This window comes from Phalangium opilio, unplaced genomic scaffold (genome assembly GCF_054372755.1).
Source record: "Phalangium opilio isolate 3A_F unplaced genomic scaffold, DU_Popi_V2 ptg001170l_1, whole genome shotgun sequence".
Classification (NCBI taxonomy): domain Eukaryota; kingdom Metazoa; phylum Arthropoda; class Arachnida; order Opiliones; family Phalangiidae; genus Phalangium; species Phalangium opilio.
The window spans coordinates 7,098,887-7,159,834 of NW_028324255.1; the positions used below are offsets into that span (position 1 = coordinate 7,098,887).

General features: G+C 43.7%; 1 long non-coding RNA gene and 10 other non-coding genes across 11 annotated transcripts; 10 read left to right on the forward strand and 1 right to left on the reverse strand.

Moving 5' to 3' along the window:
- Positions 1–28,482: 28,482 nt before the first annotated feature.
- LOC149584604 (uncharacterized) lies at positions 28,483–29,651 on the reverse strand. Its single transcript, XR_016380312.1, has 2 exons — positions 28,981–29,651; positions 28,483–28,918 (listed from the first exon to the last, which is right to left on the reverse strand). It is a non-coding gene; the product is annotated as an uncharacterized LOC149584604 (long non-coding RNA).
- Positions 29,652–35,258: 5,607 nt separating this feature from the next.
- TRNAK-CUU (transfer RNA lysine (anticodon CUU)) lies at positions 35,259–35,331 on the forward strand. Its single transcript has one exon. It is a non-coding gene; the product is annotated as a tRNA-Lys (tRNA).
- Positions 35,332–35,699: 368 nt separating this feature from the next.
- Positions 35,700–35,772, forward strand: TRNAS-GCU (transfer RNA serine (anticodon GCU)). The gene has a single exon. It is a non-coding gene; the product is annotated as a tRNA-Ser (tRNA).
- Positions 35,773–36,139: 367 nt separating this feature from the next.
- Positions 36,140–36,212, forward strand: TRNAK-CUU (transfer RNA lysine (anticodon CUU)). Its single transcript has one exon. It is a non-coding gene; the product is annotated as a tRNA-Lys (tRNA).
- Positions 36,213–37,756: 1,544 nt separating this feature from the next.
- TRNAK-CUU (transfer RNA lysine (anticodon CUU)) lies at positions 37,757–37,829 on the forward strand. Its single transcript has one exon. It is a non-coding gene; the product is annotated as a tRNA-Lys (tRNA).
- A 368-nt stretch (positions 37,830–38,197) lies between these two features.
- TRNAS-GCU (transfer RNA serine (anticodon GCU)) lies at positions 38,198–38,270 on the forward strand. Its single transcript has one exon. It is a non-coding gene; the product is annotated as a tRNA-Ser (tRNA).
- A 367-nt stretch (positions 38,271–38,637) lies between these two features.
- On the forward strand, positions 38,638–38,710 carry TRNAK-CUU (transfer RNA lysine (anticodon CUU)). The gene has a single exon. It is a non-coding gene; the product is annotated as a tRNA-Lys (tRNA).
- Positions 38,711–40,253: 1,543 nt separating this feature from the next.
- TRNAK-CUU (transfer RNA lysine (anticodon CUU)) lies at positions 40,254–40,326 on the forward strand. Its single transcript has one exon. It is a non-coding gene; the product is annotated as a tRNA-Lys (tRNA).
- Positions 40,327–40,694: 368 nt separating this feature from the next.
- TRNAS-GCU (transfer RNA serine (anticodon GCU)) lies at positions 40,695–40,767 on the forward strand. The gene has a single exon. It is a non-coding gene; the product is annotated as a tRNA-Ser (tRNA).
- A 367-nt stretch (positions 40,768–41,134) lies between these two features.
- On the forward strand, positions 41,135–41,207 carry TRNAK-CUU (transfer RNA lysine (anticodon CUU)). Its single transcript has one exon. It is a non-coding gene; the product is annotated as a tRNA-Lys (tRNA).
- A 14,178-nt stretch (positions 41,208–55,385) lies between these two features.
- Positions 55,386–55,458, forward strand: TRNAK-CUU (transfer RNA lysine (anticodon CUU)). Its single transcript has one exon. It is a non-coding gene; the product is annotated as a tRNA-Lys (tRNA).
- Positions 55,459–60,948: the final 5,490 nt, after the last annotated feature.

Here is a 60,948-nt window from a genome sequence, read left to right on the forward strand (position 1 = left end):
GGTATAGTAGAAAACTTATGACATTTACGCTACATCTGAGACCCCACAACACCTCTCCCGGGTGGGCTCAAACCACCAACCTTTCGAATAACAGCCCAACGCGCTAAAAATGCGCCACAGAAGCCCGAAAATTTAATGGTCGTCAGGTACTGTGTAAAAACTTTGGCGTTTTACGTTACATCTGAGACCTCACAACACCGCTCCCGGGTGGGTAAAAAGCCAAAGTTTTTCAACAATACATGACGACCATTTAATTTTTTGGCTTCCGTGGCACAATGGCTAGCGCGTTCGGCTGTTAACCGAAAGGTTGGTGGTTCGAGCCCATCCGGGAGCGGTGTTGTGAGGTCTCAGATGTAACGTAAAAAGTCGGTGTTTTTCCACAATGCCTGACGATCACCTAATTTTCGGGCTTCCGTGGCGCAATGGTTAGCTCGTTCAGCTGTTAACCGAAAGGTTGGTGGTTCTAGCCCACCCAGGAGCGGTGCTGTGAGGTTTCAGATGTTTTCCTCAATAATAAATCGTTTTTATTATGTTATTAAACGTTTAAAAGCTATATTTAAACATGTAGTGTATTAAACTAAAAGCACTTTGAAAATGTTTCATTTTCGCGCAAAAAATCAAATATAGAAAATTCTAGTTATGCGCCACACACATAGATGGCGCTACCGACGAATGATAAAGTATACTTGTTGAAAAAACCGGGCGCGCGAAGCGTAGATTTGATGTGTAATTCTAGGGGCTTATATGTTCCAAGCTCTTTGTTACTTATAACACTTCACACTAACGCTCCAGCGTGGGCTCTAACCACCAACCTTTCAGTTAACAGCCGAACGCGCTAACCATCGCGCCAGGAAGCCTAAAAATTAAATGGTCGTCAGGTATTTTGGAAAAACTTTTACATTTTGGGTTACATCCGACACCTCACAACACTGCTCCCGGGTGGCCTCGAACCACCAACCTTTCGGATAACAGCCGAACTTGCTAAAAATGCGCCACAGAAGCCCGAAAATTTAATGGTCGTCTGGTATTGTGTAAAAACTTTGGCTTTTTACCTTACATCTGAAACCTCACAACACCGCTCCCGGGTGGGCTCGAACCACCAACCTTTTAAATAACAGCTGAGCGCGCTAACCATTGCACCACGGAAGCCCAAAAATTAAACGGTCGTCAGGTATTGTGGAAAAACTTTGACTTTTTACGTCACATCTGGGACCTTACATCACCGCTCCCGGATGGGCTCGAACCACCAATATTTCGGTTAACAGCCGAACGCGCTAGCCATTGCGCCACGGAAGCCTAAAAATTAAATGGTCGTCAGGTACTGTGGAAAAACTTTGGCTTTTTACGTCACATCTGAGATCTCACAATACCGCACCCGGGTGGTCTCGAACCACCAACCTTTCGGTTAACAGCCCAACGCGCTAGCCATCGAGCCACGGAAGCTCAGAAATTAAATGGTTGTCAGGTATAGTAGAAAACTTATGACTTTTTACGTTACATCTGAGACCCCCACACCTCTCCAAGTTGGGCTCGAACCACCAACCTTTCGAATAACAGCTGAACGCGCTAACCATTGCACCACAGAAGCCCAAAAATTAAATGGTCGTCAAGTAATGTATAAAAACTTTGGCTTTTTACGTCACATCTGAGGACTCACAACACCGCTCCCGGGTGGGCTCTTACCCAGGTCTCAGATGTTACGTAAAAAGTCAGTGTTTTTCAACAATACCTGACGACCATTAAATTTTTGGCCTTCCGTGGCGCAATGGTTAGCGCGTTCATCTGTTATCCGAAAGGTTGGTGGTTCCAGCCCACCCGGGAGAGGTGTTGTGGGGTGGGGTCTCAGATGTAGCGTAAAAAGTCATAAGTTTTCCACAATACCTGACGACCATTTAATTTTTGGGCTTCCGTGGCGCAATGGTTAGCGCGTTCAGCTGTTAACCGAAAGGGTGGTGGTTCGAGCCCATCCGGGAGCGGTCTTGTAAGGTCTCATTTTTGACGGATAAAGTCAAAGTTTTTCCACAATACCTGACGACCATTTAATTTCAGAGCTTCCGTGGCTCAATCAATAGCGCGTTCGGCTTTTAACCGATAGTTTGGTTTTTTCGAGCCCACCCGGGAGCGGTGTTGTGAGATCTCAGATGTAACGTAAAAAACCAAAGTTTTTCAACAATACATGACGACCATTTAATTTTTGGGCTTCCGTGGCGCAATGGTTAGCGCGTTCGGCTGTTAACCGAAAGGTTAGTGGTTCGAGCCCATCCGGGAGCGGTGTTGTGAGGTCTCAGATGTAACGTAAAAAGTCGGTGTTTTTCCACAATGCCTGACGATCACCTAATTTTCGGGCTTCCGTGGCGCAATGGTTAGCTCGTTCAGCTGTTAACCGAAAGATTAGTGGTTCTAGCCCACCCAGGAGCGGTGCTGTGAGGTTTCAGATGTTTTCCTCAATAATAAATCGTTTTTATTATGTTATTAAACGTTTAAAAACTATATTTAAACATGTAGTGTATTAAACTAAAAGCACATGTTTCATTTTCGCGCAAAAAATCAAATATAGAAAATTCTAGTTATGCGCCACACAAATAGATGGCGCTACCGACGAATGATAAAGTATACTTGTTGAAAAAACCGGGCGCGCGAAGCGTAGATTTGATGTGTAATTCTAGGGGCTTATATGTTCCAAGCTCTTTGTTACTTATAACACTTCACACTAACGCTCCAGCGTGGGCTCTAACCACCAACCTTTCAGTTAACAGCCGAACGCGCTAACCATCGTGCCAGGAACCCTAAAAATTAAATGGTCGTCAGGTATTGTGGATAAACTTTTACATTTTGGGTTACATCCAACACCTCACAACACTGCTCCCGGGTGGGCTCGAACCACCAAACTTTCGGATAACAGCCGAACTTGCTAAAAATGCGCCACAGAAGCCCGAAAATTTAATGGTCGTCTGGTATTGTGTAAAAACTTTGGCTTTTTACCTTATATCTGAGACCTCACAACACCGCTTCAGCTGTTAACCGAAAGGTTGGTGGTTCAAGCCCACCCGGGAGCGGTGTGGTGAGGTCTAAGATGTGACGTAAAAAGTCAAAGTTTTTCCACAATACCTGACGACCATTTAATTTTTGGGCTTCCGTGGCGCAAAGGTTAGCTTTTTCGGCTGTTATCCGATAGGTTGGCGGCTCAAGCCCAACCGGGAACGTTGGTGTTAAGTTTTATAAGAAACGTAAAAAGTCGTAAGTTTTTCCACAATACCTAACAACCATTTAATTTTTGGGCTTCCGTGGCGCAATGGTTAGCCCGTTCATCTGTTAACCGAACGGTTGGTGGTTCAAGCACACCCGGGAGCGGTGTTCTGAGGTCTCAGATGTAACGTAAAAAGTCAGAGTTTTTCCACAATACCTGACGACCATTAAATTTTTGGGCTTCCGTGGCGCAATGGTTAGCTTGTTCGGCTGTTAATCGAAAGGTTGGTGGTTCGAGCCCATCCGGGAGCGGTGTTGTGAGGTCTAATATGTGACGTAAAAAGTCAAAGTTTTTCCACAATACCTGACGACCATTTAATTTTTGGGCTTGCGTGGCGCAATGGTTAGCGCGTTCATCTGTTAACCGAAAGGTTGGTGGTTCAAGCCCACCCGGGAGCGGTGTTGTGAGGTCTCAGATGTAACGTAAAAAGTCAGAGTTTTTCCACAATACCTGACGAACATTTAATTTTTGGGCTTCCGTGGCGCAATGGTTAGCGCGTTCAGCTGTTAACCGAAAGGTTGGTGGTTCGAGCCCATCCGGGAGCGGTGTTGTGAGGTCTAAGACGTGACGTAAAAAGTCAAAGTTTTTCCACAATACCTGACGACCATTAAATTTTTGGGCTTCCATGGCGCAATGGTTAGTTTGTTCGGCTGTTAATCGAAAGGTTGGTGGTTCGAGCCCATCCGGGAGCGGTGTTGTGAGGTCCCAGATGTGACGTAAAAATTCAAAGTTTTCCCACAATACCTGACGAACATTTATTTTTTGGGCTTCCGTGGCGCAATGGTTAGCAAATTCGGCTGTTAACCGAAAGGGTGGTGGTTCGAGCCCATCCGGGAGCGGTGTTGTAAGGTCTCATTTTTGACGGATAAAGTCAAAGTTTTTCCACAATACCTGACGACCATTTAATTTCAGAGCTTCCGTGGCTCAATCAATAGCGCGTTCGGCTTTTAACCGATAGTTTGGTTTTTTCGAGCCCACCCGGGAGCGGTGTTGTGAGATCTCAGATGTAACGTAAAAAACCAAAGTTTTTACACATTACCTGACGATCATTGAATTTTTTGGCTTCTGTGGTGCAATGGTTAGTTTGTTCGGCTGTTAATCGAAAGGTTGGTGGTTCGAGCCCATCCGGGAGCGATGTTGTGAGGTCCCAGATGTGACGTAAAAATTCAAAGTTTTCCCACAATACCTGACGACCATTTAATTTTTGGCCTTCCGTGGCGCAATGGTTACCGCGTTCATCTGTTAACCGAAAGGTTGGTGGTTCCAGCCCACCCGGGAGAGGTGTTGTGGGGTGGGGTCTCAGATGTAGCGTAAAAAGTCATAAGTTTTCCACAATACCTGACGGCCATTTAATTTTTGGGCTTCTGTGGTTCAATGGTTAGCGCGTTCGGCTGTTAATCGAAAGGTTGGTGGTTCGAGCCCACCTGGGAGCGGTGTTGTGAGGTCTCAAATGTAACGTCAAAAGACAAAGTTTTTCAACAATACCTGACGACATTTAATTTTTAGGCTTTAGTGGCGCAATGGTTAGCGCGTTCATCAGTTATCCGAAAGGTTGGTGGTTCAAGCTTACCCGTGAGCGGTGTTGTTAGGTCTCAGATGTAACGTAGAAAGTCAGTGTTTTTCCACAATTCCTGACGAACATTTAATTTTTGGGCTTCCGTGGCGCAATGGTTAGCGCGTTCAGCTGTTAACCGAAAGGTTGGTGGTTCAAGCCCACCCGGGAGCGGTGTTGTGAAGTCTCAGATGTAACGTAAAAAGTCAAATAGAGGACTGCAAAGGCTTTGGGAAAACTCCAACTCCATAGAAAGCCACGGGACTCCCTCATTTTTGGTCGGAGTTGGAATTGGGTAAAATAAATAATTTGGCTTTGGGTGGCTTTGGGAATATTATCCCTGAAATAGAACGGAGTCGGAAGGGAGTGGAAATATTTCGAAAACTTATACGGGAGTCGGTCGGGACTGGATTATTGTTGGATTTAGGTGGCTTTGGCTGGCGTTGGCATTTATAGTATCCAAATGGAGTTGGTGGCATTGAGAGCCAGCCTTATTTTATTCAACCGGAGTTGGGTGGCATTAGTGATATTAGTCAATTTTTCCTCTTTGAATTTCCCACGCGATTGTTTTGTCGCAAGCGAGATGCATGAAGTTCAACCCCACACAGACGGCACATGACGGTCGGGGCTGGTACAGCCGTCCCTCCGCAATAAAAATCAAATTCATTGCTGTGCGAGAGAAAACGAAACTGATACTATTTGTTCTTTTTAAGTTAGAGAGTCATAAATTTTTCGGTCGACTTAGATTAAACGTAAAAAGGAAAACTACAATTCTAAACAATGTTCGAGTTTATAGAAAAATAATTTAAAAAATGCAGTGGGATAACGTTGGAAAACCTTCATAAAATATAAGTTCATAATATACCACACGGCCGGCTGGGAAACGTTGGGGTAAATATAAATGAAAATTGGTTAGGTTAAATGCTTTTGTGTTTGGAGTAAGAAAGTTTGTTGAAGCTCTCACTGGCTTTGGCAGAGATGGGAAAACTTGTCGGATATCTCATTAGTTTTGTCAAGGATTAGAAAACTTGTCGCATATCTCATTGGCTTTGGCAGGGATTATTAGAAAACTTGTCGGATTTCTCATTGGCTTGGCAGGGATTGGAAAAATTGTCAAATTTCACTTTGGCTTCGGCAGGGATTGGAAATATTATTGCATTTATCAATTGGCTTTGGTAGGGATTGGAAAGATGTTTAAATCTGTCAATCGGCTTTGGCAGGGATTGGAATTCGTGTGAAACTTCAAAATTGGCTTTGGCAGGGATTCAATAATGAAATGAATTTTAGTGTGGCGTTTGGGAGGAGTTGAAAATATAACAATGGCGTTAGGATGGCAGTGGCGTTTGTGAAAATTTTACCATTGGAGTTGGCAGGCTTTGCGAATGACTTTTTTCAGTTTGCAGCCCTCTAGGCCAAACCAAGACGCTCAAGGGTTATATTCTTTCGAACACTACTCCTCGACTTTATTGCCCTCCAGTTTCCAGAAACTGACAGATTCCCGACCCCTTTCTAGATTTTTCTTTATTTTACGGTCTCGAGTCCGGCTACCGGCGTTTAAGGCGTGTGCGCTTAGTGCGGTGCTTTGGAATTTGGATACCAAAATTACAATGAGCTCAAACGAAGAAAGTTCTCCAATTATTACAAAAGAAAAATTGAAACATTTACTTCAAAACAGGGATGAAACGGTTAGTTTTTTATGTCCGCCAAATGCGCCTTCAGATGTTTGGAAGCTGTTTAATCAAATTAAGGTTAATAATGTGCTGACCCAGTATGTTGTGCGTTTGGACACAAAATACAACGCGATTGTCAATTTCAAATCCAAAGATGGGACGAGTGGCCTGAAAAACCATAAGTGCAACTCGCAAAATATAGAAGCACAATCTAAGGTAAGAAAGAAATTCTTTCTAATTATGTTTAAGTGATAAAATAATGACTACTTCATAATAATAACCATGTGAAATGCTTTAAGATTACAAATTTTCTGAGTCATGGACAATCGTCAATAAGCTCAAGAACCAAAAAACGAGTACTATCAGATTGCTCCAAAATGGTTACAATGGACATTCGACCCTTCAGATCAATCCAAGGTGAAGGTTTTCGCATATTAGCAAATTCACTTATATCTGTTGGTGCTCAGCATAGAAATATCGACGCGTCGTTAGTACTTCCAAAGCCAACTACAGTTAGCAGAAACTGCGAGGATCTCTACCGTGAAGTGAAGAAGAAACTAATTATGGATTTGGATTCAGATAAATCTATAGCAGTCCCAACAGACGGCTGGACAGACAGCTTCAGAATAGTGTAGTACAATTCTGTAACGGTTCATTTTTACCAGGAAGGCTTTAGACTTCAGTGCAAAGTTTTAGGTACAAGAGAAATTGATAAAAAAAATCAGGCGATAATATCCGTGAGCTTGTTTTAGAGGTATTTAAAGAATTTGAATTAGAGAACAAGGATATTTATTTTGTTACCGACAGTGCTGCCAATATGGTGTCAGATTTGAGAAAGTATCCATGGTTTAGGTGCGCCGCACACCAATTAAACCTGATTTTGGACCACGTAACCTACTTCAAAAAGTCTGCATTGCAAAGAAAGTTGGTGAAAACTCTGAAACAAGAATTGTGTACTCGATGGAATTCGCGGTTGGAAATGATTGAGTCCGTGTACGAGGCGAAAGACCAAATTAGAAAACTATTGCCAGAACGAGGAGAGGAGAGACTTTTTTTCCAAATAGACATGGAACTGTTAAAATCCACCATCAAGATACTGGAATGTTACAGATCTTGCAGTAATGATCTTTGTCAGGAAAAAAACCTACTTTGCACCTTGTTATTCCATGGCTGGACAGACTCAAAAAACAATGTTATTTCTGTGAAGATGATCATCCAGAAATTAAAAATGTATAGTTCTTTTCCAAAAATTGGTGTTTTAAGAACTTCACGTACAGTAAAACGAAACACTTGTTATTATTGTATTTCGTAGTGCAAAGAGCTACTCCTTGCAGAGCTTCAAAAGTTCACGATAAACAAGTACCATAAAATGGCAGTTTTCTTAAACCCTAAAATGAAACTAATGAAATCAATTCCTGAAGAGCAGCGACCTAGTGTGATCAGTTATATTCGTGGTGAACTGGAGCAGGATACTGCACTCAATGAAGATGATGATGATGATTGCTCTGACTCGCAGCCACTTTCAAAAATAGCTAACGTGGTTAGTTGATTTTTTAATGTGTAAATTTATTTAAAAAATAATTTATTGCAAAAGCAACTCTAAATTCATTTAGGAAAAGGATGACATATTTTCAGACCTACTGGACGAACCTAGTTGTAACGTAAACGAGGATGAAGTGTCGACTTATCAGTCACTTGTGCCATTACCTACAACGTCAACTTCACTTGAAGATTGGTGGAAAGACCAAAATTTGCCAAATCTCAAGTCCTTGTTTAAGCGAATTATGTTAATTCCCGCTTCAAGTTGAACCAGTGAACGTTGTTTCAGCAAACAGGGTAGGATTTTAGAGCAAAAGAAGAACGCAGTTGAAGCCAAATAAAGTGGACATCATTCTTTTTTTGCACGAAAACCTTAAAGATAACCACTAGTGTTTTTGTTAAAATTAAAACATTCGACAGGGTTCATACAACTTTTGGAAAACATATTTCCCTGACATTTCCAGGTTTCTCCCCACATACTTCCCTGAATTTTCCAGAGTTACGAGCCTTTAGAGTTTAGGGTAACGCTATTCCTATGAAGGGAGTTGCTTGTTTATGTTTTGCTAAATTACTCCGCCCCTGTTTGTCGTAGCCCTAAGTTTTTAGTATGGTTGGATGGGGGACAAGTTGAACTATAACATACTCAAAGGACATCCCCGTAACTCTAATATAACTAGAGTTACGAGCCTCCAAATTTATTGTTAAAAATGAAAAGTAACCTAATAACAATAAGTGAGACACTAACATAAGTTGACGAAGACATTGACGTAGCCTCAAGTTTAAAGTACCATTGTATGGGGAGCGAAAAGGGCTATAACATATTCAAAGGAGATCCCCGTATCTCTAATAGAACAAGAGTTATGGGCCTTCAAAGGGCAGTGTTAAAAATCATAAGTAAAATAATAACAATAAGTGAGACGATACCATAAGTTGAACGTTTTCCTTGGGTCCAGTTTTTCGTCTCCCTAAGTTTTTAGAATCATTGGATGGGGAACATATTGGACTATAACATACTCAAAGGACATCCCTGTATCTCTAGAAGAACCTGAGTTATGGCATTTTTTTGAACATTTCGCTTAATTACTCGGCCCATGCTTGTCGTAGCACTAAGTTTATAGTATGGTTGGATGGGCGGACAAATTGGATTATAACACACTCAAAGGACATCCCTGTATCTCTTATAGAACCAGAGGGTAAAAGAGTGCGACAGGGTGGGTTAGCTAAACGAGTGCGACAGGGTTGGTTAGCTAAACGAGTGCCACAGGGTGGGTTAGCTAAACGAGTGCGACAGGGTGGGTTAGCTAAACGAGTGCGACAGGGTGGGTTAGCTAAACGAGTGCGACAGGGTTGGTTAGCTAAACGAGTGCCACAGGGTGGGTTAGCTAAACGAGTGCGACAGGGTGGGTTAGCTAAACGAGTGCGACAGGGTGGGTTAACTAAACGAGTGCCACAGGGTTGGTTAGCTAAACGAGTGCCACAGGGTGGGTTAGCTAAACGAGTGCGACAGGGTGGGTTAGTTAAACGAGTGCGACAGGGTGGGTTAGCTAAACGAGTGCGACAGGGTGGGTTAGCTAAACGAGTGCGACAGGGTGGGTTAGCTAAACGAGTGCGACAGGGTGGGTTAGCTAAACGAGTGCGACAGGGTGGGTTAGCTAAACGAGTGCGACAGGGTGGGTTAGCTAAACGAGTGCGACAGAGTGGGTTAGCTAAACGAGTGCGACAGGGTGGGTTAGCTAAACGAGTGCGACAGAGTGGGTTAGCTAAACGAGTGCGACAGGGTGGGTTAGCTAAACGAGTACGACAGGGTGGGTTAGCTAAACGAGTTCGACAGGGTGGGTTAACTAAACGAGTGCGACAGGGTGGGTTAGCTAAACGAGTGCGACAGGGTGGGTTAGCTAAACGAGTGCGACAGGGTGGGTTAGCTAAACGAGTGCGACAGGGTTGGTTAGCTAAACGAGTGCCACAGGGTGGGTTAGCTAAACGAGTGCGACAAAGTGGGTTAGCTAAACGAGTGCGACAGGGTGGGTTAGCTAAACGAGTGCGACAGGGTGGGTTAGCTAAACGAGTGCGACAGGGTGGGTTAGCTAAACGAGTGCGACAGAGTGGGTTAGCTAAACGAGTGCGACAGGGTGGGTTAGCTAAACGAGTGCGACAGGGTGGGTTAGCTAAACGAGTGCGACAGGGTGGGTTAGCTAAACGAGTGCGACAGGGTGGGTTAGCTAAACGAGTGCGAAAGGGTGGGTTTAACCAAACGAGAGAGCCATGTTTGTCGTAGCCGTAAGCTTTTAGTATGGGTGAATGGGGGACAAATTGGACTATAACATACTTAAATGACATCCCCGTATCTCTAGTAAAACCAGAGTTACGAGCCTCCAAAGTAAAGTGTAATGTTAATCCTATGGAGTGTATGTTCACGAACATTTTGCTTAATTACTCGGCCCTGATTTCCCTGAATTTTCCCTGAGGTTTTTGTTAACTACTTATTTCCCTGATTTTTCCAGATTTTCCCGGTTTTCCAGGTTTGTATGAGCCCTGATTCGAAATAAATTTATATTTTTGTTGTGGCTCATTTTGTGAAGGAAAAATTGGGCAGATTTCAGAAGAATGTTTCGACTAGTGTAGAAGTTGCAGGTGAGTTCTCCTTGTTTGTCATTCAATGGTACTAATTACGTTGTTCGTTTATAATATTGAATATCGGTAATGGTATGGAAATGGTTCTCTGCTATATTTGATTTCGGTAATGGTTGGAAATGAGATAACGTTTCTTAATCGGGAATGGGAATGGTTGGTATTTGGAAACCACGGATCGGTAACGTATGGGGAGGTTGATGAAATCTATGGGTGGAATTGGTAAACAAAAATTTGAACAAGAGTGGTATGTAAATAGTAACGTTTGAAACTGAAATGCAGCTCTCTAAACCTTACAGTATATCGTAGTGGTATCTATGCTCCTTGGTGTTCCGTTCCAAAACTTCCGTTGGCTGGGATCTCCGTCGAAAAGAAAAATGGCGATATGGTGGACGTAGAAACACGTTGCAATTCTTATATTAAAGATACTGGGAATAAATTTGTCCAAATCGTTTTAATTTAACCACGGAATTCTCACTCACACATATCACATAAAAACATCATTGACGATCGTTTAAATGTTTTGTAGAAAACTAGAAACCCCGACTAAAAGCCAACTTCTTAGACAAGGCTTAATTTACACCGTTCCGACAGAAGCAGACGTGAGCCTTTTTCGTTCCCAAAATCACAAGATAAAAATAGTTCTAAACCGGATGTGTGTAAGTTAATGCGCGTGGGCGCTAAAAAATGGGGTAACTATTTCTTTGGGAGTTAAGCGGTGTATGAATCCGCTGAGCTTTACGGCGAAACTTTGTTGTTACGGGCTTTTTAAGCAGTTTCGTACTTCGGGTTATTATGAACTCCTGGTGGGACTAAGTTCAACTCCGGTACTAGCAAACGCAAAAACTAAACGCTAGTTCAGCATAACCAAAAACTAAACAAAAATTCGTTTACTGATCATAAACAAAACTACCAAAACATAGCAACAGCGAAAGCGATTAAATGAAATCCAAAACTTATTTACTTGAAAAGTATTAATGATCATCAAAATAATATCAAAAATAAACATAAGCAAATTATCATCTTAAAAACAGATCAAGAGCAGCGCTATCCAGTTAACTGTAACCTAAACAAAAGTCCACACAAATAATCAATCATTATATGGACTAACAAGATTATGATACTTTACGAAATCATTTTTTAAAAAAATAGACTCTAGTCTTTAAACATATTAACCACAATACATAAAAAGAATAGAACAAAACACAAAATTTACAGAGCGCTCTAAATTAACTTCGAAGTGAATTCACATTAATCTATTTACTTTTTAATAACCCTACGCGTAACTAGATCTCTAGGTCGTAGTACTCTACGATCACTAAGATCATCACGATCATCCTGATCGTCATTATCGAATGGTTTAATTTCATTGTTTCCTATTAAACCTATACCAGAAGTAAATAGATTATAAACAAGAAGTTAATATCTCCCCGGCATGGGCGCGTTATGAAAGTTGATATTCCCGCTCCTATTCCGCGGCAGTGCACAAATGGCGTAGCACCTAGCGAACCACTTGACATGTACCTAACGTATCTAGTGTCGCGCCGCTCAGACAAAGTAGTGCGGGTTGTTGAAGGTTTAATCGACGCGCATGCGTTCTAAAGGTAATTTCTATCAGCTGTCTGCTGTGAGACTGTGACAGTATAGCCTAGGCCTAGTACAAAATCTGTGAAGACTACATGTGATTGCCTATGAATGCGATAAAATAATAATATGAAAAATGGATAAGGAATATGATTATGACGAATTCGTGAAACAAAAAGATGAACGTAAAACAATACTACAATGTTGGGAGAGCCAAGGACGTTTGAAAACTTTTGTTTGCAACATGATGGAAGAGTATGCGGTATTATTCGTAGGTTTCAGATAAAAATTGCACTGGGTCGATACCGAAGGCGAAACTAAAATCGTTTTTTACGCGGCATTATGAAACTAATTAGTTTTAGACTTCAGTATTTTAATATAATTTACCATAATTCAGCAATTACCCGCACTACTACGGCGCCATTTTCCATCACGTAAGCGCGGCTACCAATGATATTGCCCTAAATTTACTCCCATGATGCTCAGTAACTTGTACTGCTTTCCAATATCTCTTGTCGCTTCTATGACGTCATGCGAACATCCTATTGGTTACAAGCAAGCCACGTGATACTCGATACTCATTTTACATAGCATGCAGGCGGGAAGGTACGATTGACTTAAAGCTATTAACTTTTTTATTTCTATTTACTTTTGCCTATACTGGTAGGGTGACTATCATTTTTCCGTTTAGTCGGTACCGAAATTTTGTCACCATTACCCGAATTCGTACTGTCAGCCTCGTAACCCTGCGCAAGGGCTGATACTGCCAGCCTTTGTCTTTCGACGTACGGTTTTAGCTCTGAAACATGATATGTTCCAGGCAATTCTTTGCCATTTGGGTGAGCCAACCTGTACGTTAGTTTTGATAACTTTTTCGAAATTTTAAAGGGACCTTCGTACTTATCCGCTAATTTCTTACTAAAGTCATCCGCAGCGCTGGATAAAAAATGTGTTTTACGTAACACTAAATTTCCATCCTGAAACTCGAAATCACGATGACTTCGGTCATAGTACGCTTTTTGCTTTTGTTGAGCAATTTTAATGCGGTCTTTAGCCTTTTCAAGAGCTTCCTCCACTACCGAAGCTACTCTGAGACCATAAAAACTCTCAGTCTCAGGCACTAAATATTCTTCCGGATTTTTATCTTTCAGAACGCTACTGGCCGTTCTCAGTTCACGACCAAACATCAAGAACGCAGGGGTGTATCCTGTCGTCTCTTGACGAGCGGTCCTAATAGCCAAGGCGAACTGGGAAATGCCTTTGTCCTAATCTTTGTGATTATCCTCTACATAGGATACTACCATAGTTCCTATGATTCTATTAAACCTTTCTGTTAGGTTACCCTGAGATGAATATAAGGACGTATAGCGTTGTTTGACCTGCAACGTCTCGAAAACCTTTTTGAAAATACGAGAAACAAACTGTCGGCCATTGTCGCTTACTACGCAGGTGGGCAATCCAAATCGAGTAAAAATGTCACCGATAAGATGACGCACAATAGGCCCTTACAAAAATCTTCTTAAGAGTTATAAAGGAATTTCTTTGGAACCCTACGGAGCCCTTGGGATCATTTTCTAAAGAAACTTTTTCCAAAGACTTCCTTGGAATTTCCTAAAGAATTCTTGAGATAAATTTCTAAAGAAGGTCTAGGGATTATTTTCTAAAGAAATTCTTTAGGAATTCTAGAGATAAATTTCCTAAGAAGGTCTAGGGATTATTTTCTAAAGAAATTCTTTAGGAATTCTAGAGATAAATTTCCAAAGAATGTCTTGGGATTATTTTCTAAAGAAATTCTTTAGAAATTCTAGACATAAATTTCCAAAGAGTGTCTTGGGATTATTTTCTAAAGAAATTCTTTAGGAGTTCTAGAGATAAATTTCCTAAGAATGTCTTGGGATTATTTTCTAAAGAAATACTTTAGGAATTCTAGACATAAATTTCCAAAGAGTGTCTTGGGATTATTTTCTAAAGAAATTATTTAGGAGTTCTAGAGATAAATTTCCAAAGAGTGTCTTGGGATTATTTTCTAAAGAAATTCTTTAGGAGTTCTAGAGATAAATTTCCTAAGAATGTCTTGGGATTATTTTCTAAAGAAATTCTTTAGGAATTCTAGACATAAATTTCCAAAGAGTGTCTTGGGATTATTTTCTAAAGAAATTCTTTAGGAGTTCTAGAGATAAATTTCCTAAGAATGTCTTGGGATTATTTTCTAAAGAAATTCTTTAGGAATTCTAGAGATAAGTTTCCTAAGAAGGTCTAGGGAATATTTTCCAACGAAATTCTTTAGGAATTCTTGAGATCAATTTCCAAAGAAAGTCTAGGGTTTATTTCCCAAAGAAGTTCGATAGAAATTATTGAGATAAATGTCCAATGAAGCTCTAGGGTTTAATATCCAAAGAAATTCGATAAGAATTCTAGAGATGAATTTCCAAAGAAGGTTTATTTTCCAACGAAATTGGTTAAGAATTTTAGAGATGAATTTCAAAGGGCCAGATATATTGCAATTTTGCTTTTCATATAATTATCTCAAAATATTTTACCCAAATTGTTTAGCTAAAGTTTTACTAGATAGACATTAACTTGATGGTTTAAAAAAAAATAAAACGTTTCACGAAGGCTTGTCCCGTAGCTAAGGCTCAGCAAGCGCTGAAATGGAATGTTATATTTACCTACTTTTTTATTTTTTTATTTTTTTTGCCTTTAATAATCCGTGAGGTGTTGATGTAATGGATAAAATAGATTAAAAGTAAAATAAGAGTAATTAAAATCGTTATGTTTAGATTTACAGGGAGTATAAGCTGTCAGTCGGAAGTTTTGATTAATTCTCTTATGTGCAGTTTTATCTTTATTTCGAGCGTAATTACAGCCCAAAATAAATATTTTTTTAAAAACATTGTAGAGAAAATTAGCTTAAACTCGTTTCTGATACTCAAAAAACTTTCAGTGAATATACATTATTAAATTTAAAAACAACGTCTGTATCTACTGCTTGGCCGTTAAAGCCTCCAAAACACACTTAGTACCCCATACAATTGCACAAGGTTAAAACTTTCTGCCGTTTACGGATGTTTTAAGTCGATTAAATGTCCGACTTTATAAGCAATTTCACACTGCATGCGAGATCTTAACTCGCTATAAGGGGTGTTGTTCAGCATATAAGAAGTACACTTCCTGTATTGGGATATGGTTCTGCATGTAAGAACTATCCTCGTTTCAAGTGGCTAAATTAATTTACCACTTCTCTATATATTTCCCACGAAAATTCCAAAGACATTTCCCAAGTAAATTCCAAAGACATTTCCCAAGAAAATTCCAAAGACATTTCCCAAGAAAATTCCAAAGATATTTACCCAAGATATTTCCAATGACATTTCCTAAGTAAATTCCAAAGACATTTCCCAAGGAAATTCCAAAGATATTTCCCAAGGAAATTCCAAAGACATTTCCCAAGGAAATTCCAAAGATATTTCCCATGAAAATTCCAAAGACATTTCCCATGAAAATCCCAAAGATATTTCCCGAGAAATTCCCAAGGAAATTCCAAAGATATTTCCCATGAAAATTCCAAAGATATTTCCCAAGAAATTCCCAAGGAAATTCCAAAGATATTTCCCATGAAAATTCCAAAGATATTTCCCAAGAAATTTCCAAAGATATTTCGCAAGAAAATTCCAAAGATATTTCCAAAGTAATTTCCAAAGAAAAAGAGGCCAATATTCCCCAATTTCTTAAAGAACGCCTTAAGGATTTCCAAAGAAATTTCCCAAGGAATTTTCTTAAGAGTTCTTAAGAAGATTTTTGAAAGGGGGCTTAGTAGTAGCGGTCCTTAACGGGAATATTCTCACCCATTTGGTTAAGGTGTCTGACACCACTTATCATTTTCTAAATATTGAAAAATCGCGCTCATTTCTTTGTCGTTACGCTGTGCTTGTATAATGTCGTCGCGGTCAAACTTGACTAATACCGGGCTAGAATTAGGGGTGCTAGATGTTATTGCACTAAGAATACCTATATCACAGTCGGAGTTACGCGTTAATTGTTCATCCCTATTTAGGATCCTTGATTGTTCAACTACCGCTGAAGTTTCGGTATGCTCGTCTTGTTCCGGTATCCGCGAGAGGGCGTCAGCTACATCATTATCTTTGCCGGGTATATGGTTTACGGTGAAATCAAAAGCTTGTAGCCTTGCGTTCCACCTGGCAAATTAGCCGGTGGGGTCTGGCGCGCGGTAAAGCCAGCGTATTGCACTGTGATCGGTAAAAACTTCAAATTTTGACCCTTCTATGTATGGGCGGAACTTCTCTACTGCCCAGACGACAGCTAAACATTCCCGCTCAGTCGTGGAATATTTTCTTTCCGTGTCGCTAAGTCAGCGGCTAGCGAATTGGACGACGTGTCGCTTTCTCTTTATTTTCTGCGACAGCACTGCTTCCAATCCAAGGTAGGAAGCGTCCGTGTGTAGTATGAAGGGCTGTGTATAGTCCGTTGAACTTAACACTGAGGCCGACGACAATTCTTTCTTCAAGGTATAAATGTACGTCCGCACTAGGCGTAAATTTTCGCTCGCCACGCTACGTACGCTACGCTCGCCACGCACGCCAAGAAAAACCACTGTCCGCACTTGGCAAATTTTCGCGCCAACCGCGCTGGGCGAAAGAGGCGAAGAGAGAAAAAATGTTCGCCAAGCTGAACTTTTTACGTCGGTCTCGCCGGCGTTGGTGGCGTACATCCAATCGGCGAGCGTGTCTGGCTCACGTGAGAATGTTGTCTGCCTTCTATATTAAAATAGCGCCTGTTTGTAGCAAAGAATAACGATTAGCTCACGCAGTTAATTAAATAGTTCCACTGCTTTAAATTCAGAAACGTAAACAAAACGTAAATAAACGAAGAATACGGATTAGAGTAGTTTTTCAGAATAGGGAAATTGATGGCGATCTTAAAATTTTGGGATTCCGTTCCGCAATGGTTAGCGCGTTCGGCTGTTAACCGAAAGGTTGGTGGTTCGAGCCCATCCGGGAGTGGTGTTGTGAGGTCTCAGATGTGACGTAAAAAGCCAAAGTTTTTCCACAATACCTGAAAACATTTTAAATTCTAAGCTTCCGTGGCGCAATGCTTAGTGCGTTCGGCTGTTAAACGAAAGGTTGGTGGTTCGAGCCCATCCGGGAGCGGTGTTGTGAGGTCTCGGATGTGACGTAAAATGTCAAAGTTTTTCGACAAAACCTGACGACGTATAATTTTTGGGCTTCCGTTGCGCAATGGTTATCGCGTTCATCTGTTCACCGAAAGGTTGGTGGTTCGAGCCCACCCGGGAGCGGTGTTGTGAGATCTCAAAAGTAACGTAAAAAGCCAATGTTTTTCCACAATACCTGACAACATTTTAAATTCTAAGCTTCCATGGCGCAATGCTTAGTGCGTTCGGCTGTTAACCGAAAGGTCGGTGGTTCGAGCCCACCCGGGAGCGGTGTTGTGAGGCCTCAGATGTGACGTAAAAAGTCAAAGTTTTCCCACAATACCTGACGAACATTTATTTTTTGGGCTTCCGTGGCGTAATGGTTAGCGCATTCGGCTGTTAACCGAAAGGTTGGTGGTTCGAGCCCATCCCGGAGCGGTGTTGTGAAATCTCAGATGTGACGTAAAAAGTCAAAGTTTTACCACAATACCTGACGACGATATAATTTTTGGGCTTCCGTTGCGCAATGGTTATCGCGTTCATCTGTTAACCGAAAGGTTGGTGGTTCGAGCCCTCCCGGGAGCGGTGTTGTGAGATCTCAAAAGTAACGTAAAAAGCCAAAGTTTTTCCACAATACCTGACAATCATTGAATTTCTGAGCTTCCGTGCTCAATGGTTAGCGCGTTCGGCTGTTAACTGAAAGGTTGGTGGTTCGAGCCCATCCGGGAGCGGTGTTGTGAGGTCTCAGATGTTACGTAAAAAGTCAAAGTTTTTCCACAAAACCTGACGACGTATAATTTTTGGGCTTCCGTTGCGCAATGGTTATCGCCTTCATCTGTTAACCGAAAGGTTGGTGGTTCGAGCCCACCCGGGAGCGGTGTTGTGAGATCTCAAAAGTAACGTAAAAAGCCAAAGTTTTTCCACAATACCTGACAACATTTTAAATTCTAAGCTTCCGTGGCGCAATGCTTAGTGCGTTCGGCCGTTAAACGAAAGGTTGGTGGTTCGAGCCCATCCGGGAGCGGTGTTGTGAGGTCTCAGAAGGGACGTAAAAAGTCAAAGTTTTTCCACAAAACCTGACGACGTATAATTTTTGGGCTTCCGTTGCGCAATGGTTATCGCGTTCATCTGTTAACAAAAAGGTTGGTGGTTCGAGCCCACACGGGAGCGGTGTTGTGAGATCTCAAAAGTAACGTAAAAAGCCAATGTTTTTCCACAATACCTGACAACATTTTAAATTCTAAGCTCCCATGGCGCAATGCTTAGTGCGTTCGGCTGTTAACCGAAAGGTCGGTGGTTCGAACCCACCCGGGAGCGGTGTTGTGAGGCCTCAGATGTGATGTAAAAAGTCAAAGTTTTTCCACAATACCTGACGGCCATTCAATTTTTGGGCTTCCGTGGCGCAATGGTTAGCGCGTTCGGCTGTTAACCGAAAGGTTGGTGGTTCGAGCCCATCCCGGAGCGGTGTTGTGAAATCTCAGATGTGACGTAAAAAGTCAAAGTTTTTCCACAATAACTGACAACATTTTAAATTCTAAGCTTCCGTGGCGCAATGCTTAGTGCGTTCGGCTGTTAACCGAAAGGTTGGTGGTTCGAGCCCACCCGGGAGCGGTGTTGTGAGGTCTCAGATGTGACGTAAAAAGTCAAAGTTTTTCCACAATACCTGACGACGATATTATTTTTGGGATTCCGTTGCGCAATGGCTATCGCGTTCATCTGTTAACCGAAAGTTTGGTGGTTCGAGCTCACCCGGGAGCGGTTTTGTGAGATCTCAAGTGTAACGTAAAAAGCCAAAGTTTTTCCACAATACCTGACAACATTTTAAATTCTAAGCTTCCGTGGCGCAATGCTTAGTGCGTTCGGCTGTTAACCGAAAGGTTGGTGGTTCGAGCCCACCCGGGAGCGGTGTTGTGAGGTCTCAGATGTGACGTAAAAAGTCAAAGTTTTTCCACAAAACCTGACGACGTATAATTTTTGGGCTTCCGTTGCGCAATGGTTATCGCGTTCATCTGTTAACAAAAAGGTTGGTGGTTCGAGCCCACACGGGAGCGGTGTTGTGAGATCTCAAAAGTAACGTAAAAAGCCAATGTTTTTCCACAATACCTGACAACATTTTAAATTCTAAGCTTCCATGGCGCAATGCTTAGTGCGTTCGGCTGTTAACCGAAAGGTCGGTGGTTCGAACCCACCCGGGAGCGGTGTTGTGAGGCCTCAGATGTGACGTAAAAAGTCAAAGTTTTCCCACAATACCTGACGAACATTTATTTTTTGGGCTTCCGTGGCGTAATGGTTAGCGCATTCGGCTGTTAACCGAAAGGTTGGTGGTTCGAGCCCATCCCGGAGCGGTGTTGTGAAATCTCAGATGTGACGTAAAAAGTCAAAGTTTTACCACAATACCTGACGACGATATAATTTTTGGGCTTCCGTTGCGCAATGGTTATCGCGTTCATCTGTTAACCGAAAGGTTGGTGGTTCGAGCCCTCCCGGGAGCGGTGTTGTGAGATCTCAAAAGTAACGTAAAAAGCCAAAGTTTTTCCACAATACCTGACAATCATTGAATTTCTGAGCTTCCGTGCTCAATGGTTAGCGCGTTCGGCTGTTAACTGAAAGGTTGGTGGTTCGAGCCCATCCGGGAGCGGTGTTGTGAGGTCTCAGATGTTACGTAAAAAGTCAAAGTTTTTCCACAAAACCTGACGACGTATAATTTTTGGGCTTCCGTTGCGCAATGGTTATCGCCTTCATCTGTTAACCGAAAGGTTGGTGGTTCGAGCCCACCCGGGAGCGGTGTTGTGAGATCTCAAAAGTAACGTAAAAAGCCAAAGTTTTTCCACAATACCTGACAACATTTTAAATTCTAAGCTTCCGTGGCGCAATGCTTAGTGCGTTCGGCCGTTAAACGAAAGGTTGGTGGTTCGAGCCCATCCGGGAGCGGTGTTGTGAGGTCTCAGAAGGGACGTAAAAAGTCAAAGTTTTTCCACAAAACCTGACGACGTATAATTTTTGGGCTTCCGTTGCGCAATGGTTATCGCGTTCATCTGTTAACAAAAAGGTTGGTGGTTCGAGCCCACACGGGAGCGGTGTTGTGAGATCTCAAAAGTAACGTAAAAAGCCAATGTTTTTCCACAATACCTGACAACATTTTAAATTCTAAGCTCCCATGGCGCAATGCTTAGTGCGTTCGGCTGTTAACCGAAAGGTCGGTGGTTCGAACCCACCCGGGAGCGGTGTTGTGAGGCCTCAGATGTGATGTAAAAAGTCAAAGTTTTTCCACAATACCTGACGGCCATTCAATTTTTGGGCTTCCGTGGCGCAATGGTTAGCGCGTTCGGCTGTTAACCGAAAGGTTGGTGGTTCGAGCCCATCCCGGAGCGGTGTTGTGAAATCTCAGATGTGACGTAAAAAGTCAAAGTTTTTCCACAATAACTGACAACATTTTAAATTCTAAGCTTCCGTGGCGCAATGCTTAGTGCGTTCGGCTGTTAACCGAAAGGTTGGTGGTTCGAGCCCACCCGGGAGCGGTGTTGTGAGGTCTCAGATGTGACGTAAAAAGTCAAAGTTTTTCCACAATACCTGACGACGATATTATTTTTGGGATTCCGTTGCGCAATGGCTATCGCGTTCATCTGTTAACCGAAAGTTTGGTGGTTCGAGCTCACCCGGGAGCGGTTTTGTGAGATCTCAAGTGTAACGTAAAAAGCCAAAGTTTTTCCACAATACCTGACAACATTTTAAATTCTAAGCTTCCGTGGCGCAATGCTTAGTGCGTTCGGCTGTTAACCGAAAGGTTGGTGGTTCGAGCCCACCCGGGAGCGGTGTTGTGAGGTCTCAGATGTGACGTAAAAAGTCAAAGTTTTTCCACAATAACTGACGAAGATATTATTTTTGGGCTTCCGTTGCGCAATGGTTATCGCGTTCATCTGTTAACCGAAAGGTCGGTGGTTCGAGCCCTCCCGGGAGCGGTGTTGTGAGATCTCAAAAGTAACGTAAAAAGCCAAAGTTTTTCCACAATACCTGACAACCATTCAATTTTTGGGCTTCTGTGGCGCAATGGTTAGCGCGTTCGGCTGTTATCCGAAAGGTTGGTGGCTCAAGCCCAGCCGAGAACGTTGGTGTGAAGTGTTATAAGTAACGTTAAAAGTCAAAGTTTTTCCAAAATACCTGACAACATTTTAAATTCTAAGCTTCCGTGGCGCAATGTTTTGTGCTTTCCTCTGTTAACCGAAAGGGTGGTGGTTCGAGCCCATCCGGGAGCGGTGTTGTGAGGTGTCAGCTGTAACCCAGAATATAAAAGTTTTTCCACAATACCTGACGACCATATAATTTTTGGGCTTCCGTTGCGCAATGGTTATCGCGTTCATCTGTTAACCGAAAGGTTGGTGGTTCGAGCCCACCCGGGAGCGGTGTTGTGAGATTTCAAAAGTAACGTAAAAAGCCAAAGTTTTTCCACAATACCTGACAACATTTTAAATTCTAAGCTTCCATGGCGTAATGCTTAGTGCGTTCGGCTGTTAACCGAAAGGTCGGTGGTTCGAGCCCACCCGGGAGCGGTGTTGTGAGATCTCAAAAGTAACGTAAAAAGCCAAAGTTTTTCCAAAATACCTGACAACATTTTAAATTCAAAGCTTCCGTGGCGAAATGTTTTGTGCTTTCGTCTGTTAACCGAAAGGGTGGTGGTTCGAGCCAATCCGGGAGCGGTGTTGTGAGGTGTCAGCTGTAACCCAGAATATAAAAGTTTTTCCACAATACCTGAAGACCATTTAATTTTTGGGCTTCCTTTTCGCAATGGTTATCACGTTCATCTGTTAACCGAAAGGTTGGTCGTTCGAGCCCACCCGGGAGCGGTGTTGTGAGATCTCAAATGTAACGTAAAAAGCCAAAGTTTTTCCACAATAACTGACAACATTTTATATTCTAAGCTTCCGTGGCGCAATGCTTAGTGCGTTCGGCTGTTAACCGAAAGGTTGGTGGTTCGAGCCCACCCGGGAGCGGTGTTGTGAGGTCTCAGATGTGACGTAAAAAGTCAAAGTTTTTCCACAATACCTGACGAGGATATAATTTTTGGGCTTCCGTTGCGCAATGGTTATCGCGTTCATCTGTTAACCGAAAGGTTGGTGGTTCGAGCCCACCCGGGAGCGGTTTTGTGAGATCTCAAGAGTAACGTAAAAAGCCAAAGTTTTTCCACAATACCTGACAACATTTTAAATTCTAAGCTTCCATGGCGCAATGCTTAGTGCGTTCGGCTGTTAACCGAAAGGTTGGTGGTTCGAGCCCACCCGGGAGCGGTGTTGTGAGGCCTCAGATGTGACGTAAAAAGTCAAAGTTTTCCCACAATACCTGACGAACATGTATGTTTTGGGCTTCCGTGGCGCAATGGTTAGCGCATTCGGCTGTTAACCGAAAGGTTGGTGGTTCGAGCCCATCCCGGAGCGGTGTTGTGAGATCTCAGATGTGACGTAAAAAGTCAATGTTTTTCCACAATACCTGACGACGATATAATTTTTGGGCTTCCGTTGCGCAATGGTTATCGCGTTCATCTGTTAACCGAAAGGTTGGTGGTTCGACCCCACCCGGGAGCGGTGTTGTGAGATCTCAAAAGTAACGTAAAAAGCCAAAATTTTTCCACAATACCTGACAACATTTTAAATTCTAAGCTTCCATGGCGCAATGCTTAGTGGGTTCGGCTGTTAACCGAAAGGTCGGTGGTTCGAGCCCACCCGGGAGCGGTGTTGTGAGATCTCAAAAGTAACGTAAAAAAGCCAAAGTTTTTCCAAAATACCTGACAACATTTTAAATTCTAAGCTTCCGTGGCGCAATGTTTTGTGCTTTCGTCTGTTAACCGAAAGGGTGGTGGTTCGAGCCCATCCGGGAGCGGTGTTGTGAGGTGTCAGCTGTAACCCAGAATATAATAGTTTTTCCACAATACCTGAAGACCATTTAATTTTTGGGCTTCCATTTCGAAATGGTTATCACGTTCATCTGTTAACCGAAAGGTTGGTCGTTCGACCCCACCCGGGAGCGGTGTTGTGAGATCTCAAATGTAACGTAAAAAGCCAAAGTTTTTCCACAATACCTGACAACATTTTAAATTCTAAGCTTCCGTGGCGCAATGCTTAGTGCGTTCGGCTGTTAACCGAAAGGTTGGTGGTTCGAGCCCATCCGGGAGCGGTGTTGTGAGGTCTCAGATGTGACGTAAAAAGTCAAAGTTTTTCCACAATACCTGCGGCCGTATTCTGCAGAAAAGTTAAGCTCCTCCTTCTGCCCTTGGCTCTCTGATTGGACCGTCAACCATTGCCCTTGGCCTTTTAATTGGCTACGTCTACCGATGACTTACATGCCTTGGCTCAGTGATTGGAGGTTCAACCAGCAAAAATAAGTCTTTGAATTCAGTTCAGTTTGTGTTTCAAGTTGAACCAAATTTCGGTGTAAGGTCAGTGTACAGTGTAAATTTGTCGCCACAGGTCAGTGCTGCAACCTTTCACCCGAAACGTTTAAGCTATTAACGCCACCTATCATATGAACTGAATAGTAATTTCGTGCCGTCTGCTCTTTTTACCTCTCCGAGTGACGTATGTCACGGAGAGGTTCTAATTTCGACGTGTCTGTGTGTGTGTGTGTGTGTGTGTGTCTGTCTGTTGTTATTGACTTACACCCCAGGGGACCGTGTTCGCAGTTTCCGAATTGAAGCAAATGTGTTCGCTATTTCCGGACCGTATTCACAGTACCCGGAAATTTCAAAACTTGAATCTATCCACAAATCAATTGGCCACTATTACTTCATCTGACTAGTCAATTGTCTATTCTACATGAATACCAATCTGTATTTATTGGCTTCAAACACCACCATTTTGTGGTCTTTGTCCATTCCACATAGACACCAGTCTATACTTACTGGCTTCTATCACCATCATTTTCTGGTCTTCGTTTTTGTCCATCCCACATGGACACCAGTTTGTACACCTGGCTTCTAACACCACCATCTTCTGGTCTTTGTTTTTGTCCATCCCACATGGACACCAGTCTGTACACCTGGCTTCTAACACCACCATCTTCTGGTCTTTGTTTTTGTCCATCCCACATGGACACCAGTCTGTACACCTGGCTTCTAACACCACCATCTTCTGGTCTTTGTTTTTGTCCATCCCACATGGACACCAGTCTGTACACCTGGCTTCTACTCCTTAAGGTTAAGACATACGCGGCGATCGGCCAGGGTTACGAGAAACGTCCGGCCTCCCAATGGTGGGGCTTCCACCAAAGGTTCACGCAATTGCGCTGTTCTTATCCATAGCTGCGATTCGACACCCTTATATACTACCCATTTGATGAAGGCGAAGCAACCGGCGTATGCTTCATTTCAAACGCCAATATTAGTCAAGTCTCTCAAGAATGTTTAATTGTTCTTTTTCAAAACGATGTAACGCTCAATAAGGCGAACAACTATCGAAGAAAATATTTAATATTAATTATATTTATTTTAATATTTAAGATAATCATGTCTCTCAACTCAAAATTAATACGGAAAGGGTAAAACAGCAGTCTATGTGTTTGTCTATATGTGTCCGTCCGTTGTAACACTAGTGCGCTGCGTTAGAAGTTCGTTTTGTTTTGATGTGTAAAGAAATCCTTCAGAACCTTAATATTCCCGTTTTCCATAATATAAAATGAATATGTGGAAATATTTTTCGTAATTATGATGCATTTAGTACTTTTGTAGCTTTAAAGCTCTGTTTCATTTTGATATTCCAAAGATTTTGTTTAATATTATTATTTAAAATGGATGTTTATATATTACTTAAGCTATACTACATCTGTTTATAGCATAATCCTTTCTAAAGTCACAGTGAATACAAGCACAACGCTGATATGTTGGTCAAATGAGCTTTTATTTGTCAATAGGCCTAGTGAACCCAAAAGTAAACGTTTGGGTTTGGTTTTCGTTTCTGTATGCAGAGACATTAACGGTTCAGAGTGAGCCGAAAGTTAAATACACTTTTAAATAATTAGGCTTAGATTTTATAATCATGGTGGAAATCTGGGCCGCGTTCAGCAGAGCCCAGCGCTGCTAACAGTGTTATACATAACGGGATTTTGCTTTTGAATTTTGACGTTACGGTGCTTAGCGCTGAGCTAGCGCGGTCTTCAAAGAAAATAGTCGGGTTTTTGGATAACGTGACGTAAAACGCGTAGTTCTCAGCTTGGCGAAAAAACCATGGAGGAATTAATACAAATAACTTTATGGGACTATAGCTATTTAATTGGCGTGAAACCAGTTGATCACCCGAGAATTTTAAGAGATATCTTATTTTCTAATCTTAATTATAAAAGTTGTTATCTATCTCTATAAATATGTTATCCTACAATTTTTGTTAAGCCTTGGTACCTTGCACGCTTTATTGCGCTAGCGTCATTTATAAAACGCCGATGACCGGAGAAAAGCTATGATGACAGAGCTCACCGGTAAACATTTCCAAAATCCGCTGTCTTTTTGGTGAGCTCTGCTGAACGCAGCCCAGACCAGTGAAAGGTCTGATCGTAATCGGATAATAGCTTCGTGCTTTCATGCTTTTTATGGTACGCATTTACTTTCAGTGTGTGTAGCCACAAATAAGCTTTGGTGTTATGTAACGTTAACAGTCATGTTGTTAAACTAAGAAAATCGTTGAGGTGAAACGAGAGGATAGTGTTTACATGCCAACCCTGTTGTGAATATGGCTTTGAACATAGAGGGCATACAGTTGAGGAGTAGAAAATTGGGCCTTTACAAACACGTAAAGGTAATATCCCTCCAAAGTTTTATCTCTTCATTTCCCGTTTTTCCCCCATCGGATGATTTTAATGTGTACAAGTATATCATTATTGGATGTAAAATGTCGTCTGATTTACAGTAAATTTGCTATGCTTTGTATACTGCTTTAATATTTCATAAATTTTAACTTAAGAAACATTTCCATATCTGGCTAAATAAGTTTGTAAGTAGTCGTCTTGACTCGGAGAGGTAATATTTTGGTTTTCCCAACTTGTTTAATTTTAAATGTCGTCAACGTATTTGAGACAGCTGCTTGTTAAGGTAACATCGTTTAATGTTGAGTAAGTTATATATTTTCACGTAAATAATGTGCTTGACATATTTGTATAAAAAATTAAAAACCAATTCTAATTGCTGAATTAAGTATTAAACGTCAAATCTTTCCCTGTTTCCATGTTGTTACTTTGATAACATCGAACCACAACTACCTAAGCGTAATGAAAGCATAACGTGAAGGGCACACAGATTTTTGTGTCAGTAGTTATATTGGTAATGGTGAAACAGTAATTTTTTCATTAATGTGTAATTTATCTTCAACTTTTTAAGTTGTAATTACAAGTATATTTATATGTTCTAACATTGGTAAGATTTATTTGTAGTTATTGTATTGAATTATACATAGTAATGAAACAGTTTAAAAAACTGAAAAAGGCGCCACATTCCCTCTATGAGTTGAAGGTTGTACCCTTGTTGGTCATCAGTGACACGCCCAAGAGAGGACAAAGATGTGATAACATATCACAAAGCAGGTAAATGATGTCCACCGCCAACAGAGAACCCTTTCCCGAGGTGACAATGAAAGGCATTCCTCAACTATATTCCACTTGTTATAGAAGAACGTGAAGCTCTGCGTATTGCAAATTTTGTAAGTTCTCGTAATGTATTAACCTTGTTATTAACATTTTATTGTTTTTTGTTGCAGGTGGGTGCAAGCTTCTTGAATAGCCTTCCTCCAGTTTTTGCTGAAGATTCCTCAAAGAGCCTTCTGCTACCATGAACATGGTGCTCATCCACTTGCCACTGAAGAACACAGAAATGGTCATAAGAATGGTTTCTATTCGACGTAGGGTATAATAGTCCACCTTCTGAAAATTTCATTTGGACATTTTTTTTGAGATAGAGGGTTGCTGCAAAGTCAGTTAACCATTAAAAGTTACTCCGTTGTCCTTTGAATTTTATTCTTCACTTCAACATTTCATTGTTCTTTTTTCCATCATTCCTTGCTATTGTTTCTGCATGCGTGGCCTTCCTTTATTGTTTCATTTATAAATGGGCTAAACTTTCTCATAGCTTAGTCGCTGCCTAGTAAGAAAAGCAAGAAACGCTCATAGCTTCCGCTAATGCATGTTTGGATGCCCTACTCATGTTTGCGTCTGTTTGGCAAATAATGACTAAAAATGAAAGGGCTAGGAATGAATAGGAAAATCTAAGGTTTAAAAATAAAAGGTTTAGACTGGAAACTGAGAGTATTCAAGCCAACATCATGACCAATGTGAAAAATTGCAGCCTGAAACTAATGACTAGTTTTGTTTTTTGAAGACATGCTCAAGCGAAGCATGTTCTACTTTACTGTAGATAATTTTCTAAATGCCATGATAGGTTGTTTGAATAACGTCTCCCTGTATTTCGATTATTTTCAAAGCTCAATTTGGCATGCACTTTCTTCATGATGGCATGAACTCTCTCTGATTATTGTATTCTCCTTTGTGTTTTTATAGTACTCATTGTAGATATTCTATTAATTCATTTTCACCAAAGTGTCTTTAATATCCAATTTGACACGTACTTTGTTTCATTCACTCATTATAAATAGTTATTTTTTCACGTTTAATCCATTTAATTTCTTACATGCGCTATTTACGTGTATTTTATGATTTATTTCTCACATACGTGTTAGTTTACTGTCAACTTGTGTTGTAATTTAGTAGACGCTTCATTTAATAAGCCAATTAAATTTATTGCACGGGTTATATGCATGCACTGAATAATTTATTAGATAGATTTCATAACATTTTTTAAATTATTTGAATTTTTGTTATCATTGACTGTTATTAAAAGGGGTTGTGAGCCTGTGTGGATAGTGCTTGTCATCCTCAGAGCTAAGTGGAGCCGGGGAGGGGTTTAAAAAAGAAGAAAAAGTCTGTTATTGCCTTTAATGCTTTAAAACCGTTAATGGCATGTTTCTAATCTGTTCACAGTAGAATTATGTTGATGATGTCTAGCCTGTACTCAAGATGACATTATTTATATCCAGCATGCCAGCACCCAATCAGTCCCGATACGCTCTCAAACCCAAAAATTCGGCAATTTATTTTCCACGTGTATTAAATTTTACATATTTCTGACTGTCAAGAGTTCATTGCTTTTTTCTGTTGCATGATTGCAATTTACATCCTCCGAAGTCTTCATGACCGCATACCTATTTTAAATATAACTTAACTATTCTATTGTCATTCATTAGACCAATTTCAGATTTACCATATTCATATTATGAGAAACAAAGAGGTGATTATACCAATTGTTGCATACTGAAATGCTTACTTTTCAAGTAACTGTTCATTGGGAAGGTGTAAATATGGTTACTGGTTATGTTTTATAAGTTATGTCGATTTGCAGTTGTAAGGCGCTTCCGCGACTTCCAGTGTTAGTTGCGAGGCGCAAATGGCTTGACACTCAGTCTCTGGATAAGCTTTTTCGTCAGCAGTTGAAAGATATACCTCGTCTGAGAGAGGAAAGGATAAATATTGATTAAAGGGTATGGGTGTATCTCGCTCATCAACGCACCATTCCATGAGAATATAATAAGTGCGAAATTGTTAATGCCACAAGAGCATGAACGAATCATGGAGTTGCTCTTGCGATTTTGGTCATGCTAAGTGCTCAAATAAGGCTTTAACCATTCAGTTACCACGGGCGATCAGCATTCAGCCCTCTCACCTTTTTATTGCAGTGACTTCTATACTGTGATCACAGTTGCCACACAATCTGAATAAGTAATAAATAATAAAAGAAATAAATTAAATGGTGTGTTTTTATTTAAATCGGATTTTAAGGGGGAAAATTAAAGAGTTTAGTTGAATACTTCATAAATTAATTAATCCTTCATAAATTACACTCACCACTTTACTCGACACGTTGATCAACGTCGGGAGGTTGATAGAAAGTGTTGAAATGTCGTCTGCTGTAAGTGCGTTCAGCACATAGCGTTCCCCAAGCAACCAGTAAAACCGGTGTTTAACCGGTAACTCATTTGTCAGTTTATGAAAAAACATTTTGAATTTGGTGTATAAATTTGATAGTTTACATCTGAGTCTGCACGGAATTTGCACCAATCACTGAGCCAAGGCATGGAACGTCATCGGTAGACGTAGCCAATGAAAAGGCCAAGGGCAGTGGTTGACGGTCCAACCAGCGAGCCAAGGGCAGAAGGAGGAGCTTAACTTTTCTGCAGAATACGGCCGCTGACGACGATATAATATTTGGGCTTCCGTTGCGCAATGGTTATCGCGTTCATCTGTTAACCGAAAGGTTGGTGGTTCGAGCCCACCCGGGAGCGGTGTTGTGAGATCTCAAAAGTAACGTAAAAAGCCAAAGTTTTTCCACAATACCTCACAACATTTTAAATTCTAAGCTTCCATGGCGCAATGTTTAGTGCGTTCGGCTGTTAACCGAAAGGTCGGTGGTTCGAGCCCACCCGGGAGCGGTGTTGTGAGATCTCAAAAGTAACGTAAAAAAGCCAAAGTTTTTCCAAAATACCTGACAACATTTTAAATTTTAAGCTTCCGTGGCGCAATGTTTTGTGCTTTCGTCTGTTAACCGAAAGGTTGGTGGTTCGAGCCCATCCGGGAGCGGTGTTGTGAGGTGTCAGCTGTAACCCAGAATATAAAAGTTTTTCCACAATACCTGAAGACCATTTAATTTTTGGGCTTCCTTTTCGCAATGGTTATCACGTTCATCTGTTAACCGAAAGGTTGGTCGTTCGAGCCCTCCCGGGAGCGGTGTTGTGAGATCTCAAATGTAACGTAGAAAGCCAAAGTTTTTCCACAATACCTGACAACATTTTAAATTCTAAGCTTCCGTGGCGCAATGCTTAGTGCGTTCGGCTGTTAACCGCAAGGTTGGTGGTTCGAGCCCATCCGGGAGCGGTGTTGTGAGGTCTCAGATGTGACGTAAAAAGTCAAAGTTTTTCCACAATACCTGACGACGATATAATATTTGGGCTTCCGTTGCGCAATGGTTATCGCGTTCATCTGTTAACCGAAAGGTTGGTGGTTCGAGCCCACCCGGGAGCGGTGTTGTGAGATCTCAAAAGTAACGTAAAAAGCCAAAGTTTTTCCACAATACCTGACAACATTTTAAATTCTAAGCTTCCGTGGCGCAATGTTTTGTGCTTTCGTCTGTTAACCGAAAGGGTGGTGGTTCGAGCCCATCCGGGAGCGGTGTTGTGAGGTGTCAGCTGTAACCCAGAATATAATAGTTTTTCCACAATACCTGAAGACCATTTAATTTTTTGGCTTCCATTTCGCAATGGTTATCACGTTCATCTGTTAACCGAAAGGTTGGTCGTTCGAGCCCACCCGGGAGCGGTGTTGTGAGATCTCAAAAGTAACGTAAAAAAGCCAAAGTTTTTCCAAAATACCTGACAACATTTTAAATTCTAAGCTTCCGTGGCGCAATGTTTTGTGCTTTCGTCTGTTAACCGAAAGGGTGGTGGTTCGAGCCCATCCGGGAGCGGTGTTGTGAGGTGTCAGCTGTAACCCAGAATATAATAGTTTTTCCACAATACCTGAAGACCATTTAATTTTTTGGCTTCCATTTCGCAATGGTTATCACGTTCATCTGTTAACCGAAAGGTTGGTCGTTCGAGCCCACCCGGGAGCGGTGTTGTGAGATCTCAAATGTAACGTAAAAAGCCAAAGTTTTTCCACAATACCTGACAACATTTTAAATTCTAAGCTTCCGTGGCGCAATGCTTAGTGCGTTCGGCTGTTAACCGAAAGGTTGGTGGTTCGAGCCCATCCGGGAGCGGTGTTGAGAGGTCTCAGATGTGACGTAAAAAGTCAAAGTTTTTCCACAATACCTGACGACGATATAATATTTGGGCTTCCGTTGCGCAATGGTTACCGCGTTCATCTGTTAACCGAAAGGTCGGTGGTTCGAGCCCACCCGGGAGCGGTGTTGTGAGATCTCAAAAGTAACGTAAAAAAGCCAAAGTTTTTCCAAAATACCTGAAAACATTTTAAATTCTAAGCTTCCGTGGCGCAATGTTTTGTGCTTTCGTCTGTTAACCGAAAGGTTGGTGGTTCGAGCCCATCCGGGAGCGGTGTTGTGAGGTGTCAGCTGTAACCCAGAATATAAAAGTTTTTCCACAATACCTGAAGACCATTTAATTTTTGAGCTTCCTTTTCGCAATGGTTATCACGTTCATCTGTTAACCGAAAGGTTGGTCGTTCGAGCCCACCCGGGAGCGGTGTTGTGAGATCTCAAATGTAACGTAAAAAGCCAAAGTTTTTCCACAATACCTGACAACATTTTAAATTCTAAGCTTCCGTGGCGCAATGCTTAGTGCGTTCGGCTGTTAACCGAAAGGTTGTTGGTTCGAGCCCTCCGGGAGCGGTGTTGTGAGGTCTCAGATGTGACGTAAAAAGTCAAAGTTTTTCCACAATACCTGACGACGATATAATTTTGGGCTTCCGTTGCGCAATGGTTATCGCGTTCATCTGTTAACCGAAAGGTTAGTGGTTCGAGCCCACCCGGGAGCGGTTTTGTGAGAACTCAAAAGTAACGTAAAAAGCCAAAGTTTTTCCACAATACCTGACAACATTTTAAATTCTAAGCTTCCATGGCGCAATGCTTAGTGCGTTCGGCTGTTAACCGAAAGGTCGGTGGTTCGAGCCCACCCGGGAGCGGTGTTTGAGGCCTCAGATGTGACGTAAAAAGTCAAAGTTTTCCCACAATACCTGACGAACATTTACTTTTTGGGCTTCAGTGGTGCAATGGTTAGCGCATTCGGCTGTTAACCGAAAGGTTGGTGGTTCGAGCCCATCCCGGAGCGGTGTTGTGAGATCTCAGTTGTGACGTAAAAAGTCAAAGTTTTTCCACAATACCTGACGACGATATAATTTTTGGGCTTCCGTTGCGCCATGGTTATCGCGTTCATCTGTTAACCGAAAGGTTGGTGGTTCGAGCCCACCCGGGAGCGGTGTTGTGAGATCTCAAAAGTAACGTAAAAAGCCAAAGTTTTTCCACAGTACCTGACAACATTTTATATTCTAAGTTCCGTGGCGCAATGCTTAGTGCATTCGGCTGTTAACCGAAAGGTCGGTGGTTCGAAACCACCCGGGAGCGGTGTTGTGAGGTCTCAGATGTGACGTAAAAAGTAAAAGTTTTTCCACAATACCTGACAACATTTTAAATTATAAGCTTCCATGGCGCAATGCTTAGTGCCTTCGACTGTTAACCGAAAGGTTGGTGGTTCGAGCCCACCCGGGAGCGGTGTTGTGAGATCTCAAAAGTAACGTAAAAAAGCCAAAGTTTTTCCACAATACCTGACGACGATATAATATTTGGGCTTCCGTTGCGCAATGGTTATCGCGTTCATCTGTTAACCGAAAGGTTGGTGGTTCGAGCCCACCCGGGAGCGGTGTTGTGAGATCTCAAAAGGAACGTAAAATGCCAAAGTTTTTCCAAAATACCTGACAACATTTTAAATTCTAAGCTTCCGTGGCGCAATGTTTTGTGCTTTCGTCTGTTAACCGAAAGGTTGGTGGTTCGAGCCCATCCGGGAGCGGTGTTGTGAGGTGTCAGCTGTAACCCAGAATATAAAAGTTTTTCCACAATACCTGAAGACCATTTAATTTTTGGGCTTCCTTTTCGCAATGGTTATCACGTTCATCTGTTAACCGAAAGGTTGGTCGTTCGAGCCCACCCGGGAGCGGTAATGTGAGATCTCAAATGTAACGTAAAAAGCCAAAGTTTTTCCACAATACCTGACAACATTTTAAATTCTAAGCTTCCGTGGCGCAATGCTTAGTGCGTTCGGCTGTTAACCGAAAGGTTGTTGGTTCGAGCCCTCCGGGAGCGGTGTTGTGAGGTCTCAGATGTGACGTAAAAAGTCAAAGTTTTTCCACAATACCTGACGACGATATAATTTTGGGCTTCCGTTGCGCAATGGTTATCGCGTTCATCTGTTAACCGAAAGGTTAGTGGTTCGAGCCCACCCGGGAGCGGTTTTGTGAGAACTCAAAAGTAACGTAAAAAGCCAAAGTTTATCCACAATACCTGACAACATTTTAAATTCTAAGCTTCCATGGCGCAATGCTTAGTGCGTTCGGCTGTTAACCGAAAGGTCGGTGGTTCGAGCCCACCCGGGAGCGGTGTTTGAGGCCTCAGATGTGACGTAAAAAGTCAAAGTTTTCCCACAATACCTGACGAACATTTACTTTTTGGGCTTCAGTGGTGCAATGGTTAGCGCATTCGGCTGTTAACCGAAAGGTTGGTGGTTCGAGCCCATCCCGGAGCGGTGTTGTGAGATCTCAGTTGTGACGTAAAAAGTCAAAGTTTTTCCACAATACCTGACGACGATATAATTTTTGGGCTTCCGTTGCGCCATGGTTATCGCGTTCATCTGTTAACCGAAAGGTTGGTGGTTCGAGCCCACCCGGGAGCGGTGTTGTGAGATCTCAAAAGTAACGTAAAAAGCCAAAGTTTTTCCACAGTACCTGACAACATTTTATATTCTAAGTTCCGTGGCGCAATGCTTAGTGCATTCGGCTGTTAACCGAAAGGTCGGTGGTTCGAAACCACCCGGGAGCGGTGTTGTGAGGTCTCAGATGTGACGTAAAAAGTAAAAGTTTTTCCACAATACCTGACAACATTTTAAATTATAAGCTTCCATGGCGCAATGCTTAGTGCCTTCGACTGTTAACCGAAAGGTTGGTGGTTCGAGCCCACCCGGGAGCGGTGTTGTGAGATCTCAAAAGTAACGTAAAAAAGCCAAAGTTTTTCCACAATACCTGACGACGATATAATATTTGGGCTTCCGTTGCGCAATGGTTATCGCGTTCATCTGTTAACCGAAAGGTTGGTGGTTCGAGCCCACCCGGGAGCGGTGTTGTGAGATCTCAAAAGGAACGTAAAATGCCAAAGTTTTTCCAAAATACCTGACAACATTTTAAATTCTAAGCTTCCGTGGCGCAATGTTTTGTGCTTTCGTCTGTTAACCGAAAGGTTGGTGGTTCGAGCCCATCCGGGAGCGGTGTTGTGAGGTGTCAGCTGTAACCCAGAATATAAAAGTTTTTCCACAATACCTGAAGACCATTTAATTTTTGGGCTTCCTTTTCGCAATGGTTATCACGTTCATCTGTTAACCGAAAGGTTGGTCGTTCGAGCCCACCCGGGAGCGGTAATGTGAGATCTCAAATGTAACGTAAAAAGCCAAAGTTTTTCCACAATACCTGACAACATTTTAAATTCTAAGCTTCCGTGGCGCAATGCTTAGTGCGTTCGGCTGTTAACCGAAAGGTTGTTGGTTCGAGCCCTCCGGGAGCGGTGTTGTGAGGTCTCAGATGTGACGTAAAAAGTCAAAGTTTTTCCACAATACCTGACGACGATATAATTTTGGGCTTCCGTTGCGCAATGGTTATCGCGTTCATCTGTTAACCGAAAGGTTAGTGGTTCGAGCCCACCCGGGAGCGGTTTTGTGAAAACTCAAAAGTAACGTAAAAAGCCAAAGTTTTTCCACAATACCTGACAACATTTTAAATTCTAAGCTTCCATGGCGCAATGCTTAGTGCGTTCGGCTGTTAACCGAAAGGTCGGTGGTTCGAGCCCACCCGGGAGCGGTGTTTGAGGCCTCAGATGTGACGTAAAAAGTCAAAGTTTTCCCACAATACCTGACGAACATTTACTTTTTGGGCTTCAGTGGTGCAATGGTTAGCGCATTCGGCTGTTAACCGAAAGGTTGGTGGTTCGAGCCCACCCGGGGGCGGTGTTGTGAGATCTCAAAAGTAACGTAAAAAGCCAAAGTTTTTCCACAATACCTCACAACATTATAATTCTAAGCTTCCATGGCGCAATGCTTAGTGCGTTCGGCTCTTAACCGAAAGGTCGGTGGTTCGAGCCCACCCGGGAGCGGTGTTGTGAGATCTCAAAAGTAACGTAAAAAAGCCAAAGTTTTTCCAAAATACCTGACAACATTTTAAATTCTAAGCTTCCGTGGCGCAATGTTTTGTGCTTTCGTCTGTTAACCGAAAGGTTGGTGGTTCGAGCCCATCCGGGAGCGGTGTTGTGAGGTGTCAGCTGTAACCCAGAATATAAAAGTTTTTCCACAATACCTGAAGACCATTTAATTTTTGGGCTTCCTTTTCGCAATGGTTATCACGTTCATCTGTTAACCGAAAGGTCGGTGGTTCGAGCCCACCCGGGAGCGGTGTTTGAGGCCTCAGATGTGACGTAAAAATTCAAAGTTTTCCCACAATACCTGACGAACATTTATTTTTTGGGCTTCCGTGGCGCAATGGTTAGCGCATTCGGCTGCTAACCGAAAGGTTGGTGGTTCGAGCCCATCCCGGAGCGGTGTTGTGAGATCTCAGATGTGACGTAAAAAGTCAACGTTTTTCCACAATACCTGACAACCATTGAATTTCTGAGCTTCCGTGGCTCAATGGTTAGCGCGTTCGGCTGTTAACTCAAAGGTCGGTGGTTCGAGCCCACCCGGGAGCGGTGTTGTGAAATCTCAAATGTAACTAAAAAAGCCAAAGTTTTTCCACAATACCTGACAACATTTTAAATTCTAAGCTTCCGTGGCGCAATGGTTATCGCGTTCATCTGTTAACCGAAAGGTTGGTGGTTCGAGCCCACCCGGGAGCGGTGTTGTGAGATCTCAAAAGTAACGTAAAAAGCCAAAGTTTTTCCACAATACCTCACAACATTATAATTCTAAGCTTCCATGGCGCAATGCTTAGTGCGTTCGGCTCTTAACCGAAAGGTCGGTGGTTCGAGCCCACCCGGGAGCGGTGTTGTGAGATCTCAAAAGTAACGTAAAAAAGCCAAAGTTTTTCCAAAATACCTGACAACATTTTAAATTCTAAGCTTCCGTGGCGCAATGTTTTGTGCTTTCGTCTGTTAACCGAAAGGTTGGTGGTTCGAGCCCATCCGGGAGCGGTGTTGTGAGGTGTCAGCTTTAACCCAGAATATAAAAGTTTTTGCACAATACCTGAAGACCATTTAATTTTTGGGCTTCCATTTCGCAATGGTTATCACGTTCATCTGTTAACCGAAAGGTTGGTCGTTCGAGCCCAACCGGGAGCGGTGTTGTGAGATCTCGAATGTAACGTAAAAAGCCAAAGTTGTTCCACAATACTTGACAACATTTTAAATTCTAAGCTTCCGTGGCGCAATGCTTAGTGCGTTCGGCTGTTAACCGAAAGGTTGGTGGTTCGAGCCCATCCCGGAGCGGTGTTGAGAGATCTCAGATGTGACGTAAAAAGTCAAAGTTTTTCCACAATACCTGACGACGATATAATTTTTGGGCTTCCGTTGCGCAATGGTTATCGCGTTCATCTGTTAACCGAAAGGTTGGTGGTTCGAGCCCTCCCGGGAGCGGTGTTGTGAGATCTCAAAAGTAACGTAAAAAGCCAAAGTTTTTCCACAATACCTGACAACATTTTATATTCTAAGCTTCCGTGGCGCAATGCTTAGTGCATTCGGCTGTTAACCGAAAGGTCGGTGGTTCGAAACCACCCGGGAGCGGTGTTGTGAGGTCTCAGATGTGACGTAAAAAGTTAAAGCTTTTCCACAATACCTGACAACATTTTAAATTCTAAGCTTCCATGGCGCAATGCTTAGTGCGTTCGGCTGTTAACCGAAAGGTCGGTGGTTCGAGCCCACCCGGGAGCGGTGTTGTGAGATCTCAAAAGTAACGTAAAAAAGCCAAAGTTTTTCCACAATACCTGACGACGATATAATATTTGGGCTTCCGTTGCGCAATGGTTATCGCGTTCATCTGTTAACCGAAAGGTTAGTGGTTCGACCCCACCCGGGAGCGGTTTTGTGAGAACTCAAAAGTAACGTAAAAAGCCAAAGTTTTTCCACAATACCTGACAACATTTTAAATTCTAAGCTTCCATGGCGCAATGCTTAGTGCGTTCGGCTGTTAACCGAAAGGTCGGTGGTTCGAGCCCACCCGGGAGCGGTGTTTGAGGCCTCAGATGTGACGTAAAAAGTCAAAGTTTTCCCACAATACCTGACGAACATTTACTTTTTGGGCTTCAGAGGTGCAATGGTTAGAGCATTCGGCTGTTAACCGAAAGGTTGGTGGTTCGAGCCCATCCCGGAGCGGTGTTGTGAGATCTCAGTTGTGACGTAAAAAGTCAAAGTTTTTCCACAATACCTGACGACTATATAATATTTGGGCTTCCGTTGCGCAATGGTTATCGCGTTCATCTGTTAACCGAAAGGTTGGTGGTTCGAGCCCACCCGGGGGCGGTGTTGTGAGATCTCAAAAGTAACGTAAAAAGCCAAAGTTTTTCCACAATACCTCACAACATTATAATTCTAAGCTTCCATGGCGCAATGCTTAGTGCGTTCGGCTCTTAACCGAAAGGTCGGTGGTTCGAGCCCACCCGGGAGCGGTGTTGTGAGATCTCAAAAGTAACGTAAAAAAGCCAAAGTTTTTCCAAAATACCTGACAACATTTTAAATTCTAAGCTTCCGTGGCGCAATGTTTTGTGCTTTCGTCTGTTAACCGAAAGGTTGGTGGTTCGAGCCCATCCGGGAGCGGTGTTGTGAGGTGTCAGCTGTAACCCAGAATATAAAAGTTTTTCCACAATACCTGAAGACCATTTAATTTTTGGGCTTCCTTTTCGCAATGGTTATCACGTTCATCTGTTAACCGAAAGGTCGGTGGTTCGAGCCCACCCGGGAGCGGTGTTTGAGGCCTCAGATGTGACGTAAAAAGTCAAAGTTTTCCCACAATACCTGACGAACATTTATTTTTTGGGCTTCCGTGGCGCAATGGTTAGCGCATTCGGCTGCTAACCGAAAGGTTGGTGGTTCGAGCCCATCCCGGAGCGGTGTTGTGAGATCTCAGATGTGACGTAAAAAGTCAACGTTTTTCCACAATACCTGACAACCATTGAATTTCTGAGCTTCCGTGGCTCAATGGTTAGCGCGTTCGGCTGTTAACTCAAAGGTCGGTGGTTCGAGCCCACCCGGGAGCGGTGTTGTGAGATCTCAAATGTAACTAAAAAAGCCAAAGTTTTTCCACAATACCTGACAACATTTTAAATTCTAAGCTTCCGTGGCGCAATGGTTATCGCGTTCATCTGTTAACCGAAAGGTTGGTGGTTCGAGCCCACCCGGGAGCGGTGTTGTGAGATCTCAAAAGTAACGTAAAAAGCCAAAGTTTTTCCACAATACCTCACAACATTATAATTCTAAGCTTCCATGGCGCAATGCTTAGTGCGTTCGGCTCTTAACCGAAAGGTCGGTGGTTCGAGCCCACCCGGGAGCGGTGTTGTGAGATCTCAAAAGTAACGTAAAAAAGCCAAAGTTTTTCCAAAATACCTGACAACATTTTAAATTCTAAGCTTCCGTGGCGCAATGTTTTGTGCTTTCGTCTGTTAACCGAAAGGTTGGTGGTTCGAGCCCATCCGGGAGCGGTGTTGTGAGGTGTCAGCTGTAACCCAGAATATAAAAGTTTTTGCACAATACCTGAAGACCATTTAATTTTTGGGCTTCCATTTCGCAATGGTTATCACGTTCATCTGTTAACCGAAAGGTTGGTCGTTCGAGCCCAACCGGGAGCGGTGTTGTGAGATCTCGAATGTAACGTAAAAAGCCAAAGTTGTTCCACAATACTTGACAACATTTTAAATTCTAAGCTTCCGTGGCGCAATGCTTAGTGCGTTCGGCTGTTAACCGAAAGGTTGGTGGTTCGAGCCCATCCCGGAGCGGTGTTGAGAGATCTCAGATGTGACGTAAAAAGTCAAAGTTTTTCCACAATACCTGACGACGATATAATTTTTGGGCTTCCGTTGCGCAATGGTTATCGCGTTCATCTGTTAACCGAAAGGTTGGTGGTTCGAGCCCTCCCGGGAGCGGTGTTGTGAGATCTCAAAAGTAACGTAAAAAGCCAAAGTTTTTCCACAATACCTGACAACATTTTATATTCTAAGCTTCCGTGGCGCAATGCTTAGTGCATTCGGCTGTTAACCGAAAGGTCGGTGGTTCGAAACCACCCGGGAGCGGTGTTGTGAGGTCTCAGATGTGACGTAAAAAGTTAAAGCTTTTCCACAATACCTGACAACATTTTAAATTCTAAGCTTCCATGGCGCAATGCTTAGTGCGTTCGGCTGTTAACCGAAAGGTCGGTGGTTCGAGCCCACCCGGGAGCGGTGTTGTGAGATCTCAAAAGTAACGTAAAAAAGCCAAAGTTTTTCCACAATACCTGACGACGATATAATATTTGGGCTTCCGTTGCGCAATGGTTATCGCGTTCATCTGTTAACCGAAAGGTTAGTGGTTCGAGCCCACCCGGGAGCGGTTTTGTGAGAACTCAAAAGTAACGTAAAAAGCCAAAGTTTTTCCACAATACCTGACAACATTTTAAATTCTAAGCTTCCATGGCGCAATGCTTAGTGCGTTCGGCTGTTAACCGAAAGGTCGGTGGTTCGAGCAAACCGGGAGCGGTGTTTGAGGCCTCAGATGTGACGTAAAAAGTCAAAGTTTTCCCACAATACCTGACGAACATTTACTTTTCGGGCTTCAGTGGTGCAATGGTTAGAGCATTCGGCTGTTAACCGAAAGGTTGGTGGTTCGAGCCCATCCCGGAGCGGTGTTGTGAGATCTCAGTTGTGACGTAAAAAGTCAAAGTTTTTCCACAATACCTGACGACTATATAATATTTGGGCTTCCGTTGCGCAATGGTTATCGCGTTCATCTGTTAACCGAAAGGTTGGTGGTTCGAGCCCACCCGGGGGCGGTGTTGTGAGATCTCAAAAGTAACGTAAAAAGCCAAAGTTTTTCCACAATACCTCACAACATTATAATTCTAAGCTTCCATGGCGCAATGCTTAGTGCGTTCGGCTCTTAACCGAAAGGTCGGTGGTTCGAGCCCACCCGGGAGCGGTGTTGTGAGATCTCAAAAGTAACGTAAAAAAGCCAAAGTTTTTCCAAAATACCTGACAACATTTTAAATTCTAAGCTTCCGTGGCGCAATGTTTTGTGCTTTCGTCTGTTAACCGAAAGGTTGGTGGTTCGAGCCCATCCGGGAGCGGTGTTGTGAGGTGTCAGCTGTAACCCAGAATATAAAAGTTTTTCCACAATACCTGAAGACCATTTAATTTTTGGGCTTCCTTTTCGCAATGGTTATCACGTTCATCTGTTAACCGAAAGGTCGGTGGTTCGAGCCCACCCGGGAGCGGTGTTTGAGGCCTCAGATGTGACGTAAAAAGTCAAAGTTTTCCCACAATACCTGACGAACATTTATTTTTTGGGCTTCCGTGGCGCAATGGTTAGCGCATTCGGCTGCTAACCGAAAGGTTGGTGGTTCGAGCCCATCCCGGAGCGGTGTTGTGAGATCTCAGATGTGACGTAAAAAGTCAACGTTTTTCCACAATACCTGACAACCATTGAATTTCTGAGCTTCCGTGGCTCAATGGTTAGCGCGTTCGGCTGTTAACTCAAAGGTCGGTGGTTCGAGCCCACCCGGGAGCGGTGTTGTGAGATCTCAAATGTAACTAAAAAAGCCAAAGTTTTTCCACAATACCTGACAACATTTTAAATTCTAAGCTTCCGTGGCGCAATGGTTATCGCGTTCATCTGTTAACCGAAAGGTTGGTGGTTCGAGCCCACCCGGGAGCGGTGTTGTGAGATCTCAAAAGTAACGTAAAAAGCCAAAGTTTTTCCACAATACCTCACAACATTATAATTCTAAGCTTCCATGGCGCAATGCTTAGTGCGTTCGGCTCTTAACCGAAAGGTCGGTGGTTCGAGCCCACCCGGGAGCGGTGTTGTGAGATCTCAAAAGTAACGTAAAAAAGCCAAAGTTTTTCCAAAATACCTGACAACATTTTAAATTCTAAGCTTCCGTGGCGCAATGTTTTGTGCTTTCGTCTGTTAACCGAAAGGTTGGTGGTTCGAGCCCATCCGGGAGCGGTGTTGTGAGGTGTCAGCTGTAACCCAGAATATAAAAGTTTTTGCACAATACCTGAAGACCATTTAATTTTTGGGCTTCCATTTCGCAATGGTTATCACGTTCATCTGTTAACCGAAAGGTTGGTCGTTCGAGCCCAACCGGGAGCGGTGTTGTGAGATCTCGAATGTAACGTAAAAAGCCAAAGTTGTTCCACAATACTTGACAACATTTTAAATTCTAAGCTTCCGTGGCGCAATGCTTAGTGCGTTCGGCTGTTAACCGAAAGGTTGGTGGTTCGAGCCCATCCCGGAGCGGTGTTGAGAGATCTCAGATGTGACGTAAAAAGTCAAAGTTTTTCCACAATACCTGACGACGATATAATTTTTGGGCTTCCGTTGCGCAATGGTTATCGCGTTCATCTGTTAACCGAAAGGTTGGTGGTTCGAGCCCTCCCGGGAGTGGTGTTGTGAGATCTCAAAAGTAACGTAAAAAGCCAAAGTTTTTCCACAATACCTGACAACATTTTATATTCTAAGCTTCCGTGGCGCAATGCTTAGTGCATTCGGCTGTTAACCGAAAGGTCGGTGGTTCGAAACCACCCGGGAGCGGTGTTGTGAGGTCTCAGATGTGACGTAAAAAGTTAAAGCTTTTCCACAATACCTGACAACATTTTAAATTCTAAGCTTCCATGGCGCAATGCTTAGTGCGTTCGGCTGTTAACCGAAAGGTCGGTGGTTCGAGCCCACCCGGGAGCGGTGTTGTGAGATCTCAAAAGTAACGTAAAAAAGCCAAAGTTTTTCCACAATACCTGACGACGATATAATATTTGGGCTTCCGTTGCGCAATGGTTATCGCGTTCATCTGTTAACCGAAAGGTTGGTGGTTCGAGCCCACCCGGGAGCGGTGTTGTGAGATCTCAAAAGTAACGTAAAAAGCCAAAGTTTTTCCAAAATACCTGACAACATTTTAAATTCTAAGCTTCCGTGGCGCAATGTTTTGTGCTTTCGTCTGTTAACCGAAAGGTTGGTGGTTCGAGCCCTTCCGGGAGCGGTGTTGTGAGGTGTCAGCTGTAACCCAGAATATAAAAGTTTTTCCACAATACCTGAAGACCATTTAATTTTTGGGCTTCCTTTTCGCAATGGTTATCACGTTCATCTGTTAACCGAAAGGTTGGTCGTTCGAGCCCACCCGGGAGCGGTGTTGTGAGATCTCAAATGTAACGTAAAAAGCCAAAGTTTTTCCACAATACCTGACAACATTTTAAATTCTAAGCTTCCGTGGCGCCATGCTTAGTGCGTTCGGCTGTTAACCGAAAGGTTGTTGGTTCGAGCCCTCCAGGAGCGGTGTTGTGAGGTCTCAGATGTGACGTAAAACGTCAAAGTTTTTCCACAATACCTGACGACGAAATAATTTTGGGCTTCCGTTGCGCAATGGTTATCGCGTTCATCTGTTAACCGAAAGGTTGGTGGTTCGAGCCCACCCGGGAGCGGTTTTGTGAGAACTCAAAAGTAACGTAAAAAGCCAAAGTTTTTCCACAATACCTGACAACATTTTAAACTCTAAGCTTCCATGGCGCAATGCTTAGTGCGTTCGGCTGTTAACCGAAAGGTCGGTTGTTCGAGCCCACCCGGGAGCGGTGTTTGAGGCCTCAGATGTGATGTAAAAAGTCAAAGTTTTCCCACAATACCTGACGAACATTTATTTTTTGGGCTTCCGTGGTGCAATGGTTAGCGCATTCGGCTGTTAACCGAAAGGTTGGTGGTTCGAGCCCATCCCGGAGCGGTGTTGTGAGATCTCAGATGTGACGTAAAAAGTCAAAGTTTTTCCACAATACCTGACGATGATATAATTTTTGGGCTTACGTTGCGCCATGGTTATCGCGTTTATCTGTTAACCGAAAGGTTGGTGGTTCGAGCCCACCCGGGAGCGGTGTTGTGAGATCTCAAAAGTAACGTAAAAAGCCAAAGTTTTTCCACAATACCTGACAACATTTTATATTCTAAGCTTCCGTGGCGCAATGCTTAGTGCATTCGGCTGTTAACCGAAAGGTCGGTGGTTCGAAACCACCCGGGAGCGGTGTTGTGAGGTCTCAGATGTGACGTAAAAAGTTAAAGTTTTTCCACAATACCTGACAACATTTTAAATTCTTAGCTTCCATGGCGCAATGCTTAGTGCGTTCGGCTGTTAACCGAAAGGTCGGTGGTTCGAGCCCACCCGGGAGCGGTGTTGTGAGATCTCAAAAGTAACGTAAAAAAGCCAAAGTTTTTCCACAATACCTGACGACGATATAATATTTGGGCTTCCGTTGCGCAATGGTTATCGCGTTCATCTGTTAACCGAAAGGTTGGTGGTTCGAGCCCACCCGGGAGCGGTTTTGTGAGAACTCAAAAGTAACGTAAAAAGCCAAAGTTTTTCCACAATACCTGACAACATTTTAAACTCTAAGCTTCCATGGCGCAATGCTTAGTGCGTTCGGCTGTTAACCGAAAGGTCGGTTGTTCGAGCCCACCCGGGAGCGGTGTTTGAGGCCTCAGATGTGACGTAAAAAGTCAAAGTTTTCCCACAATACCTGACGAACATTTATTTTTTGGGCTTCCGTGGTGCAATGGTTAGCGCATTCGGCTGTTAACCGAAAGGTTGGTGGTTCGAGCCCATCCCGGAGCGGTGTTGTGAGATCTCAGATGTGACGTAAAAAGTCAAAGTTTTTCCACAATACCTGACGATGATATAATTTTTGGGCTTCCGTTGCGCCATGGTTATCGCGTTCATCTGTTAACCGAAAGGTTGGTGGTTCGAGCCCACCCGGGAGCGGTGTTGTGAGATCTCAAAAGTAACGTAAAAAGCCAAAGTTTTTCCACAATACCTGACAACATTTTATATTCTAAGCTTCCGTGGCGCAATGCTTAGTGCATTCGGCTGTTAACCGAATGGTCGGTGGTTCGAAACCACCCGGGAGCGGTGTTGTGAGGTCTCAGATGTGACGTAAAAAGTTAAAGTTTTTCCACAATACCTGACAACATTTTAAATTCTTAGCTTCCATGGCGCAATGCTTAGTGCGTTCGGCTGTTAACCGAAAGGTCGGTGGTTCGAGCCCACCCGGGAGCGGTGTTGTGAGATCTCAAAAGTAACGTAAAAAAGCCAAAGTTTTTCCACAATACCTGACGACGATATAATATTTGGGCTTCCGTTGCGCAATGGTTATCGCGTTCATCTGTTAACCGAAAGGTTGGTGGTTCGAGCCCACCCGGGAGCGGTGTTGTGAGATCTCAAAATTAACGTAAAAAGCCAAAGTTTTTCCAAAATACCTGACAACATTTTAAATTCTAAGCTTCCGTGGCGCAATGTTTTGTGCTTTCGTCTGTTAACCGAAAGGTTGGTGGTTCGAGCCCTTCCGGGAGCGGTGTTGTGAGGTGTCAGCTGTAACCCAGAATATAAAAGTTTTTCCACAATACCTGAAGACCATTTAATTTTTGGGCTTCCTTTTCGCAATGGTTATCACGTTCATCTGTTAACCGAAAGGTTGGTCGTTCGAGCCCACCCGGGAGCGGTGTTGTGAGATCTCAAATGTAACGTAAAAAGCCAAAGTTTTTCCACAATACCTGACAACATTTTAAATTCTAAGCTTCCGTGGCGCAATGCTTAGTGCGTTCGGCTGTTAACCGAAAGGTTGTTGGTTCGAGCCCTCCGGGAGCGGTGTTGTGAGGTCTCAGATGTGACGTAAAACGTCAAAGTTTTTCCACAATACCTGACGACGAAATAATTTTGGGCTTCCGTTGCGCAATGGTTATCGCGTTCATCTGTTAACCGAAAAGTTGGTGGTTCGAGCCCACCCGGGAGCGGTTTTGTGAGAACTCAAAAGTAACGTAAAAAGCCAAAGTTTTTCCACAATACCTGACAACATTTTAAACTCTAAGCTTCCATGGCGCAATGCTTAGTGCGTTCGGCTGTTAACCGAAAGGTCGGTGGTTCGAGCCCACCCGGGAGCGGTGTTTGAGGCCTCAGATGTGACGTAAAAAGTCAAAGTTTTCCCACAATACCTGACGAACATTTATTTTTTGGGCTTCCGTGGTGCAATGGTTAGCGCATTCGGCTGTTAACCGAAAGGTTGGTGGTTCGAGCCCTTCCGGGAGCGGTGTTGTGAGGTCTCAGATGTGACGTAAAAAGTCAAAGTTTTTCCACAATACCTGACGATGATATAATTTTTGGGCTTCCGTTGCGCCATGGTTATCGCGTTCATCTGTTAACCGAAAGGTTGGTGGTTCGAGCCCACCCGGGAGCGGTGTTGTGAGATCTCAAAAGTAACGTAAAAAGCCAAAGTTTTTCCACAATACCTGACAACATTTTATATTCTAAGCTTCCGTGGCGCAATGCTTAGTGCATTCGGCTGTTAACCGAAAGGTCGGTGGTTCGAAACCACCCGCGAGCGGTGTTGTGAGGTCTCAGATGTGACGTAAAAAGTTAAAGTTTTTCCACAATACCTGACAACATTTTAAATTCTAAGCTTCCATGGCGCAATGCTTAGTGCGTTCGGCTGTTAACCGAAAGGTTGGTGGTTCGAGCCCATCCCGGAGCGGTGTTGTGAGATCTCAGATGTGACGTAAAAAGTCAAAGTTTTTCCACAATACCTGACGATGATATAATTTTTGGGCTTCCGTTGCGCCAAGGTTATCGCGTTCATCTGTTAACCGAAAGGTTGGTGGTTCGAGCCCACCCGGGAGCGGTGTTGTGAGATCTCAAAAGTAACGTAAAAAGCCAAAGTTTTTCCACAATACCTGACAACATTTTATATTCTAAGCTTCCGTGGCGCAATGCTTAGTGCATTCGGCTGTTAACCGAAAGGTCGGTGGTTCGTAACCACCCGGGAGCGGTGTTGTGAGGTCTCAGATGTGACGTAAAAAGTTAAAGTTTTTCCACAATACCTGACAACATTTTAAATTCTTAGCTTCCATGGCGCAATGCTTAGTGCGTTCGGCTGTTAACCGAAAGGTCGGTGGTTCGAGCCCACCCGGGAGCGGTGTTGTGAGATCTCAAAAGTAACGTAAAAAAGCCAAAGTTTTTCCACAATACCTGACGACGATATAATATTTGGGCTTCCGTTGCGCAATGGTTATCGCGTTCATCTGTTAACCGAAAGGTTGGTGGTTCGAGCCCACCCGGGAGCGGTGTTGTGAGATCTCAAAAGTAACGTAAAAAGCCAAAGTTTTTCCAAAATACCTGACAACATTTTAAATTCTAAGCTTCCGTGGCGCAATGCTTTGTGCTTTCGTCTGTTAACCGAAAGGTTGGTGGTTCGAGCCCTTCCGGGAGCGGTGTTGTGAGGTGTCAGCTGTAACCCAGAATATAAAAGTTTTTCCACAATACCTGAAGACCATTTAATTTTTGGGCTTCCTTTTCGCAATGGTTATCACGTTCATCTGTTAACCGAAAGGTTGGTCGTTCGAGCCCACCCGGGAGCGGTGTTGTGAGATCTCAAATGTAACGTAAAAAGCCAAAGTTTTTCCACAATACCTGACAACATTTTAAATTCTAAGCTTCCGTGGCGCAATGCTTAGTGCGTTCGGCTGTTAACCGAAAGGTTGTTGGTTCGAGCCCTCCGGGAGCGGTGTTGTGAGGTCTCAGATGTGACGTAAAACGTCAAAGTTTTTCCACAATACCTGACGACGAAATAATTTTGGGCTTCCGTTGCGCAATGGTTATCGCGTTCATCTGTTAACCGAAAAGTTGGTGGTTCGAGCCCACCCGGGAGCGGTTTTGTGAGAACTCAAAAGTAACGTAAAAAGCCAAAGTTTTCCCACAATACCTGACGAACATTTATTTTTTGGGCTTCCGTGGTGCAATGGTTAGCGCATTCGGCTGTTAACCGAAAGGTTGGTGGTTCGAGCCCATCCCGGAGCGGTGTTGTGAGATCTCAGATGTGACGTAAAAAGTCAAAGTTTTTCCACAATACCTGACGATGATATAATTTTTGGGCTTCCGTTGCGCCATGGTTATCGCGTTCATCTGTTAACCGAAAGGTTGGTGGTTCGAGCCCACCCGGGAGCGGTGTTGTGAGATCTCAAAAGTAACGTAAAAAGCCAAAGTTTTTCCAAAATACCTGACAACATTTTAAATTCTAAGCTTCCGTGGCGCAATGTTTTGTGCTTTCGTCTGTTAACCGAAAGGTTGGTGGTTCGAGCCCTTCCGGGAGCGGTGTTGTGAGGTGTCAGCTGTAACCCAGAATATAAAAGTTTTTCCACAATACCTGAAGACCATTTAATTTTTGGGCTTCCTTTTCGCAATGGTTATCACGTTCATCTGTTAACCGAAAGGTTGGTCGTTCGAGCCCACCCGGGAGCGGTGTTGTGAGATCTCAAATGTAACGTAAAAAGCCAAAGTTTTTCCACAATACCTGACAACATTTTATATTCTAAGCTTCCGTGGCGCAATGCTTAGTGCATTCGGCTGTTAACCGAAAGGTCGGTGGTTCGAAACCACCCGGGAGCGGTGTTGTGAGGTCTCAGATGTGACGTAAAAAGTTAAAGTTTTTCCACAATACCTGACAACATTTTAAATTCTAAGCTTCCATGGCGCAATGCTTAGTGCGTTCGGCTGTTAACCGAAAGGTCGGTGGTTCGAGCCCACCCGGGAGCGGTGTTGTGAGATCTCAAAAGTAACGTGAAAAAGCCAAAGTTTTTCCACAATACCTGACGACGATATAATATTTGGGCTTCCGTTGCGCAATGGTTATCGCGTTCATCTGTTAACCGAAAGGTTGGTGGTTCGAGCCCACCCGGGAGCGCTGTTGTGAGATCTCAAAAGTAACGTAAAAAGCCAAAGTTTTTCCAAAATACCTGACAACATTTTAAATTCTAAGCTTCCGTGGCGCAATGTTTTGTGCTTTCGTCTGTTAACCGAAAGGTTGGTGGTTCGAGCCCTTCCGGGAGCGGTGTTGTGAGGTGTCAGCTGTAACCCAGAATATAAAAGTTTTTCCACAATACCTGAAGACCATTTAATTTTTGGGCTTCCTTTTCGCAATGGTTATCACGTTCATCTGTTAACCGAAAGGTTGGTCGTTCGAGCCCACCCGGGAGCGGTGTTGTGAGATCTCAAATGTAACGTAAAAAGCCAAAGTTTTTCCACAATACCTGACAACATTTTAAATTCTAAGCTTCCGTGGCGCAATGCTTAGTGCGTTCGGCTGTTAACCGAAAGGTTGTTGGTTCGAGCCCTCCGGGAGCGGTGTTGTGAGGTCTCAGATGTGACGTAAAACGTCAAAGTTTTTCCACAATACCTGACGACGAAATAATTTTGGGTTTCCGTTGCGCAATGGTTATCGCGTTCATCTGTTAACCGAAAGGTTGGTGGTTCGAGCCCACCCGGGAGCGGTTTTGTGAGAACTCAAAAGTAACGTAAAAAGCCAAAGTTTTTCCACAATACCTGACAACATTTTAAACTCTAAGCTTCCATGGCGCAATGCTTAGTGCGTTCGGCTGTTAACCGAAAGGTCGGTGGTTCGAGCCCACCCGGGAGCGGTGTTTGAGGCCTCAGATGTGACGTAAAAAGTCAAAGTTTTCCCACAATACCTGACGAACATTTATTTTTTGGGCTTCCGTGGTGCAATGGTTAGCGCATTCGGCTGTTAACCGAAAGGTTAGTGGTTCGAGCCCATCCCGGAGCGGTGTTGTGAGATCTCAGATGTGACGTAAAAAGTCAAAGTTTTTCCACAATACCTGACGACGATATAATTTTTGGGCTTCCGTTGCGCAATGGTTATCGCGTTCATCTGTTAACCGAAAGGTTGGTGGTTCGAGCCCTCCCGGGAGCGGTGTTGTGAGATGTCAAAAGTAACGTAAAATGCCAAAGTTTTTCCACAATACCTGACAACATTTTAAATTCTAAGCTTCCTTGGCGCAATGCTTAGTGCGTTCGGCTGTTAACCGAAAGGTTGGTGGTTCGAGCCCATCCGAGAGCGGTGTTGTGAGGTCTCAGATGTGACGTAAAAAGTCAAAGTTTTTCCACAATACCTGACAACCATTGAATTTCTGAGCTTCCGTGGCTCAATGGTTAGCGCGTTCGGCTGTTAACCGAAAGGTTGGTGGTTCGAGCCCATCCGGGAGCGGTGTTGTGAGGTCTCAGATGTGACGTAAAAAGTCAAAGTTTTTCCAGTATACCTGACGACGATATAATTTTTGGGCTTCCGTTGCGCAATGGTTATCGCGTTCATCTGTTAACCGAAAGGTTGGTGGTTCGAGCCCACCCGGGAGCGGTGTTGTGAGATCTCAAAAGTAACGTAAAAAGCCAAACTTTTTCCACAATACCTGACAACATTTTAAATTCTAAGCTTACATGGCGCAATGCTTAGTGCGTTCGGCTGTTAACCGAAAGGTCGGTGGTTCGAGCCCACCCGGGAGCGGTGTTGTGAGATCTCAAAAGTAACGTAAAAAGCCAAAGTTTTTCCAAAATACTTGACAACATTTTAAATTCTAAGCTTCCCTGGCGCAATGTTTTGTGCTTTCGTCTGTTAACCGAAAGGGTGGTGGTTCGAGCCCATCAGGGAGCGGTGTTGTGAGGTCTCAGATGTGACGTAAAAAGTCAAAGTTTTTCCAGTATACCTGACGACGATATAATTTTTGGGCTTCCGTTGCGCAATGGTTATCGCGTTCATCTGTTAACCGAAAGGTTGGTGGTTCGAGCCCACCCGGGAGCGGTGTTGTGAGATCTCAAAAGTAACGTAAAAAGCCAAAGTTTTTCCACAATACCTGACAACATTTTAAATTCTAAGTTTCCGTGGCGCAATGCTTAGTGCGTTCGGCTGTTAACCGAAAGGTCGGTGGTTCGAAACCACCCGGGAGCGGTGTTGTGAGGTCTCAGATGTGACGTAAAAAGTAAAAGTTTTTCCACAATACCTGACAACCATTGAATTTCTGAGCTTCCTTGGCTCAATGGTTAGCGCGTTCGGCTGTTAACCGAAAGGTTGGTGGTTCGAGCCCATCCGGGAGCGGTGTTGTGAGGTCTCAGATGTGACGTAAAAAGTCAAAGTTTTTCCAGTATACCTGACGACGATATAATTTTTGGGCTTCCGTTGCGCAATGGTTATCGCGTTCATCTGTTAACCGAAAGGTTGGTGGTTCGAGCCCACCCGGGAGCGGTTTTGTGAGAACTCAAAAGTAACGTAAAAAGCCAAAGTTTTTCCACAATACCTGACAACATTTTAAACTCTAAGCTTCCATGGCGCAATGCTTAGTGCGTTCGGCTGTTAACCGAAAGGTCGGTGGTTCGAGCCCACCCGGGAGCGGTGTTTGAGGCCTCAGATGTGACGTAAAAAGTCAAAGTTTTCCCACAATACCTGACGAACATTTATTTTTTGGGCTTCCGTGGTGCAATGGTTAGCGCATTCGGCTGTTAACCGAAAGGTTAGTGGTTCGAGCCCATCCCGGAGCGGTGTTGTGAGATCTCAGATGTGACGTAAAAAGTCAAAGTTTTTCCACAATACCTGACGACGATATAATTTTTGGGCTTCCGTTGCGCAATGGTTATCGCGTTCATCTGTTAACCGAAAGGTTGGTGGTTCGAGCCCTCCCGGGAGCGGTGTTGTGAGATGTCAAAAGTAACGTAAAATGCCAAAGTTTTTCCACAATACCTGACAACATTTTAAATTCTAAGCTTCCTTGGCGCAATGCTTAGTGCGTTCGGCTGTTAACCGAAAGGTTGGTGGTTCGAGCCCATCCGAGAGCGGTGTTGTGAGGTCTCAGATGTGACGTAAAAAGTCAAAGTTTTTCCACAATACCTGACAACCATTGAATTTCTGAGCTTCCGTGGCTCAATGGTTAGCGCGTTCGGCTGTTAACCGAAAGGTTGGTGGTTCGAGCCCATCCGGGAGCGGTGTTGTGAGGTCTCAGATGTGACGTAAAAAGTCAAAGTTTTTCCAGTATACCTGACGACGATATAATTTTTGGGCTTCCGTTGCGCAATGGTTATCGCGTTCATCTGTTAACCGAAAGGTTGGTGGTTCGAGCCCACCCGGGAGCGGTGTTGTGAGATCTCAAAAGTAACGTAAAAAGCCAAACTTTTTCCACAATACCTGACAACATTTTAAATTCTAAGCTTACATGGCGCAATGCTTAGTGCGTTCGGCTGTTAACCGAAAGGTCGGTGGTTCGAGCCCACCCGGGAGCGGTGTTGTGAGATCTCAAAAGTAACGTAAAAAGCCAAAGTTTTTCCAAAATACTTGACAACATTTTAAATTCTAAGCTTCCGTGGCGCAATGTTTTGTGCTTTCGTCTGTTAACCGAAAGGGTGGTGGTTCGAGCCCATCAGGGAGCGGTGTTGTGAGGTCTCAGATGTGACGTAAAAAGTCAAAGTTTTTCCAGTATACCTGACGACGATATAATTTTTGGGCTTCCGTTGCGCAATGGTTATCGCGTTCATCTGTTAACCGAAAGGTTGGTGGTTCGAGCCCACCCGGGAGCGGTGTTGTGAGATCTCAAAAGTAACGTAAAAAGCCAAAGTTTTTCCACAATACCTGACAACATTTTAAATTCTAAGTTTCCGTGGCGCAATGCTTAGTGCGTTCGGCTGTTAACCGAAAGGTCGGTGGTTCGAAACCACCCGGGAGCGGTGTTGTGAGGTCTCAGATGTGACGTAAAAAGTAAAAGTTTTTCCACAATACCTGACAACCATTGAATTTCTGAGCTTCCTTGGCTCAATGGTTAGCGCGTTCGGCTGTTAACCGAAAGGTTGGTGGTTCGAGCCCATCCGGGAGCGGTGTTGTGAGGTCTCAGATGTGACGTAAAAAGTCAAAGTTTTTCCAGTATACCTGACGACGATATAATTTTTGGGCTTCCGTTGCGCAATGGTTATCGCGTTCATCTGTTAACCGAAAGGTTGGTGGTTCGAGCCCACCCGGGAGCGGTGTTGTGAGATCTCAAAAAAAACGTAAAAAGCCAAAGTTTTTCCAAATTACTTGACAACATTTTAAATTCTAAGCTTCCGTGGCGCAATGTTTTGTGCTTTCGTCTGTTAACCGAAAGGGTGGTGGTTCGAGCCCATCCGGGAGCGGTGTGTTGAGGTGTCAGCTGTAACCCAGAATATAAATGTTTTTCCACAATACCTGAAGACCATTTAATTTTTGGGCTTCCTTTTCGCAATGGTTATCACGTTCATCTGTTAACCGAAAGGTTGGTCGTTCGAGCCCACCCGGGAGCGGTGTTGTGAGATCTCAAAAGTAACGTAAAAAGCCAAAGTTTTTCCACAATACCTGACAACATTTTAAATTCTAAGCTTCCATGGCGCAATGCTTAGTGCGTTCGGCTGTTAACCGAAAGGTCGGTGGTTCGAGCCCACCCGGGAGCGGTGTTGTGAGGCCTCAGATGTGACGTAAAAAGTCAAAGTTTTCCCACAATACCTGACGAACATTTAATTTTTGGGCTTCCGTGGCGCAATGGTTAGCGCGTTCGGCTGTTATCCGAAAGGTTGGTGGCTCAAGCCCAGCCGAGAACGTTGGTGTGAAGTGTTATAAGTAACGTTAAAAGTCAAAGTTTTTCCAAAATACCTGACAACATTTCAAATTCTAAGCTTCCGCGGCGCAATGTTTTGTGCTTTTGTCTGTTAACCGAAAGGGTGGTGGTTCGAGCCCATCCGGGAGCGGTGTTGTGAGGTGTCAGCTGTAACCCAGAATATAAAAGTTTTTCCACAATACCTGAAGACCATTTAATCTTTGGGCTTCCTTTTCGCAATGGTTATCACGTTCATCTGTTATCCGAAAGGTTGGTGGTTCGAGCCCACCCGGGAGCGGTGTTGTGAGATCTCAAAAGTAACGTAAAAAGCCAAAGTTTTTCCACAATACCTGACAACATTTTATATTCTAAGCTTCCGTGGCGCAATGCTTAGTGCATTCGGCTGTTAACCGAAAGGTCGGTGGTTAGAAACCACCCGGGAGCGGTGTTGTGAAGTCTCAGATGTGACGTAAAAAGTTAAAGTTTTTCCACAATACCTGACAACATTTTAAATTCTTAGCTTTCATGGCGCAATGCTTAGTGCGTTCGGCTGTTAACCGAAAGGTCGGTGGTTCGAGCCCACCCGGGAGCGGTGTTGTGAGATCTCAAAAGTAACGTAAAAAAGCCAAAGTTTTTCCACAATACCTGACGACGATATAATATTTGGGCTTCCGTTGCGCAATGGTTATCGCGTTCATCTGTTAACCGAAAGGTTGGTGGTTCGAGCCCACCCGGGAGCGGTGTTGTGAGATCTCAAAAGTAACGTAAAAAGCCAAAGTTTTTCCAAAATACCTGACAACATTTTAAATTCTAAGCTTCCGTGGCGCAATGTTTTGTGCTTTCGTCTGTTAACCGAAAGGTTGGTGGTTCGAGCCCTTCCGGGAGCGGTGTTGTGAGGTGTCAGCTGTAACCCAGAATATAAAAGTTTTTCCACAATACCTGAAGACCATTTAATTTTTGGGCTTCCTTTTCGCAATGGTTATCACGTTCATCTGTTAACCGAAAGGTTGGTCGTTCGAGCCCACCCGGGAGCGGTGTTGTGAGATCTCAAATGTAACGTAAAAAGCCAAAGTTTTTCCACAATACCTGACAACATTTTAAATTCTAAGCTTCCGTGGCGCAATGCTTAGTGCGTTCGGCTGTTAACCGAAAGGTTGTTGGTTCGAGCCTTCCGGGAGCGGTGTTGTGAGGTCTCAGATGTGACGTAAAACGTCAAAGTTTTTCCATAATACCTGACGACGAAATAATTTTGGGCTTCCGTTGCGCAATGGTTATCGCGTTCATCTGTTAACCGAAAGGTTGGTGGTTCGAGCCCACCCGGGAGCGGTTTTGTGAGAACTCAAAAGTAACGTAAAAAGCCAAAGTTTTTCCACAATACCTGACAACATTTTAAACTCTAAGCTTCCATGGCGCAATGCTTAGTGCGTTCGGCTGTTAACCGAAAGGTCGGTGGTTCGAGCCCACCCGGGAGCGGTGTTTGAGGCCTCAGATGTGACGTAAAAAGTCAAAGTTTTCCCACAATACCTGACGAACATTTATTTTTTGGGCTTCCGTGGTGCAATGGTTAGCGCATTCGGCTGTTAACCGAAAGGTTGGTGGTTCGAGCCCATCCCGGAGCGGTGTTGTGAGATCTCAGATGTGACGTAAAAAGTCAAAGTTTTTCCACAATACCTGACGATGATATAATTTTTGGGCTTCCGTTGCGCCATGGTTATCGCGTTCATCTGTTAACCGAAAGGTTGGTGGTTCGAGCCCACCCGGGAGCGGTGTTGTGAGATCTCAAAAGTAACGTAAAAAGCCAAAGTTTTTCCACAATACCTGACAACATTTTATATTCTAAGCTTCCGTGGCGCAATGCTTAGTGCATTCGGCTGTTAACCGAAAGGTCGGTGGTTCGAAACCACCCGGGAGCGGTGTTGTGAGGTCTCAGATGTGACGTAAAAAGTTAAAGTTTTTCCACAATACCTGACAACATTTTAAATTCTAAGCTTCCATGGCGCAACGCTTAGTGCGTTCGGCTGTTAACCGAAAGGTCGGTGGTTCGAGCCCACCCGGGAGCGGTGTTGTGAGATCTCAAAAGTAACGTAAAAAAGCCAAAGTTTTTCCACAATACCTGACGACGATATAATATTTGGGCTTCCGTTGCGCAATGGTTATCGCGTTCATCTGTTAACCGAAAGGTTGGTGGTTCGAGCCCACCCGGGAGCGGTGTTGTGAGATCTCAAAAGTAACGTAAAAAGCCAAAGTTTTTCCAAAATACCTGACAACATTTTAAATTCTAAGCTTCCGTGGCGCAATGTTTTGTGCTTTCGTCTGTTAACCGAAAGGTTGGTGGTTCGAGCCCTTCCGGGAGCGGTGTTGTGAGGTGTCAGCTGTAACCCAGAATATAAAAGTTTTTCCACAATACCTGAAGACCATTTAATTTTTGGGCTTCCTTTTCGCAATGGTTATCACGTTCATCTGTTAACCGAAAGGTTGGTCGTTCGAGCCCACCCGGGAGCGGTGTTGTGAGATCTCAAAAGTAACGTAAAAAGCCAAAGTTTTTCCACAATACCTCACAACATTTTAAAGTCTAAGCTTCCATGGCGCAATGCTTAGTGCGTTCGGCTCTTAACCGAAAGGTCGGTGGTTCGAGCCCACCCGGGAGCGGTGTTGTGAGATCTCAAAAGTAACGTAAAAAAGCCAAAGTTTTTCCAAAATACCTGACAAAATTTTAAATTCTAAGCTTCCGTGGCGCAATGTTTTGTGCTTTCGTCTGTTAACCGAAAGGTTGGTGGTTCGAGCCCATCCGGGAGCGGTGTTGTGAGGTGTCAGCTGTAACCCAGAATATAAAAGTTTTTCCACAATACCTGAAGACCATTTAATTTTTGGGCTTCCATTTCGCAATGGTTATCACGTTCATCTGTTAACCGAAAGGTTGGTCGTTCGAGCCCACCCGGGAGCGGTGTTGTGAGATCTCGAATGTAACGTAAAAAGCCAAAGTTTTTCCACAATACTTGACAACATTTTAAATTCTAAGCATCCGTGGCGCAATGCTTAGTGCGTTCGGCTGTTAACCGAAAGGTTGGTGGTTCGAGCCCATCCCGGAGCGGTGTTGTGAGATCTCAGATGTGACGTAAAAAGTCAAAGTTTTTCCACAATACCTGACGACGATATAATTTTTGGGCTTCCGTTGCGCAATGGTTATCGCGTTCATCTGTTAACCGAAAGGTTGGTGGTTCGAGCCCTCCCGGGAGCGGTGTTGTGAGATGTCAAAAGTAACGTAAAATGCCAAAGTTTTTCCACAATACCTGACAACATTTTAAATTCTAAGCTTCCTTGGCGCAATGCTTAGTGCGTTCGGCTGTTAACCGAAAGGTTGGTGGTTCGAGCCCATCCGAGAGCGGTGTTGTGAGGTCTCAGATGTGACGTAAAAAGTCAAAGTTTTTCCACAATACCTGACAACCATTGAATTTCTGAGCTTCCGTGGCTCAATGGTTAGCGCGTTCGGCTGTTAACCGAAAGGTTGGTGGTTCGAGCCCATCCGGGAGCGGTGTTGTGAGGTCTCAGATGTGACGTAACAAGTCAAAGTTTTTCCAGTATACCTGACGACGATATAATTTTTGGGCTTCCGTTGCGCAATGGTTATCGCGTTCATCTGTTAACCGAAAGGTTGGTGGTTCGAGCCCACCCGGGAGCGGTGTTGTGAGATCTCAAAAGTAACGTAAAAAGCCAAACTTTTTCCACAATACCTGACAACATTTTAAATTCTAAGCTTACATGGCGCAATGCTTAGTGCGTTCGGCTGTTAACCGAAAGGTCGGTGGTTCGAGCCCACCCGGGAGCGGTGTTGTGAGATCTCAAAAGTAACGTAAAAAGCCAAAGTTTTTCCAAAATACTTGACAACATTTTAAATTCTAAGCTTCCGTGGCGCAATGTTTTGTGCTTTCGTCTGTTAACCGAAAGGGTGGTGGTTCGAGCCCATCCGGGAGCGGTGTTGTGAGGTCTCAGATGTGACGTAAAAAGTCAAAGTTTTTCCAGTATACCTGACGACGATATAATTTTTGGGCTTCCGTTGCGCAATGGTTATCGCGTTCATCTGTTAACCGAAAGGTTGGTGGTTCGAGCCCACCCGGGAGCGGTGTTGTGAGATCTCAAAAGTAACGTAAAAAGCCAAAGTTTTTCCACGATACCTAACAACATTTTAAATTCTAAGTTTCCGTGGCGCAATGCTTAGTGCGTTCGGCTGTTAACCGAAAGGTCGGTGGTTCGAAACCACCCGGGAGCGGTGTTGTGAGGTCTCAGATGTGACGTAAAAAGTAAAAGTTTTTCCACAATACCTGACAACCATTGAATTTCTGAGCTTCCTTGGCTCAATGGTTAGCGCGTTCGGCTGTTAACCGAAAGGTTGGTGGTTCGAGCCCATCCGGGAGCGGTGTTGTGAGGTCTCAGATGTGACGTAAAAAGTCAAAGTTTTTCCAGTATACCTGACGACGATATAATTTTTGGGCTTCCGTTGCGCAATGGTTATCGCGTTCATCTGTTAACCGAAAGGTTGGTGGTTCGAGCCCACCCGGGAGCGGTGTTGTGAGATCTCAAAAGTAACGTAAAAAGCCAAAGTTTTTCCACAATACCTGACAACATTTTAAATTCTAAGCTTCCATGGCGCAATGCTTAGTGCCTTCGGCTGTTAACCGAAAGGTCGGTGGTTCGAGCCCACCCGGGAGCGGTGTTGTGAGATCTCAAAAAAAACGTAAAAAGCCAAAGTTTTTCCACAATACCTGACAACATTTTAAATTCTAAGCTTCCATGGCGCAATGCTTAGTGCGTTCGGCTGTTAACTGAAAGGTCGGTGGTTCGAGCCCACCCGGGAGCGGTGTTGTGAGGCCTCAGATGTGACGTAAAAAGTCAAAGTTTTCCCACAATACCTGACGAACATTTAATTTTTGGGCTTCCGTGGCGCAATGGTTAGCGCGTTCGGCTGTTATCCGAAAGGTTGGTGGCTCAAGCCCAGCCGAGAACGTTGGTGTGAAGTGTTATAAGTAACGTTAAAAGTCAAAGTTTTTCCAAAATACCTGACAACATTTCAAATTCTAAGCTTCCGCGGCGCAATGTTTTGTGCTTTTGTCTGTTAACCGAAAGGGTGGTGGTTCGAGCCCATCCGGGAGCGGTGTTGTGAGGTGTCAGCTGTAACCCAGAATATAAAAGTTTTTCCACAATACCTGAAGACCGTTTAATTTTTGGGCTTCCTTTTCGCAATGATTATCACGTTCATCTGTTAACCGAAAGGTTGGTCGTTCGAGCCCACCCGGGAGCGGTGTTGTGAGATCTCAAAAGTAACGTAAAAAGCCAAAGTTTTTCCACAATACCTGACAACATTTTAAATTCTAAGCTTCCATGGCGCAATGCTTAGTGCGTTCGGCTGTTAACCGAAAGGTCGGTGGTTCGAGCCCACCCGGGAGCGGTGTTGTGAGGTCTGAGATGTGACGTAAAAAGTCAAAGTTTTTCCACATACCTGACAACCATTGAATTTCTGAGCTTCCGTGGTTCAATGGTTAGCGCGTTCATCTGTTAACCGAAAGGTTGGTGGTTCGAGCCCACCCAGGAGCGGCGTTGTGAGATCTCAAAAGTAACGTAAAAAGCCAAAGTTTTTCCACAATACCTGACAACCTTTTAAATTCTAAGCTTCCGTGGCGCAATGCTTAGTGCGTTCGGCTGTTAACCGAAAGGTCGGTGGTTCGAGCCCACCCGGGAGCGGTGTTGTGAGGTCTCAGATGTGACGTAAAAAGTCAAACTTTTCCCACAATACCTGACGAACATTTATTTTTTGGGCTTCCGTAGCGCAATGGTTAGCGCATTCGGCTGTTAACCGTAAGGTTGGTGGTTGTGCCCATCCGGGAGCGGTGTTGTGGGGTCTCAGATGTGACGTAAAAAGTCAAAGTTTTTCCACAATACCTGACGGCCTTTCAATTTTTGGGCTTCCGTGGCGCAATGGTTAGCGCGTTCGGCTGTTATCCGAAAGGTTGGTGGTTCGAGCCCATCCGAGAGCGGTGTTGTGAGGTCTCAGATGTGACGTAAAAAGTCAAAGTTTTTCCACAATACCTGACAACCATTGAGTTTCTGAGCTTCCGTGGCTCAATGGTTAGTGCGTTCGGCTGTTAACCGAAATTTTGGTGGTTCGAGCCCATCCGGGAGCGGTGTTGTGAGGTCTCAGATGTGACGTAAAAAGTCAAAGTTTTTCCACAATACCTGACGACGATATAATTTTTGGGCTTCCGTTGCGCAATGGTTATCGCGTTCATCTGTTAACCGAAAGGTTGGTGGTTCGAGCCCACCCGGGAGCGGTGTTGTGAGATCTAAAAAGTAACGTAAAAACCCAAAGTTTTTCCACAATACCTGACAACATTTTAAATTCTAAGCTTCCATGGCGCAATGCTTAGTGCGTTCGGCTGTTAACCGAAAGGTCGGTGGTTCGAGCCCACCCGGGAGCGGTGTTGTGAGGCCTCAGATGTGACGTAAAAAGTCAAAGTTTTTCCACAATACCTGACGACGATATAATTTTTGGGCTTCCGTTGCGCAATGGTTATCGCGTTCATCTGTTAACCGAAAGGTTGGTGGTTCGAGCCCTCCCGGGAGCGGTGTTGTGAGATGTCAAAAGTAACGTAAAATGCCAAAGTTTTTCCACAATACCTGACAACATTTTAAATTCTAAGCTTCCATGGCGCAATGCTTAGTGCGTTCGGCTGTTAACCGAAAGGTCGGTGGTTCGAGCCCACCCGGGAGCGGTGTTGTGAGGTCTGAGATGTGACGTAAAAAGTCAAAGTTTTTCCACAATACCTGACAACCATTGAATTTCTGAGCTTCCGTGGTTCAATGGTTAGCGCGTTCATCTGTTAACCGAAAGGTTGGTGGTTCGAGCCCACCCAGGAGCGGCGTTGTGAGATCTCAAAAGTAACGTAAAAAGCCAAAGTTTTTCCACAATACCTGACAACCTTTTAAATTCTAAGCTTCCGTGGCGCAATGCTTAGTGCGTTCGGCTGTTAACCGAAAGGTCGGTGGTTCGAGCCCACCCGGGAGCGGTGTTGTGAGGTCTCAGATGTGACGTAAAAAGTCAAACTTTTCCCACAATACCTGACGAACATTTATTTTTTGGGCTTCCGTAGCGCAATGGTTAGCGCATTCGGCTGTTAACCGTAAGGTTGGTGGTTGTGCCCATCCGGGAGCGGTGTTGTGGAGTCTCAGATGTGACGTAAAAAGTCAAAGTTTTTCCACAATACCTGACGGCCTTTCTATTTTTTGGCTTCCGTGGCGCAATGGTTAGCGCGTTCGGCTGTTATCCGAAAGGTTGGTGGTTCGAGCCCATCCGAGAGCGGTGTTGTGAGGTCTCAGATGTGACGTAAAAAGTCAAAGTTTTTCCACAATACCTGACAACCATTGAGTTTCTGAGCTTCCGTGGCTCAATGGTTAGTGCGTTCGGCTGTTAACCGAAAGGTTGGTGGTTCGAGCCCATCCGGGAGCGGTGTTGTGAGGTCTCAGATGTGACGTAAAAAGTCAAAGTTTTTCCACAATACCTGACGACGATATAATTTTTGGGCTTCCGTTGCGCAATGGTTATCGCGTTCATCTGTTAACCGAAAGGTTGGTGGTTCGAGCCCACCCGGGAGCGGTGTTGTGAGATCTAAAAAGTAACGTAAAAACCCAAAGTTTTTCCACAATACCTGACAACATTTTAAATTCTAAGCTTCCATGGCGCAATGCTTAGTGCGTTCGGCTGTTAACCGAAAGGTCGGTGGTTCGAGCCCACCCGGGAGCGGTGTTGTGAGGCCTCAGATGTGACGTAAAAAGTCAAAGTTTTTCCACAATACCTGACGACGATATAATTTTTGGGCTTCCGTTGCGCAATGGTTATCGCGTTCATCTGTTAACCGAAAGGTTGGTGGTTCGAGCCCTCCCGGGAGCGGTGTTGTGAGATGTCAAAAGTAACGTAAAATGCCAAAGTTTTTCCACAATACCTGACAACATTTTAAATTCTAAGCTTCCTTGGCGCAATGCTTAGTGCGTTCGGCTGTTAACCGAAAGGTTGGTGGTTCGAGCCCATCCGAGAGCGGTGTTGTGAGGTCTCAGATGTGACGTAAAAAGTCAAAGTTTTTCCACAATACC